Source organism: Cottoperca gobio, chromosome 6 (genome assembly GCF_900634415.1).
Source record: "Cottoperca gobio chromosome 6, fCotGob3.1, whole genome shotgun sequence".
NCBI lineage: Eukaryota > Metazoa > Chordata > Actinopteri > Perciformes > Bovichtidae > Cottoperca > Cottoperca gobio.
The window spans coordinates 5129504-5201592 of record NC_041360.1 but is presented as its reverse complement, the minus strand read 5'-3'; the positions used below and the strand labels follow the sequence as shown (position 1 = coordinate 5201592).

General features: G+C 40.8%; 3 protein-coding genes across 3 annotated transcripts in view; all 3 read right to left on the bottom strand.

The window, feature by feature from the left end:
• The window catches only part of slc38a8a (solute carrier family 38 member 8a), a 16389-nt gene extending 6476 nt beyond the window's left edge, over nt 1–9913 (bottom strand). The window contains exons 1-6 of the mRNA XM_029434332.1: nt 9610–9913; nt 5994–6192; nt 4954–5110; nt 3938–4042; nt 2857–2914; nt 1010–1124 (exon numbers count right to left, since the gene is read on the bottom strand). Of these exons, the coding sequence (XP_029290192.1) occupies nt 1010–1124; nt 2857–2914; nt 3938–4042; nt 4954–5110; nt 5994–6192; nt 9610–9813 (838 nt within the window). The 5' untranslated portion in view covers nt 9814–9913. The remainder of the gene's footprint in view (nt 1–1009; nt 1125–2856; nt 2915–3937; nt 4043–4953; nt 5111–5993; nt 6193–9609) is intronic.
• Nucleotides 9914–16632: 6719 nt separating this feature from the next.
• On the bottom strand, nt 16633–42640 carry mbtps1 (membrane-bound transcription factor peptidase, site 1). Its single transcript, XM_029434151.1, has 23 exons — nt 42465–42640; nt 38191–38772; nt 36883–37146; nt 34330–34536; nt 34004–34114; nt 33800–33909; nt 33084–33200; nt 32602–32669; nt 31906–32008; nt 30849–31000; nt 29662–29823; nt 27533–27677; nt 26060–26248; nt 25427–25599; nt 25143–25258; nt 24852–25008; nt 22272–22396; nt 20874–20951; nt 20590–20730; nt 20366–20497; nt 20094–20220; nt 19248–19378; nt 16633–18904 (listed from the first exon to the last, which is right to left on the bottom strand). Exons 2-23 carry the CDS (start codon nt 38417–38419, stop codon nt 18693–18695), a joined length of 3249 nt encoding a protein of 1082 aa, XP_029290011.1. The 5' UTR covers nt 38420–38772; nt 42465–42640; the 3' UTR covers nt 16633–18692.
• Nucleotides 42641–44954: 2314 nt separating this feature from the next.
• On the bottom strand, nt 44955–54692 carry pskh1 (protein serine kinase H1). The gene is made up of 4 exons (XM_029434014.1): nt 54365–54692; nt 52873–53676; nt 50576–51499; nt 44955–46764 (listed from the first exon to the last, which is right to left on the bottom strand). The coding sequence occupies exons 2-4, from the start codon at nt 52939–52941 to the stop codon at nt 46447–46449; spliced, it is 1311 nt and encodes a 436-aa protein (XP_029289874.1). The 5' UTR covers nt 52942–53676; nt 54365–54692; the 3' UTR covers nt 44955–46446.
• Nucleotides 54693–72089: the final 17397 nt, after the last annotated feature.

The following is a 72089-nucleotide window of genomic DNA, read 5'->3' as shown; positions in this document are numbered from 1 at the left end:
TAGACAGGTTTTTCTAAGACTAACACCAGGCGTTCACAAGCTGAAATAAATACTTATTAAAAAATAAATAACACTTCCTTATGAAGTTGACACTCATTGGCTCTTGATGGCTGTAGATAAGGCATGGAAGCTCCGATTGGCTCAAATGAAGTGTCAATCGAAAGGTCAGAGTTCGACATCCGTCTTAGAAGCGTCTAAACAGCGCTGAATGCGCGAGATGTCCCGTTTTTACGTGTATGATCACAACATTTTACACATCGATCAGCTGATTTCAAAGATTGCAACAGCTGTTCATGGGCTTTTGACGATGTTCATGATGAATATATTTTTACTGGAAACGATCTATAGGACACAGGAGTGTCAGAGTGTTTTTTTTGGGATTATTACTGATTACAGGATTATGATGAGACTTCATAGGTGAGTTGGCTCAAAGTTATGGTTTTGATTGTGAGTTGTCTTGCTAGTTTGGGATGCCTACTGTACTTGCTGTTGTGAATGTGATCTCAAAACTGTTTTGCTCACTAAATAGAAGAGATTCTAAGCTTTCTAATGATACGTGGCATTGGGCACCAACTCCATCATGGCGGACTGTACACAACAAAGGGCAAGATACAACCTCCTGTGAAACTGTAAATAAACACCCCACCTGTTAAGAGGTTAACACAATAACATGGAAAAAAATGCAAAAAGCTAAATGTAATAATTTCAGCTAACATTATTTTGCTATTGACATTAGCATAGCTAGCTCATAAGGTTAGTACTAGTTATTTGCTGTTTAACCTTACTTTACTTAATTTAAGTTATATCCAAATGCTACGGTTGTATGCTTTACCTTGGTGTTATTGGTGGAGGTTGTGTGGCTTATTCATTAATTTAAGACATCATTATCTTCCACAAGCTCGGGACTTGAACGGTTCCGACTGGAGTAGGTGGCTCGAGCCTGGAGCTCTGCAGCTAGACCCTTCCCAAAAAAGTGGGAAAGGAGAAAGGAAGAAGAAGCTTTACTGACCTGTGAGAGAGTAGATGACGAGACAGAAGATCATGGAGACCACAGAGATGAAGACCCAATGAGAGAGCCTCTGGTTCTCCATGCTGCTGTAGATGGCAATGGACGCCTCGTGGCACTGGAACAAACACAGACACGGTGATTAAAAAGGTGACATCAACTGTTGTTGTGTTCGGTTGGAATAAACTTCAGGGTTAAACTAAATACAAATAAAATGGGGACTAGTTGTTGGTCAGATTTGTTTTTTTCTCATCTGTTTGCAGCTCAGTGCGGGGTGAGGACCAAAAGGTCTCATTCTTCCGATTTCTCTGCCGGTGTGATGAACTGAGATGATAGGGAATTTAATGAAGGCTATGGGCTCCAAGGGGCACAATGAGTTAAACAATCCCAGAGGTCAGGATACAGACTCTTGTCCCCACTTGATCCCAGCTGCCATCGGCAGCTTTTAAATCTCGCTTCCCCCGTCCTGCCTTCCCCATCATCTCAGGATCTCATCAGCTCTCTTTTCAACCCTTTGCAGTGCAATCACTCACCCTGAGGGAGCGCGTCTGTGTGTTTGAGAGAGAGGACAAGCATCTGTCCCTTCGTACTTTCCCCTCCTTTTATTAGATCCTGCCAGCATACCTCAGGGGTTACCTTGGCAACTTGGGGTGTTACACATCAGTCTCTCCTGCTTTAGATTGACAGAATGATCGTTTTTCTTGTACTCCACCCTGCCATTAAATATGAAAAGCTCCCTCTGCAGAGATCCTGCGGAGCACAGCGGCCTCAGGCTGCTGACCTTTACTACACTTTAACACACTCTTATAAGTCCACTTCCTAATGATTATTGAGAACACCCACTCTGTATCACTTCAATGGTGGCCATTGTCGCATCATAGCAATATGCCGACGCACTCATTTTCCTCTGGTGGTGTCTCTTGCCGAGTTAGGCGAGACGAGGTAAGATATGATAACTGTCTCTGAAAATATCAAGATTTCTACGGTATTACCAGTAAGATGACCGGTAATTACACAATTCTGTATTTTAATAAGACGCTCATAGCCTGTAGTTTATGCACAGCTGGGTAAAAGAGGATGAGATGTAGTGAGCAAAGATGGATGATTTATATTTTCTAGCTCTGACCAAACTAAATCTAACTGACATCACTTAACAACAAAAACAAGTTCTTCTCTGCGTTCATCGTTTGATTGCAAACCAACTTTTAAAGGTGCATACCGTCACCTACCATATCAGAGTGTAGATGCTAATTGTTTAATCCTTTACTGTGCTTGACTATTTATTGGCCATAAGCAGTGACTATCTTGCTTGGCTTTAAGGAGAGATTGTTGAAAATGATGCACCATGGGCTGCCAGGTTATCTGGTAGAGCAGGCGGCCCATGTACTAAAGCAGAGTCCTTACTGCAGTGGACCAGGATCCGACCTGCAGACCTTTGCTTCAGGTCATCCCCCCTTTCTCTGTGAACAAGTCGTCTCCCATAGACTCCCCACTCTCAGAGACAGACCTGGACAAATACTGCAAAACCTAAAAATACTTTTTATCTAATTTGGGTGATCATCCTTTAAAAAGGTGAACTGGTTCAGGACATTTCATGCTTCATTACTTGCTGGGTAATCACTTTTTAAATGTAGTCACATGCATGCATTTGCTATTTAGCAGCCATAGCTAAAGCACACACACACACACACACACACACACACACACACACACACACACACACACACACACACACACACACACACACACACACACACACACACACACACACACACACAATGTTCCAAACACATGTTAACCAAGTCTCAGAGGAATTTTACATAAATACATTTCAAATGTGTTGCACTCACTTGGAAGCCAAAGCAGATGGTGGGGATGACGCTGAACATGGAGGACCAGGAGCTGATCCTGCAGACAGGAAGGAGACAAGTCATTTTTCTGGTGCTCACAAATGCCACGAGAAGAAGAAATAATAAGCCGGTATTAGGACATCATTCATAATGCCATGGCATTTAGAGACACTTCTCCATAGAGTTCATCTGTCAATCACAGGGGCACGGATGACAAGAGTAGCTGAGCCAAGTCATTGAGCCAGACGGAGTGTTTTAACGCTGACACTGGGTTCAAGGAGAGAAGCGAGCACAACGCTTTTATCTGCTTCATCTGTCCTGGTGGCCTGGATTCATAGAGGATTTATGGATAGCACACATGGCAGTCATATTTCCGAGAAGCAACCTCATTGTATGAACTTGTGGTGATTTAGTATATTTATGGCAAAGAAAAGACAACCTTGAATACAAAACTTTACTTTTTAAAAAGAAGCATAAAAAACGTTCCGTTTACTTTTGTTCCACCCAAACTACTGAGGTTTGAAGGCAGAGTACACGCCTTGCTTCAGCCATGCAGACAACAGCAAATATAAGCATATACTCAGACAACAATTTTGTAATACAAGTTTTACAGGTCCAGACCAAAACCAAAATGACATTTGGGGAATACATTTGTTAAATATGGAGCTACAGTCAGCTTAGCTTTGTACAGACAGGTGACAGAGGGAAGCAGTTAGCTTGGCTCTGTCCAAAAGGTAACACATTCCACCTACCAGCACTATAACTTGTATAAATCAGTGTAATAATCCATATAAAAAGCGTAGTGTAAGAACAACAAGTTGCAGTTTCGTCAGCCATTCCCCCTGTTACCAGTCTGTATGCTAACCTGGCTGTAGCAGGACGGTTTTAAAGCAAATAAAGCTGAGTAAGACTGAAAACAAGTGAGTGAACTTCAGAATTGATACTTCACTGCACTCCTGCTGGAACCAATTTGTCTGCAACTACTGCAGCTACTCTCTACACCAATTTTGACTTCACTAGCCTTTGTGACCAGTGGAGCGGATAGATTGGAGCCCTGGATCCATCATACACACATACATACCCACTCGTGTAGAGAGGGGTGATGTGAACCAGAACAGCAGGTGTGGTGTAGTATTTGATGATGATGGCGACGGTCAGGTAGGTTGCAGCCAGAGTGCCCAGAACACTGTGAGAGGACAGAGACGTTTAAGTCAAAGTGCAATGGATGAGTAGACGACTGGAAGCTGAGCGAAGGGGGCCGTACCTTCAGTAGGGCCACGTCAGTCATTTATCCACATGTGCATGACTGTGACAAAGACTAATTTCCTCAGCATAAACAAAATACATGTTAAATACAATGACAATATGACAACAGTGCACTGACACCCTGGAGTCTGAGAAGTTTAACCACTGGAGCTCAGCAGATACCTCCATCCAGCTGTCCTGCACTATCCAGTCCAGCTGGGCCTGACCTCTGACAAATACTACTATAGACATTTAACTTTGCAAGCCCAGTTAGGTCGCATGCTATGTCCGAGGGGAGAGCTGTGCACAGGCTTTTGAATGGTTGGGCCTCACAATGATTTCAGGGGGTGTTGAGCTGATCTTCAATGGTAATCTGCCTGTTGGGTTATTAGATATCTTGTGTGTAAATTGGACATTTTGGCACACAGGTGGCACTGGAGAAACACAGAGCCACATTTGAAGTATATTCATAGAAATATACACACATTAGATTTTTATTTATATTTTATGGAAATGTGGCGGAATAGCTTTTGAGTTAACTTGTTATGCATCACACTGTTGGCAAAGAGGACATTTTTGAGCTGATGGTGGAGCTGCATAAAGGGCTAAGTGGTCAACAAAATGATTAGATATCAGCTTGTTGACCATGAACACAACACAGTAGTAGTTGTCCCATCTTGTTCTGGACCAAAGGGTTTGATCAATAAAAATTATATATATCAAAAATAAAAGAATTCTGTTATATATCAAACCCACATTCAAACTATAAAAACCTGAAAAAACTATAAAAACAACCTAAAATACAAATTGACTGAAACATTCTGTACTGCTTTGTCTTATGGGACACCTGACCTGATGTATTTCTGAATGCTGATCTCTTTGGGGATGGAGAGCGGCAGGATCAGGAGGACGCAGAGCAGCACTAGGCCGAAGCGCTGGTCGGTGTAGAAGTGGTACGGCATCTCCGTCTCCGGAAAACCAGTTATCAGCTCGTACAGGGAGCCGCACACTGAGAGGTAAACAAGAACACACAAACATGACACGCAAACAAATAAGTAAAGATTTATGAATCTTAGAAGATGCTACATAATCTGAGTTTTAATTATAACTCGATCCGTCCCAAAGATAAGGAACATGAAAAGTCTAATTTTCTGACGATGCAACAGTTAGTGGACAGGAAGACAAAGAAATCCATCAGGTTACTCTGCAAACAACGAAACATAAATCTGTCCTTTAAGTGAGAGGAGATCACAAGAGATGCTTCCTCTCTAACATAAACAGAGATTATCCACTGGTTTTAAGTTTAAGGAGGAAACAGACTCCAATTAAAAGAAGTGATCATGACCACACTTCTCCCAATGACCCGGGGCCTCATTTATAAAACTGATTACAATCTACACTAAATGCTTACATATGCAATAACTAAATAAAGTATGTTCCCTGTGCTGTAAAATCGTACTTGGTGATATATGCAGAGTTTTAGAAGATTATGGAAACGACTGATGCTCTGTTCCTGCGATTCTTTAATGCCATTTAATGTTATCTTGGATATCTCAAACTGATGAGGATAATTTCATCAGCTGACCGCGAGTGTCATAGCATGCAGTGCGGCCCTTCTCTCGTCAAGTTTGTATTTATAGATCACAACTTCTGTGTAGGCCCTGTTTTCTGCGTACGCACCAGTTATAAATGAAACCCCTGCGATGTATTTTGGACACATTACAGCTGCTCAATAGAAGCCACTACAGTCACTTCAGAAAGGTTCAAACTGAAAGGGGTTAATCACAAAAATAAATATCAATGATCAAGCTAAAAAACAAAAGATTTAATAAAAAAGGACAAATCAGTAATCAGTGCCAAGGCCTGTACACTATTCAGACTCTCCAACTCACACTTCTCCAGCTGGTCATCCACTATAACCAGAAAGGCCACAGAGATCATGAATAGGTTGAAGACGAAGCAGATCTCACACAGCTGACCGATGGCTGGCCCACACACCTCCTTCACCACCGCTTGGTAGGTGCACTGGCCACTGATGGACGAGGAGTAGCCCAGGATGATCAGACCACTGATCAGGAACACGAGGGACACCTGAGAGGATGAAAAGAGAATGATGGAGCTATGATGACATGAATACAGAGGACATCACACAAGGCAGGATATCATTTACTGCAGTCCAAATAAAACACTGATTTGTCCAAAATGGGCAATCTTCAAATAATAATAAATAATAAATCTTCAAATTATTCTGATGGCTTTGGTTTTACTTCGTAGAAACATTTAATAATCCTGGTGAACATTGGTACAGTCTATGTGTTGCAGCCCGTTTCTCTCAATTAGATACCAAGTTACAATTCTTAAAAATGTTTTTATCCCATTTAAAAAGGGATAATTATCAACATGGATAATGTTGATAATGCATAACATGGATGCATCCAAGATACATATGGAGTTGGATATTTTGCAGATGAAAAATCAACTTGCTCTCTGGTGGACAAACTATGTTAAGGGCCCTCTCACACAGTTCCGTATGGCAGAAACGTATGCTGGCGTATATGAAAATGAGTATATACAACGTGTATGAACTAGGGCTGTCAAGCAATGAATTTTTTTTTATTTAATTAAGCTTTGTGATTAATTAATCTAAATTAATCGCATATATCAATATTTGCTGTGGGAAGTTTTTCAAAATATTTAAATGGATTTTGGAAGATGAGTGAATCAATGAGTAGCATTATAAACTGTCAACATGTCTTTTATTTCAATACTATTTCTCCAATATCTTGTTTGCCACAATTATCTTAGACAACACAGACCATCAGTTTGTCATAAAGTGCAATTTAAAATCTGGCATCACATCTTTCATTGCACAATAAACAATATGTTTAAAAGTTGTGTCTTTAACTTCATGTGTAAAGCCTCCGTTAGCCCCCTGTCCTCCACCACCTGCAGTACATTGCAATACATTTCCTGCTGGGGTTTTTAATGTGTCTCAGGTAGGCCGACTCATGCTGCGTCTGAACGCCTGATCGAGATGTGTGACGAGACGGGTCGCTCACTTTAGTGTCAGCGGCGGTTCTAGTACTAGTGCGGTGATATCTATCTATCTATCTATCTATCTATCTATCTATCTATCTATCTATCTATAGATATATATATAGATATCTATATATATATATCTATATATCTATATATATATATATATATATATATATATATATATATATCTATATATATATATATATATATATATATATATATATATATCTATATATATATATATATATATATATATATATATATATATATATATATATATATATATATATATATATATATATATATATATATATATATATATATCTATATCTATATATCTATCTATCTATATATATATATATATATATATATATATATATATATATATATATATAGATATATATATAGATATATATATAGATATATATATAGATATATATATAGATATATATATATATATATTAACTGAACCTGACGATACACAGGAAAACGAGTAAGGATAGGAAATGTTTGAAAAGATTCCCTCTGGGGATGTTAAATGGAAAACCCAATATAAAGAACACGTGTACCCTTGTGTGCTGACAAATGCTTGCTCTGAATGTCGGAGGCCTAGACAAAAGTGAATGGATGCAGATGAATTGACGAGGCTCACTTAGACATATTATCCAATTTTGGCTTGGTTTTTTTTCACCATAATTGCCATTAAATAACATAAAAATGGAAGTGGGGAGATCAGTTGTGACCATCCTAAAAATTCCGGTCAAAACTTTTCAACCCTTCAAACCTTTACACAAGCGATGTGCCAAGCAATTACCTTTCTGCTGCTATTGATTACTGTATATTAGAATACTAATCTTCAGGCATTGAGGGGTAGAGGGCGTAATCCCAGATCAGGAAATTGAGGATTAATGGAGGGTCTAAGGGCCAACATCATAGACCTTGTTTTCTCAGTTATTTCCTTAGTATTAACATTATCAGGTAATGTAGATATTCTTTTCAATTGCCTAAAATCTTGTTTTAAGAAAGTTGTTAAACCACAGATATGACGCATTTATTTTCGTAATTTCTACCTAGCTAGCGAGCCGGCATTTTGGTGTTGCGTCATTGCATACGTAACGCAGTTGGTGTTGCGTGGATGGACGGTTAGACGGTCAACACTTTGGGTTGAACAAGTAAAAAAAATGTTGTGTTGTGCTGTTAATGTTTCTTATGACTTGTGTAACAACCATTCTTGTTCTACCTGTCGGCCAAATCTTTGTGTGGCTACAGCCTAGGGTTGCTCTATGATTGAACCTCCTGCAATATTTTGTCCTAATTAAAATGCATGTCCCCACCACTTTCCAAATCAATCCTACGCCCTTGACCACTAAAAATTACAATTGTCATTGAATTATGTTTTCGAAGTTCTGGTGGACAAAGCTTTTTGCTTCAGGACAAAATAATCAACTCATTTTTATTCCACATTCAACTTTGGAATTGGAGGACATGACACAGAAACCATAAGGGTGTCAACTCAAACAGCCTACATGCAAGGGAAACAAATTACTTTCCATGTTACATTAAATCCGACGCAACAGAGAGGACAGAGGACGTCCATAAATCACACTCAGGCCTTACTTTGTCCGAAGTGTGCAGGGCGACAAATCATAAGAAAGGAGCAGCAAAGAAACGGATGCATTGAACTGGAAATATCAAATGAATGGAACCCCTCCGTTTCTACTGCCAGGTGATTTGTCCAGAAAGACAAAGTGTAAGTTAGAAAGGAGGACAGCAGGAAGTGGCACCAGGAGAATAAAGGAACAATTTGTATTTTTTTAATAAACCTTTGGACAATAGTTTGAGCTGTAGAGTTATACAAAAACATTTTAAAGAGTTAGTTTGCTCCTCAAAATCCAAACTCCAAAACTAGAGTGCACAGGTTCCTAAGGAGAACGGGAATATAAACGGTTTTACTAAAACAAAGAATCAAGTCCATTTTCAGGGGCAAAGTGATGACCCACTGAAAAAGGTTACACACAATGAGTTCTGGTTTTTGGGGAATAGACTATGATAAATAAATAAAAACAAATCAATTTCAATATTGCAGTGGTGTGAGCGGCAGACTGGAGAAAAGAGGAGAGCAACAGAAGAAAAGTCAGACTGATGAAGATAAAGTGAATCTAAAAGGTGCTGAGGTCAAGTCTAACATTGCCTCCCCTGTCAGGTGGAACAGATCACAATCTCCTAATTGATCTCAGTGGACCTCAACACTTCGCAGATAAGATGCATCTCCCCGACAACAAATCCAATTAAGATAAATAGTTAACTTAATAATAAGTTAACTTAAAAAAATAAACAACCTTTAAAAAGCAGTTTGACTGCATCAACTTTTGAGAGATCTGCCAGAAACCAGCAATGCAGAGAAACCTCATATTCTACGACTAAAAATATCATCTTTTAATCTTATTTTAAAATGTAAAAAATGCCCACCAGCTCGACGGCGACTGCGCTGCGGATGCCTCCGGCTCTCTCGAAGGCCCAGGGAAAGTTGAGGAGCCCGGCGCCCAGGGCAGATTTCAGCATTATGAAAATGGCCCCCATGGAGCCGAGCCGAGGCCCGGCGGACACGTCCAACGGGGGCTTGGATGAGGCTGAAGCCAGCAGGCTGATGCTCTCTCTGGCTAACTCCTCCATGCTTCGACCGGCAGGACACTCACGGCGGGACACACTGACGCACACGTGCGCTCACAAGCTACATACATAGATCAACACGCGCTGCCAACCACTCCCCGGGTTCTGTGGGCCGCTCACTGAGCAAGGTGAGCCGGAGGGAGGAGAGTGGGATGGGTGGTCCTGGTGGAGGGCTCCTGCTGCCTTCAGGTGCTGCTGGGAAACTGTAATTCAGAGAGAACCATAGAGGACTTTCTATGATAGGTTTTTAATGACATTGTAATACACACTTGTGAATAACAATATACATGCAACAGTAAGATGCAGTGGAGTGCATTGCCATGATGAAAAAACACAATGAATGAAAAGGCTTCAACTTTTCCATAACTTAACCCTCTATGGCAGGGGTGGGGAACCTTTTTCCTATGAAGGCCATTTCAATTTTTACAACGTCCTTCGAGGGCCATTCTAATTATTGAACTCATAACCTCTGCTAAAAAAAGCAACTGGCACGCACGCACGCGCACGCGCACACACACACACACACACACACACACACACACACACAGTTGTAGTCAGTAGTAGTGTGTTTATTAGATTTGATGTTTTGACTTTAAAACTTCTAATTGGTTGGAACCATTTGTGGTTGATGTTTGTCTAAATAAGGCATTTTCTAATGCATAGATTGTTTGCTTTCCTTATTCCACTTATATGTGCTATAGAAAACCTTGGTACCTCGTAGCACATTGTTGCTTTGAGGCAACAAACCTTTTTAACATTTTAAATAATTAAGTAATATTGACCTTTTATTGTTATTGTTTATTTATTATTTATATACATTATTTTTAAAATATTTTATTTAATAGATTTTTTATATTTCATGTGATTGACATCTACATTTTCTACACGAGACAATATAAAAACAAACATAAGGGGACTCTTATATGCAACAGTCAACACACACACCATTACAGCATGAAATATATATTATAAACCAAACCGGTAGAAAAACATGTAGTGTGACCTGGTTTTGCTTAAATAAAAACATTTCTCTTCATTAGCCATTCATTAGTGCAGGGGTAGGTAACCTTTTCTATCAAAAGAGCCATTTTGCCCCTCTTCCACCAAATAAAATGTATCTGGAGCTGCAAAACGTATTTGATACCACAGCTTAAAAGTTTTCTATATATATTTATTTATTTTACCTGCTTTAACAAAGGAAAACACCAAAATCTTTTGAAGAGAAGGAAAAAATACAGTGGCATGTTCAGGCCTACTTTGAAAAGAGAGAAACACAGAACTATGCAGGACTATTTGAGTCCTCCCCATATTTGTTGACTCAAATAAAAAGGAAATTAATGTAATATAAAAATACACAAGATAATAAAAAAATACAATATAAAAATGAAATGAAAAAAAAATATATTTATCCCAGTTTGAAACAAAGAAACCATATAGCTGCAGCCTAATAGCTTACAATGAGTAAACATGAAAAAATAGGCCAGTTTGTACCTAATTATGTCCGTTTCAGTGTGTTTTCATCCACATGGTGATGGTGTTAATTTATTTGGCTTTTAAACAATTCACAGCAGCCTCACAAATGTCCCCCACCCCCCATATCAGTGTCTCAATATCACCTTAGAAAGATTGTCCACTGTGCAACAAATACATAACAATAAATATTTAGTTCCATGTTTTTTTGTGTGTGAAAGCTACAGGGAGCCACTACAGAGGTGTTAAAGAGCCGCAGGTTGCAGACACCTACATTAGTGTATTGGCTCCTAGAATTCTCAAAAATTATTTTATTTTATTTTGTTCAAATCCTCAAACATATTCACATATAACTAAGAGACATAGTGTATGGGGGGGGGCAGTGTGTATGTGTGTTAGGCTCACTGTCAAATCTGGTAGTGTCAATAAGTGAAGGGGAAGAATATATGGGGAACGGGAACGTTTGGGTAAAACCACCTCTGCACAAGAGGACGTCTGTGTGGGGCCAGGATGTCTTGCGTCCCGGGTGGCCAGGCCATCACATGCAGTTAAATCAGTGAAGATCAGACCTAAGAGGAAACAGGGAGATGTCCCACATGGACAATGTTGTTTTACACAAGCATGAACGATCACATCAATCATCGATGCCTTTTCATGAGGGTGAAACCAATCTGATTACACTGCAGGCTGTGATGACAACTCAAACACACAAAAGGTTAAAAATGTTAGCAATATTATTCAGGCCAGATGATGAATATAACAAGGAAGAAAACAAGATTTCGCCTTAACTTCTTAACTTAAGGTGTTGATGAAAGGTTGTAAGAGAGGCCAATGAATCTGTCTGTAAATCACCTAAAGTCCTTTCCATTAGTGTTTTCTGTTATTTACCTTCAGAGAAACATGCAACAACGTACTGCTGTTAAGGATGAATTGAAGATGGTGGAAATCGAAATGCTGCCTGCAAACCTTCCTGCTCCCCTCGACGTCTTCCCTGTTCTTTAAAAGCTTTCGTCGCCTTTGTCTTTTGATGTCAACACAAAGAAGGATTATTTTTGTACATGACTCATCATTCTGTAGCTTGTAAGGAAGCGTAAACATGAAGCAGTCAGAATTAGTCAATAGTTGAGAAGTGTCCAGTATCAGTAACACAGGCGCCTCAACTTGTAAATGTCATGCACAGAATTGATTTGGTGGTACAAAAGCCAAAAACACATTGAGTTCACCCAAAAGAAAACACCAGCGTCACTTTATTTCACTCGTGAAATTGAGTTCCTGACTTTTAATTTCATGGATGAAAATAGAAAAGCTACACAAATGAATTTCCTGCAGTACAGTTACAGGGTAACAGATTGTACCTCTGAAGAAAAAGGACGAGGACCGAATCGGGTAGTAATATGATGATTTGCTTGCACAACCTCTGTTTATAATTTACAGAAACAGTAAGGAGAATTAATCTCACACATTCTCTTTGAATATGAGCGAGCCACTAATCTGGACTAGGAATGGAAATAATGGGTAAGAGGAGTGTGACTATGGTCCTTTCACTGCTTAGGTGTTGCAGGCCTGCCATAAGAAGTCAGTGGGTAAGAAAAAGAGGTGGAACAATGTCCCTGTTGTGAAATGAAATGAAGTCCCAGGTAGACAAGTCTAAGACATAATTAAAAATGGGGTAGGCAGTTCATTTTTTTGCGTCATTGGACAAAAAATCCAATTCAAGTGGTCTGAGAGAAAACTAGACTTGAAAAAACTAGCCAGTGATGGGAGACTTTGGCCAATCACAGTTCATTTCAGAGAGAGGGCGTTCCTATTGGCTGTTCTACAAATGCAGATGGATGTGCACGTCCCTTCAGATGGTGAAAGCTTGACCCAATAACTGCCTACCTGCAAAGAAACCCAAAGAAGGACTTAAAAGAAACTGACAATATCTGCAACACATTTCGGAGATGGAGAGTAAATGTTTCTCATTTTTACCCAATGATGACAAACTAAACCGCCTCCTCCACCTCCACCCATGCTGGGGGAATGGCTCCAGAGATGCTACCGTTTACACATTTCAATTATGTTACGGTTATGACCGAAACCGGAAAAATTAATCACATTACCATTAGCCGCAGCTAATGTTTTTAGTGCTAATTAGCTAATATTAGAATGCTAACACTATGGTACAAACATAGCACCACTTACCAGACAAATGTTGGTAAAATATGCACGTGGCTAGTGGATTGGTGTCACTCACCAGCCAAACATGACTTACACGACTGGTAAGAGGCCCCGGGGCAGTCTCCGAACATACTGAAGAGATGAAATATCTCGTCTGGCCTGGAAACGCCTCGGGGTTCACCAGGAAGAGCTGGAAAATGTTGCTGGGAGAGGGATGTCTGGAATACCCTGCTGCCCCCGTGATTTGAATATTCACTAGCCATTTGACGGCGGGACAAAAAAAAGTGAAATTCGCACCGCACTAACACGCTAAAGTACGATACGAAACATTATACCTGCTAAACCTCAGCATGTTAGCACGCTGACATTATGTTTTGCATGTTTCCATCCTTTCCTTAATACTTTATCTTCCAGACAATTGTTTACTTCATTGCACATTTTTTAAATACTTTTTATACAAGTACAATTATAACTGAGAGACACAAAACAAAGGACACATGGGGTATTGTAAAAGAGGGGGGATTGGGATTGGGATTGGGGAAGAGTACCTGTTGCAGTTCTTGGGCTGGATTGAAATAGCATGTCAGTTTGTCTTTGGGGTAAATCTTATTCCCTTTTCTACATGATCTCCGATTCTAAAGGTTAATTTTTCCATGTTCAAAATGTGTTATATTGTTGACCGCCATGAAATTAGTTTTGGCTGTTTCCATGTCCTTGTCACCTGCTTCCTGGCTGTGATGTTAAAGAGATGCATGTCCCCCAATTCTATCTTTTCTACTTAATTAATACTCAAAATATTTTCTAGTTTCAGAGGTTCTTTTAGGTCTAACATATACAACAGTGTTTTCTGAAGCTCTATCTCTCAATATTTTAGGCTACATGTAAAGGATGTGTGTAGTTTGGTTGTTCCCCACATCCTCTCCAGCACCTCTCTTTAAGGACCGCAGCAGAGACTGTGCCTCTGCCAGATGATTCAGAAGGTGTCAGTTGATTTGTTCTGCACTTTTGTTGTATAATCATTTTTAATCTTTGGATTTGGGCAGGATATCAAGTGATTCCAAACGGCAACCTCGGGTGCTGACAAATGTAATCAATGTGGAAGTATAAAAACTGCAGTTCCTTAAATGGTCCCTCGAGAGGAGCTCATAAAAGTGATTCAATCCCCGTAGACTGCAATGTTAAAATGCCAACTTTACAGCAGAAATAAACATGTTTACAGCCTGGTACAGAAAACTGTTTTGGTCTCCATAGCTAATTTCCCTGTTCATGGCAACTGTACGGAGGAGTGAATTTTTATATAACTAAATTATATTAAGGCCTAAAGTTATGTAAAGCTAAGGGCTTGGCTGCTTTGATTGACAGGTGGGTGCCGTCACAGGTCGCTAGCTGCTTGGCGGGCCCGCCACAGCTCCACCAACAATCCAATTTGTCAATCAAGTTTTGGATTATCTGGGAGTTAGGAGGAGTCGTCACTAGCAAGATGGTGACGGCTGGAGCAATCCACACTGAGCAAGCCCTCAGGAACAGTGAAGGGCTTTGAAGCCAATTTGACATAGTGGCCAAACCATGGAATTACAACTTCCGGCGCCATCACTTGATGCCATTGTGGCTTCATGCCCCACTAATCAACTTTCATAGGAATTAGCATTGTACTATCTCCAACGGTGTATTCACTTCTCCTTCTATGAGATTGAGCTTCACTTTGGCTTTTCAGAAACCCATGGATGACGTCACAGAGACTCCGTCCATGTTTTATACAGTCCATGGTCTAAACGTCAAGTCTAAAGTCGTCTGATTCATAACCCGAGTGTCATGGCTCCTGTTTAAAATCTCAAATCAGCCAGCGACACATTAAGTTTTGGTCTTGAGGGGACAAATAGGATATGTGGAGGAGGACATGTGAACAGGTGTGGGAGGAGGGGCAGCAGGAGTGTAGATGCTAGCCAGCCTTTCATGCGCACACAGACCTTCATGGATAAAGTGGACGGGGAGAGGTACAGGCTGGTAGGACATATGATGAGGGAGGAACTGTTGAATTGGAGAGGGGGGGGGGGGGGGTTCAGCTCAGAGCCGACACGGTGTCTCTTTCAACTGCCTGTCCAGGATGTGAGCAGGCGACCTGATTGGCCCCACAGGAAGTCCTGGCATCTGGGAACCGATGAGGGAAAGAGGGCATGTGACCTCCACTCACCACCAGCTTTCCCAAATCTTGTTAGCACAGCTAGCTGGCTCCGGGGTCATTTCCCAGTTTCCCAAGGCTCCGAGGGAGATTAATTCTCCAGTGGTGCCGTCATCCAAGAGGACGGGTGACAGATTCACAGGCTGATCTGGCCTATTAGGCTCGGATAAGGAGCCAAAGCTCAGACCCCCAAGCACACCAACGCACATCATCTCTGATGAAATCAACCTGCATCACTGAATTCAGCCCATAAACAATACTAAAACCACGAGGGAGGTGGCATTAGGCCGTTCAATCTATAATTACTCCACAGAAAATGCAATTATTCCTTCTCAAAAGTCTGCCAAGGAAAATGAAGAAATGCATTTCACTATCCTGCAGAATGGAAAGGACTTAACTCACGTCACAAGATTTTCCTCCCATGTTATGTTCAGCCTTTTACTGAAGATTAAAATGGTACGCATGTTACCGATTGCCATTGCTGACAAAGCAAATCCCAAATTATTTCTAATTTTAACTGGAAAAATAACCATCTAATTCAGTCTACATGTGTACTGCCAGCTCTTCCTAAAAATAATGAAATATTCAGGATGTCCTGGTGGCTAAAATGCTGATATTGTGATGCGATGTCCCCAATTCAGCTCTGGCCAGTGACCTGTTTGCACGTCATTACTCACCTTTCTACTGTGGAATAAAAATCCTTATCTTCTAAATGATTCTGCTTCGATCATCACATTCTTTGCCCGGTACAACTTAGACAGAAATAGCTCCAGATATGGTCTCCTCATGATATAACCACTGAGATCATCGGTGTTCTACCTTTTGGTGGTGGGAGATGTGTTGATGATCACAGGGTATTGACTTAACTCTCTGTAATGATTAATACAAGACATGAATTTCCACTTTATCTACAGGGCGGAAAAACAAGAAACTGTTGCCAGAAGAAGAGAAGAGAACGCACAGTTGAGCTACTTTTTATGAACAAAAGCAAAACAGCTGCACCTAGACCGGGAGTCGATACCTGAAAAGTGTTTTATTGAACAAAAATATACTTACTGACATACATTAGGTTGGACCCAGTACATTTTTGCACTTCACTTTCAACATGGCACAAGTGTGAATGGAATGCCTTCACGTTAATGTAAAGGCTGCAGAAGCACATGTTAGATACGATCACTTGTATTCACTTTAATATGAGTGCAGCGTCACAGTAGAATACAATAGACAAAAGAAAATACTTGATATTAAACTCACCTACGAGTTCCCGCTGTGTACCTCTGGTTCAACAACGGTCACATTGTGTGCGAGTACCCTTCCTATAATGGTCCCATCACGTCCGGTAAAAAAGCCCTTTAGGGAACATTTAGACGTATAAACGCCGTTCAAATGTGTGTACCCTCCTGCCACAGCAGCTTGATTGATTGGGTAGTCAGATGGCTGAGAGGACTACTCTATGTTTGAATGGTCTTTCATGCTTTGTACATGAGAACCAAACTCTGGTTCAACCACACCGACCACTAAGAGGGCAAAAAAAAAGAGACAAAAATACCTTTGAGCCACAGTTCAATACGAACAGAAGAAATCAGCAGTCATTGGTCAAATCAATTGGAAGCTGAGAATCAAAATGTGTGCAGATTGAAAAAGAACAAGTTCCTGTTTCAGTGTCAAGTGCACAATAATGCCTCCGACAAGCTGGAATTAACAGGGAACATGTTGCTTCAGCAGAAGTATTGTTAAAAGGACAGTTGAGCCAAAGATCTAAAATACATTTGAAACACTCAACAGCAATCATGAACCTCTACAGCCGATAACACTCTGCAACTCACGCCATAACAGTCGAGATCGATGAATAGCACTACAGACAAGAGGAAAAATATGTCATCTTGATTTTGTGAACGGTCCCTTTAAAACTTAAGAGAAACATTCATATAACTAAGATTCAATGCACTGACCAATCAGTTTAAACCTCTTTAAGCTAACCACTGAGTACACTGCAGACGGCCCAAATAATAACGCAGGTTTTACTCATTTAATTCTTCTTTTGGGGCCAAAACTACTTCAAATGTTATTATACATTTGGTGTGAGAATTATGCTTTCATTTCTGTAAAAACAGCCATTATTAAAAGGAAAGAATAAAAACAATATAACCACTGAATCCAAACTTTTGAACGGCAGTGTATGTCTGAATAAATGATCATGTCTGAAGTGCTGAATCTTTTGCATCTTAAATTGCTATTAGATGACTTCAAGCAACTCCAGAATTAATGCATTTACAAACTCAAATCAATAACCAAGCAGCTCACTTTGATTATGCTTTTTAATTGATGATATATTTGAACAAGTCTGTCGATGCTATCATGAAGGAGGATATCAACAGAATGCCTGGCCAGAGTTCGCTCATTATAGAAAATATAAAAACAATGAAAAGATGATGATTTGAAACAGATGTGGGCGGGACTTACAAAATGGTGGATGGAGACAAGAGAGAAGACAACTTGGTGATTCAATGATCCTCATGTTGGCAATGTCTGCATAACTGTATGTGTGTGTGTGAGGTTGTTTCTGTCCGCGTGTATGCCAACTGCTTTAATCGGAAAGTGCACACAGTATGTATATGCGTTTGTGTGAAATCTCTTGTACTTCTGAGTATGTGTGTTAGGGTACGAACAATTCAATAAATATAAAAGTCGGACACATTTCATTCATAAAGAAACAGTTTGGTCAAAGGAGAGAGGGAAATGTAGACAACATGTCTGTCTCAAACAGGCATTTTTAGGACCAGGTGTGTACTGTGTTTTACATCTAATACTTTTCATTAGTCCACAAACACACACACACACAAACACCCACGGACAGCCTTGAACAGACAAGAGGCACATAAATCCAAGAGACGTCTGGAGTTGCAGTACGTTCATGTCCGGCAGGCTCCAGTTTCAGAGTCGAGGGTTCATTAGACTCCGTGTACTTCCACACCTCCAATGTTGCTACTCAACACAAGTTGTCTGTTTAACAGTGTCTCAGCTGTGGAGGTGAATCCAGCCTCCCAGCAGCAGTTCAGAGTGGCAGATCCAGTCAAACTGTAGGGTTTTTCCCAGTCGTCGTTGCCGTCTGCTGCTGCTGCTGGAGGTACGTGGGCCGTTTGATGCGGGGTTTCCTGCGCTTAGGTTTGCTCTTGGCCTTTGTGAGCTGGACCACGAAAAAGGACAGGACGACCATCGCTCCCAGGAATGCGAACACGGGAATGGTCTGGCCCACTTCTTGATTGTAGCGACCGGGCATTATCCCTGAGGGGATAAGGTCACAGGTCAGTAACCACTTTTATTATCAATAACAAACTAACTAACGGATCGAGGAGATTAACGCCCGAGTTCTGAGAGCTAAAATGACTGTTTTTGTCAAGGGAGTCTGGTGGCTTTGGAGAGAGCAGAGATAACAGCTTCAGGTTCCCGTGGGAAAGGGCTGTCTGACAGCAAGGTAAAGCGGTGAAAACTATTCCATGTATAGTGTACACTTTGAAAACAATGTAGCGCACTGCTGTGCTCAAAACTCCTAAACAGAAGGAAAAGCGGCTCTAGACCTAATCCCAAATCAGATTGCTTAAAGTAATAACTTTGAACCGTGAGTTACCTCCCGGGATGTCCCAGGCCCCACTCTCCCCAGGAGACAGAGGTCTGACCTGGGGACGGTAAGCCTTCACGTTGGGTAGAGCCACTTTGTCCAGATCCACTGAGAGAAGCTTCTGGTGCTTCCACAGGTTACTGAGAGCAGGGAGAGAAACACAGAGAGAGGGTGAGACAGATTCTAAATGTATACAGTGTAATGTGTGGAGTCAGTCACAAAACTGAAGCTTTACTTCATGAGATTGAAATACTTGGTCGACAGGCTGGAAAATAGACAGAAAAACCAAATTCCATGTTTGAACCCCAAGACTGATTCAAAGTATTTTGCCACTGAAGCGTTGCCCACCTACTGGGAGACATGCGTCTGTAGTGCAGTGACTGAAGGAAGAGTAAATGTTGACTATGGGAGAGTGCACTAACAAGATAACTCAATATAATCTCTTTCAGACATGTTGAGAAATGTATCTCCCCTCCCAGACAAATAGGAGTTGAATCTGACTCCATTGTCCCTCCCGGCTCCTTTACAGTGAAGATTGACATCTCCGGGATGGAATTTATCTGCAGATGCTCCAGTTCTAAATGAGTCCAGAATGTGGCTACAGACTAGGTAAGGCTTGTTTTTAACCTAGCCAATGCTGGAAACGCCTTTTGCTGAAGCAGTTGTTGATCCCCGGCCGGTTAAGAGGAGTCAGCAGTCAATGACGGTGTAAAACAGCAAATACAATAGGTCTTTCAAAAATTGTGAATCACCGCAAACCTGAGCGGTCATTGAGCGTACACAAAATGAAACGAGCACGTTGCGCATTACAGACGTTTATAAACTATTAACTGGTCACTGCTTCATCAGACCGACCTGGGGGCCGTCTCATTGAGTGGCTGTGGCTTCGACCAAGACAGGTGGGGGCAGGCTGGTAGTGGGCGGGGCTTAGGGTCTCCAAAGTGAGGCTCGAGAACTTTGGAGTAGCGATAAAGATGGTTGCCTAGAAGAATGGAAAGAATATATGTGAATTATAATAATGACAAAGCATTAAACACAACAAGGACAGAACAATTACTCAATGTTTCAGATGCTTTAAAAAACCCATTAACATGTCATCCACTGTATTGTGTCATTTCCTTCCTCACCTTCCAGTCTCTGTGGCAGTGGGCGCTCGGTGCCTGTGGGTGGTGCTACCCTGCTGTGGGAGTGGCTGAGGCTGGGAGGGGTCATACTGTAAGAGGTGTACTGAAGGAGAGCGTCGAGCAGCCAGAAACAGTCTGAGAGATCAGACGCAACAAATATTAGTCTATCGGTTGGAAGTACAAAGTGAGAAAAGCATACACACATCAGCAGACTAACGAGAGGTCACCTTTCTGTCTGTGGCTGTCGTCTATACAGTTAGAATCACCGTACAGAGCGATGCGACCTCCCCCGTCTGACGGTGTTTGGTATAGTCCGAGGATGGGAACTCCCTCCACCACTGCAGTCTCCTGCTTTAACACTTCCAGACCTGTGAAAAGAACAACACTCTGTGGTGGTATATCTCAATTTAAGGCACACAGATTAGAACAGTTGCCCGTCAGCCTGCATGGCTGCTGGCCAGCACTCTGCTACACTAAGCTGGGTTCAATACTTTGGGAGGGGGGCTGGTACCTTGGTCCTTTAGATTCTTGGCAATCACTATTCCATCTTCTGGGAAACGGGCGATGCTGCAGCCTGAGGCATAGTACACTGAGAGAGAGAGAGAGAGCGAGAGCGAGAGCGAGAGAGAAAGGAAATATCTTCATTTTCTAAAACACTGAATAAAACTATTCTAAAAAGGTGACCAGAGCAGGACTGCACTGAATAGTTGGAAGCTTCATTCTTAATGTTCCAATTCAACATTTGAAAGCTTTTCAGCTTTCTTATAATCTTCTTTGCATGTCTGTGCACAAATACCAGGTTTAAACACAACGAACAGTCGCAGATAAAGATTAGAATGTTATTAATTAAGAATATTATTAGTTTGATACTATTTGTAGAATTAAGAGTGGTGGCTGCGTACAATTGTTTCCAACTTGTGTCATACAAACATTTCCAATAACTCCAGAACATTATAAAGTTCAAAAGTCAAGATTTATTGACTCATTATTATTATTATTATTATTATTATTATTATTATTATTATTATTATTATTATTATTATTATTATTATTATTATTACTTCTAGTTGGCACCCCACATCAGGTCCAGTCCTCCTCCATAACCTGCATCACCTTCTCCGGTCAGAACATTCCACTCTCATCAACATTCAATCTGGGTGTTAAATGGATCCTCACCTGACCTTTGAGGCCCACATCAGACAAACATGCAAGAACTCCTTCTACCACCTCAAAAATATTGCCAAACTCCGCCCACACTCTCTGGAGGAGACAAATGCATGGACAAGCTTTTCAGCATCTGACAGACTTGACTACTGTAACGCACTTCTCATCGGGATTCCTAGCAAAAACATCCAGAAGCTGCAATACATCCAGAACAGCGCTGCTAGGATCCTGATGAGAGTGTGAAAGTACGAACACATCACACCCTTACTCAAATCACTGCACTGGCTCCCGGTCTCACTCAGGATTGATTATAAAATCTCCCTTTACACCCATCAGTGTATTCATGGAAATGCTCCATCCTACCTCAGAGAACTGCTCACCCCACAAACCTCCATAAGAAACCTCCGTTCTGTAAAGGCTAACCTCCTCCTTCCCCCCAGGACCAAGCTCAAAACCATGGGAGATCGCGCCTTCTGCTCTGCCGCTCCCAGACTGTGGAATGCTCTCCCTGAACATCTGAGGACGCCACAGACTGTGGATGCTTTTAAAACAGGCCTAAAAACACATCTTTCTAACAGAGCATTTTGCTAGACTTTAACCATTTTAAAGTGTTGTCTTGTCTATCAAATGTTTTTATTTTAGTTTTTTAAATGTATATTTTGCTCATCGTTTTTACTCTGTAGCACTTGAGTTTTGTTTACGCAAATGAAGCAAGTGTGCGTGCGTGTGTGTATGTGTGTCTTACTGTCATGATCAGCCAAGGTGAAGTCTCCCTCGTACAGCCCGTCACTGAAAGCCATCCCCCACACTGAGATCAGGTCGTTCAGAGCTGGTACGTTAGCACCCCCTGTGTCCGGCATCCACCACTGCCTGCAGGTTACATCAAGAAGAGAAAACATCTCTTCATATTAGGCAGCAACACAAATATACATCTACATAAATAATCCAGACGTCATCCACTAATATAAATAAGCAGTTTGACATCTGCCACAAACAGATGATTGATTAAAGTAAATACTTTACGCCTCAAAAATAAAGCAAAAAAAGAAGTCTGGATGAATTAAAGTAAACGGGGGCCGTGTTTAAGAACAGCAAAACTATATCAAAACCTTTGTATACAACTCATGGCGTATAATCCAAGTCTCTGTTATCCAGTCTGTCTGTTCACTACTTCAACACATGCATATATTCTAAAAGTAGACCAGTAGCATTTTATGCACACGTGTTACATACAATAAAGGAGACCTATACTGCACGAGTTTGTAAACGGATGTTTTCATATAGTTGTGCTGTTGTTAAACACGGCCCCCCCGTTTTACTTTCATTCATGGAGACTTTTCACTGTGGAGGCGAGCAAACAAAGTTCTTCTAAGAATTCAAGTTAACAGTGATTCATACAGGAATGCTCATGTTGGGGGTGAAGTATTCCTCCAGTGAAAATAAGGGGTCACATGAAAACAAAGTAAACTTCACAGGAATACATCAAAAATAAAATCCCACACAACCTGGCGAAAAATATCTGCAGTTTATAAAAGATAAAGCAGAAACTTAAGAGGAAAGAGTTCCACGTTAAGTTATTTCTTCCCACATCAGGGTTGTTGGTCCAGAAAAGGCAGCATTGAATGAACAAACCAGAGATGAACCATCGCCATTCAATTAAAACTGAATTACTCGGCATAATATTTTGAAGCCATAAAGACTATATTTGACTGTATTTAAGACTTTAATCCTGCGGATACTGTGCAACAGCTTGGGTGGGATACGAGCAGTCATTTTTAGCTCTGCGTGAGGAGCTCGGAATCTGAAAAGTCGTGATATATTACATCTATTACAAAGCGAGGAGGCATAAATAGAGTCCAACACTGCAGCGAGGGAGTCGGACAGAAACTGTGAGACAGCAGGCTGTTAACTGACACAACGTAGTTTATCTTGCCATCATTAGAACGTGATAAAGCTGCTGCAGAAAGCCGGAGCTTCGGAGGCAATAGCTTTTTAATCATTGAACTGTCTCATAATGGAGGAAGAGGACACATAGATCATTTTAAAGAAATAGATACAGGGAGCTTCCAAACATAAGATCAGTCACAGTCAGAGAGGACTTTAAAGCACCGGTGCACAACAACACAGCTCAGAAAACTCCTGTTAAACACAAGTAAGTAATGCAGAGGCTAGAATTTAGTTTTCTGATTTTGATCAGAGCGAGAATGGTTTTATACTTCTTCAACATGATCTGCAGTGATGTGAAGTTATTCTTCTCTCTATTTTTTGAAAACATAAGGCACTGTCACCGCATGAGTTTATTAATTCAGCCATTTATAGAAACTTGTATTCTTAATCAGCTTGTTGAATGAAAAATGGTGACAAGTCTCCACAGTGTGGTACGGCTCCACTCGCTCCGTTTTGGTTTAACATCAACAGTTGTGGATAGCACCTGGTGCTCTTTGAAAAGAACTCTGTCGAGGTTCCAAGCGAGCTGAGCAGATAACTGATTGGTCAGAGAGAATCGTCACTAGCACGACACGGGACATCCTGCACAAACCCGTCATTTTTAAATATCAAAGCTGCCATCAATAGTGCTATTCACTCAACTCAGAATAAAATAAAAATCACAGCCCGCAAAACTACGCCGTGGTCAATTGATGAAGTGTTGACATTCTTCTGTTTGGTTGCCGATTAAAGGATCCAGCAAGAGCTGCTACCAACGCCCTGAGCGGCTGTAAACTTCCTGTAAATGACGGCTTCTCGAGGCTAATTGCTTAATTTTGTGTCAGGTGTTAGCGGCAAGTTGTTTACTGATGGAGCTTCTTACTAAATAAGATGCTGTTTTCATACAGTCAGCAGTGGTGATCAAGAATTTTCAAGTTGCATATGTTGACTTTGATTAAAGCCTCAGACAACTTGGTTTGAAATCTGAAGTATTTCTCTGAAACAATAAATATTTGTGTCACTGAGTTATTAACAGTTAGACACTCAGTAAGCTGCTGTGTGTGGGTGTGCTTTGATAGCTTGTATTGACAGTACTGGCAACATGAGCAAACAACACCTCGACTTCAGACTTTGGTACAATATATTGATAAATTGTTGCAATAAAGTATGTGTCATCTATTTACCATCGAGTCCACTCCACCCTCCACACCCTCCACCCTCCACCCTCCACCCTCCACACCAGAGAGAAGTGCAAAACTCAGACACTCTCTCATAACACAAAAAAATCCTTTTCTCAAAGTAAGACTTAAAACAAATGTGGTTTTAATGGCGTTTAACATTAGCCAGTGTTGATGCCATGATATCAATAATAAGCAGTAGTGTAGTGGCGGTTGCATACCGGGTGTTTTCGTCATAGAACTTGACCTTCCTCATGACCGAGGTGTTGTACCAGTCACTGAAGACGATGAGCGACAGGCCGTTGTCGATGTCTCTCCTCAGCTTGGTGATCTCTTCGGGGAAATACTCCTCCTCGCTGTCCACCAGCATCAAAGTGCCTGCAGACACACAAGAGAGAACAACCCATTAGTTCGCTATCTTTTGCGAAGCCATAAGCAAATAGCACTCCGAGAAAAGACGTGCCTGGAGCTTTTAAAATCTTCTAATTCTGTTTCCATCTCTGTGCTCTTACCGTACTGGCTGGCATCAAAGCAGGTGATGGGTGCGCCGAGCACCTCGACAAAGTATCCCATACTCCTCAGGTGCTGGTACATGTCCCTGAAGTTAGTGTGGATGTGGTCTCCATTCCTGGAAACATGATCAGTAACGATTCACATTTCAGTTTATTAAGGTCAGAACATGAAATGTGTTCAGAGAATTAACAACAAACATTACAAATAATGTAAACCACAGATGTGGCACAAGAAAAAAAAAAAAAGATGTATAGACATCAAGTACACGTCTACACACACGCACCAGTCTAGTGGGTCGTTTTTCATGCGGAGGTTGTCTCGGGGAAAGTAGCCGGGCGGGTAGCGCAGGTTGTGGTACTGATCCCACAGAACCCTCTTACTGCGCGGGGGAGTTGGCACGATCTTCACCTTGATGGGCAGTTTGACTGTGGAGGTCATCTCACCGCCCGCCTCAGACTGCAAGGGGTGAAAGGTCAAGAAGATATAAGTGAAGAGGGGTATTTAATTACACACACACACACACACACACACACAGTCAGGTGGAGTCGCTCAACTAATTAAAAAAAACCTGAAACTTAAATGATTTTTTTTTTTATTATTTCACACAGATTTGTGTTTAAGAGAAAAATAAACATTGAAATACACTTAGAGATTGCTGATATGCTGATCTTGAGTACATTTAGCAATAAGCTGACTCTATAGTACACACATCTACAAAAAGTATTAGAGCCAGGATAAAGGGAAAAACATGGAGGATTTTGGGGATAAAGTGGTAATGCTGAGATTGAACACAAACCTTCAGTATTAATGCCAGAAAAGAAAAAAGATATAAAGAAGAAGATTTTGGTAGTCTTTTGCAGTCAAATTTGCTCATCGGCGTACAAGACCGAGCTCAGGTGTAGCTGCAGTAACTCACATCATTCTCTGCAGGCGACGCCACTGTGACCATCACATGACCTTGGGCGATCCCCTCCCACGATGCCGCTTTCTTGGCCACGGAGATGGACACGGCCAGGTAGCCGGCCCACGGCCAGAGCACAGGTGAATAAGAGACGGCCACATCGATGTGGTCGCCGTTCTGAGGGAGGTAGGGCTGCCAGATGGGCTGAGCAGGAGAGAGAGAGCTTTAGAAGACTTACAGGGAGGATGTGTGCAACAACTGATCATCATGCTAATCAGGTCAGTCAAGGATGGAACTCGTCCTTCACTTGTCCTCAGAACTTGAAGTAATATTCAGTTAATTGTGTGTTTGCAGAATAGAATTTAACCCTTATGCCTCACTCGGGGCAATTTAAAAACAATTATGTCTGTGTTAATGCAAATGGAAAACGATTTGGGGAATAGTCTTTTTTTTTCCTTGCTTCGAATTTTAGAAGTTTAACCTTAGCTCTTATAATACGTCTATAATAAACTGTGTATCCAAACAGACACTCAGACCCTTCAGGACAAACTGTCCCCATTGAACCCCCATTAAAGCATGAAATCATGCATTATATTATATCAGGCTTTCAATCTGCTCCCTGGCGTTTACCATTTTCCACAAGATTAATCCATTTTCTAATTTTTGCCCTATGGGGCAAATACATGTTATATTCTCCACTGGGGTTACGGAGCATTGCAACGTTTGATGCAACGCATCTGGGATATGTCAATAAATAGCAAAAATATGTTTTTGATATTTATTGACATATCCCAGACTGTAAAACTTCCCTCTAACATTTACTATACTTCAAATATTTGTGTTTTCTTTCCTTCTAAACAACAACAGTTACAATTCTGAAAATGAATAAATATTTGGTAGTTATGATTAAGGACTGAAGTTGGTCAAAAAATGTAACTAAGTGAAAGTGGAAATTAATATTAATATATCATTTTATGGCAGTTGTGACAAATATCTAGTAGCGGTTCCCTGACCTTGTTCCACCACGGATTGGTTTCATGCAAGACAATTTTTCTACGGCTCGGGCGGTGCATCATGCATAATAAGCATTATGACCTTGTTGTCAACATCGGTGGACTCGTCCACATGGATTGCGTAACACGGTGCCTCATTAATCCTCTAACAGTTGTGCCTCAATGTCTTCTGCTATTTCATCAATTCACCTAGTGATGGTGCCGACAGAGGAACCTGCACTACCTTGTTAACTGCAGCCTCTCCTAAAGGTTCACGGCAAATGTCTTTAGCAGCACGCAGGATCAACTCTTCACCAATAGGAAAGAGCTTGGAAGGATGGAAGTGGTCATTTTTCAAAATAAAATGCCCTGCAGACTAATGTAGTGTATATTATCAACACAAATGATCCACGGCCCGGTACTGGTCCACGGCCTCAGAGCACGAGGCTGAACTAAAAAAAGATTTCTAAGGATTTGTGTAGTTTTGTGTGTGCACCTTGTCCACAATCCTGCCCGTGACACCCATGCCGTTGAGAATGGTCACATTGACGATGGTGGGCATTCCTCCATAGTAGATGGGCTGGGAGCAGTAAGGCCACATGTACGGACACTCTGTCAGGTCGATGTAGCTGGGAGAAAGACTGGCAGGAGACAAGGACGGAAAGAATACTGTATGTTATGTGCTTCCTGTCAGACAAACCACCAGACATGCAGAAACAAGGTTACACAAGAGGACGGAAAACAATTGTGGGTAAAAACTGTAGACAAAATTATTCTTATAGCATCATTGTGCACCAATGTGTTTTGACGGTCACCCTGTCCCGGTCAGTACTTCACGATAGAAACTAAAGAATGCAAAAACATTTTGATAAAATTCCATACCTTTCAAATGTGTTAGTTAAAAAAGAAAGCACCTAAAAAACAGCAGCAGCGCGGTATTGATCAATCATACTATAAATATGTAAATGTAAATAGAAATATGTAGGTTTTAAAGAAAACTTTGAAAATATCTGGTCAAAGCCTAAATTAAGGACATCCATGTTTATTAAATACAAACTATGGCCTTGAATCAGGGTCTCATCTACTAAAGATCCGTAGTCGCACAGTTGAGCTGGTAGTCTTTAGCTCTGACCACTGAATCCTCAGGAGGAAAACAGAAAGTCTGAGTGACTGTGGGACGTTTCTTTTTTGTATTGTACAAACTAGAATTGTTTAAGTTCGCAAATGTTGCATGAAATAGTTTGACACATCCTGAAATGTTCTGCTGTACAGATGATCAAACATTGGAATGGTTTGCCAACTTTGTCTTGAAAGCCTGGAATAGAAGGCAAAAGATGGACTATATACTAATAACGCTGAACTTACCGAGTATTATACAGTTAATGTTCTCATCTTTGTTTTGGACAATAAATGGTCTGAAAACCTTAATTATTAGGACTTTGCAGGATGGGTTGTGTGCAAGACAAACAAATCTTCAATCATATTACAGTTGAAGGCCACAGACAGGTCATATTTCTTTAAGAACAGATCGATGTGTTGGTTCTATGATTATTGGCAAAGATTTAAGAGGAACTTAAACTGTCCATATAAACCTCTCACACTCCTGTCGGATCATCCGGTTCTCCAACGGTGTTTATTCTTACAGCGTCTCTGGGACTTGCCATTGGAACTTTTGTGATTCAAAACCGACTATAACTGCTGTCCTTACGGAAAGAGCCTGCTGCAAACCTTTCAGAGCCACATTGCGAGCCTATAGGCGGCGAGTATCTGATGGATCTTGAGTGGATCCTCCTCCCAGGAGAGAACACTGTGGCAGCACAGCCGTCATCTCACTCAGTGTTATGTGACCAGATGCACCGGTTGCAATTCTCATGGCCAATTTACAATGTTTCTGACCAGCCAATTCTAATTGTATTTATTTATAAGAACTATAATTGACAGAATACAAAAACATTTTGTAACGTTTTGTAAAATATTATTCCATACAGTTACTTGTATGTCAGCCTATTATAGTCAACTAGCCCATTTAATATCTTCCTAAACCATGTATTTATTTATTCATGTATTTACACAAAACCATTTATGAATCAGTATTTATAATAATGTAAAGGTGTGTGTGGTGTTATACTCCGGAGGCGAGACCCCACGCTGTCCGCAGAAGAGCCGGTCACTGCGAGTACTCACTGATGGTCTGAAGGTCGCTACATTTATTGCTAGTCGTTATTTTAGCAATAAAATCCAAACACTGCGTGTGTGTGTGTGTGTGTGTGTGTGTGTGTGTGGCTGTGACAACAGTCGGTTACCGTCTTTGCCGCCAAGTGAATGACGTAAAAACCATGTTCAGCCGGCCATGGCCGATCAGCTGACAACCGGGCGGTTTCGACCTGTGGCCGATCAATCGGTTGTTGTGCATCTACCGACATGCACAGGACAACATGTATGAACACTGTTAGATCCATGTAGCTGAGCAACAGACTTTGCCTGTCTGTGTGTGTGTGTGTGTGTGTGTGTGTGTGTGTGTGTGTGTGTGTGTGTGTGTGTGTGTGTGTGTGTGATGTTTCTGAATCCATGAACTCGTGTGCCATCGGTGCTCATTTAGGATCTGTGTGCACTGAGGCATCTTACCTGGCCTGAGGTTTGTAACTGTTGAGGATCTGGTAGGCTCTGATCAGGTCTAGTTTCCCGTGGCCCTGCTCAAACATGTTGACCCCCGGCAGCCTGCGGGCCGAGGCAATCAGAGCCTGCTTCATGGAGGCTGGGTTCACCAAGTCCCTGTTCTGGACGGTGCTGGAGGACAGAGGAGGACAGGCTGGGTTAGTTTGCTGGTGTCAGATTCCACAGCTTTGAATTCAGAAGAGTGCTGGAAGAAATAAGAGGGATGGGCTGGTATTTGTGCGTCACGCTCCTGGGAGAAGTGGGTGGTGGTATGATGTTTAAGCCTGCAAAATGAGCTCACTAAATCAGCTCAGTTACAGCTATGTAACAAGAGGGCTTTCACCTTGTAAAGGCAGGATATTGACAGACTGAGAATAATACCCGACATTAAATCAGTGACACGCCTCCTTCCTCTGGGACACATCTCACTGCCTGGCCTGCTCATGTTCAGGATTACAGTACAAGAGATCACTACAGCACAAAAACCTACATGTGTCCTCTGATGTCAAACTCCTCTGCGAGTCAGCTGTAACAGCACCCCCACTTGGAGTGTTACCACTTCAGCCACCACACCCTCAGAAACTTCATCTAAAACTACTCAGCAGTATCCAGTGACTCTCCACGCTATAAGAGACATGTTTTTATTAACACTAGATTGCCAGAGTTCAAGTGTTTTTCTTGTACCGTCTAAAATCCTAAATGCAATCTAAAATGCAGATGTTTAGCAGGTATAAGGTTTAACATGCTCACCATCTTAGTGTTAGCACGACACCATTTGCTTATTAGCACAAAAGTACAGCTGAGGCTGATGGGAATTAGATTTTCCAGGATTTAGTCACAAACCAAAGTGTTAAAAAAGAAATGTTCTGGTCAAATATTTAGATTTTTGCCCTAATGATGGCACTAGAGGACCATTTATAAGATCAGCAACATCAGTAAGATAAATCATCACAACTTAGTGGTAAGAAGCCTGGATTGCCAACAACAACAACAACTCACAGCTGCAACTTAACAACTAACCTGATGTTAGAATACTCAAACTCACAATTGAACAACACGACCTTAAAAAAACGATTTAAGATTCTTGCCTTTCTAGCGAGCATTAAAAGATCAAACTGCATTCACTGAAACAACAAAGTCTGGTTTATGATACTGACCTGGCCAGGAGTGTAACCGCACCAGCCACCACGGGAGAGGCCACGCTGGTGCCTGACAGGGAGCGACACCCCTCCTTCATCCCTGATCCCCGAACCCCCGAACCGTAGGTGACGATGTCGGGCTTCATCCGGCCATAGCCCCCTGGCAGCTCCTGCACAGAGATGGGAGACAGATACAGATCGTGAGATAAAGACAGAGGGACTTCAAAAGCAGCCAAACGCAACATTTACTGCAGTTCATCCGTTTGGAGTGTATTGTGCCGATAAAGTCACGCTCGAGTCAAAAAGGCAATTTAAAGGCACTTTGCAACTCTCACTACTGTTGAAAAGAAGTAGTGACTTCATACGTTGATCATCTCTGCCAGGCGCATGTTATGATCCACTATAGTAAGACACAATACGAGATGAATCATTCCCTGTTTCTGGTATCTTCACCGCCATCTTGACTGTAAGGGGAGCCAGGAGGGACAATTGAGTGAGATTCCGCTCTTCTATGTCTGGGAGGGGAGAGGGAGACACACCTGGCAGAGATCTGCACTCTACTGAGTATATATGTATTTCCAGATTTGTATGCGATGTAACCGACTATTAGATGTACTTTAACACACAACACCAACACACACAAGGCAGACACTAAAGGAAGTGATTGAGCACATAGGAAAAATGACTAGAAATTAGAGGGCGAGAAAAGATGGTATGAAGAAGAGGATAATGAATGAAAAGAGAGGAACCTGCAGTCTGAAAAGTGTTTTCATGTATTCAGGTTGGAGAGCTGAGTGAGTGCTGTCTGTTCCTTCTGGCCTCTTCATGGCGGGTTGGCAGAGGGTTAGCGTTAGGCTGGATCAGAGAAAGTCTTAATCAGATCCCAAAGCAGATGTCTGCTGATAAAATGTGGAGTGTGTGAGTGTGTGTGTGTGTGTGTGTGTGTGTGGATGGCTGATGGGATATGGATGAGAGATCAGGAGCCTACATCATGGTTGACAAGCTTATAATGCAGAAGGCAGATCTGCTCTAAATCTGATAAACGATACTTCTGTGTGTTCCTAGAGTAACCCACCCAGGTGGTCATGCCTCTGGAGGAAAACCTAGCGATGTTGTCCTCAAAGTCGATCCCTCCGACCCCAATCACGTCCATCTGGTCTGCTGGGTTGTTCAGGGTGCTGAGAGAGAGAGAGAGAAAGAGAGAGAGAGAGAGAGAGAGAAACTTACTTTAATTCATTTACAAGACTTAAAGACACACTTCAGTTCCAGCTCAGCTCTAAAACATGAGTGCAGAAAAAGAAGAGCCTCTTTTTTCTACTTTTAATGATCTTTTACAGAGAAGCACGAGTCAGCAGATGTTCAGCAGGGTCATAAAATCCACTTGGCCAGGGGGTCATTTGGATAATTAAAACGGTCAAATTCTTCTAGAATGAGAACATTTGAAAATGAGGACATTATCTATTCAAAGTCATGGTGGAGTGATTTGGCTACAAAACACATAATGATATGATGATGATGATGATGATGATTATAATGCTGTGAAACATTAAGTGAGACTGTGTTGCTGAACAGCAGCTACGAGTGACAAGTGTGTCTAAAGCAGGTAAGAACATTTCTTCAAGATATCCCTCTTCTGAGAGAACTGAGTTCAATGCTTTCTTACTCTTCAAGACACAGAAAGCCTGACTGGCACAGGAGTATGAGATCACATATTTAATGACTTTGCCCAAAAGTACAAAGGCCATTATTTGGAAGTTAAAGTTTAACATACCCATACAGAGGTCCATCGTTGCCAATAGCAGAGACCATGATCACTTTGTTGGCAGTGAGCTCCCACACCTGTCAATCAAACAAGAAGATTGGTTGGTAAAATGTTTGGATTTTTACATTTCTTAACTACTTTTGATTTCTTGACTGGGACTGGAAAAGGGTCACATAGAGAACATGGTGCGGGTTTTCAGAGGCTCGGACTGCTTCTTTCACACTTAAACCTTAACAGCATGGCGCTCCATGTTCCTGAGCTCACTGGTTTCCGTACACGTGTCCACTCACCAGGTTTGACGTGTTTATTTTCCAGCTCATTAACACATTGTGAAAAGGGTGTAACTTAGGGGGGAGGAAGGGGGGTTCGTCAACCTCACACAATGTGTCACAGCTGGCCAAATGCCGCCATTTGACTGTAGCATTCCTGAGTGTGTGTCTTTATGACAATGTTACCGGTCCCGTTTCTGCATTAGAGCTAGCGTCTTTTACCTTATCAACAAAGGGGTGGTCCATGAAGTCCGGCCCCCCAATGCTGAGATTGAGAACATCAATCTTCTTTAGAATGGCGTAGTTAAAAGCATCGAGGAACCACGAGGTGTACGACACCTGAGGAGGGAAGGAGAGACACATATTTTTGATACATCATTGACTTGTGGAGAAGGATTATAGAATCATAACTACTGCGCATGAAGCCACACAGGAGCATTTAACCACACTTTAAATACAACAAACAATTTAAAAACGAAGAAGTTGGAATTCACAAAACTCTAATACAAAAGTGAATCTTGAAATGTACAAGTAATAAAAAAAACAATATTATTTAAAGGAATAGTTAAACATTTTGGGAAATATAATAGTTTGTTACTTGCTAACTAGAGTTAGATGAAAAGATTGAAACTAATGTCTGCCTGTTCAACATGCTGTACAGCTAGCAACCGATAAGCTTAGCATAAGGAATGGCTGCCGCCCAGCACCTGAAGCTCAGAAATACACATGTTTTACAATGTTTATTATCCATACATAAACTAGTGTAATTAAAACGACAAAATGTGGTTTTGCGGATTTAAGTCACCAAAATAGAAAAGATCATATACTCTAGCAAATGTATTTCTTCATTCATATTCTTTTAATATTAAACTTTTGGGTTCCCCACCAATATTACTACGAGTGGACTGAAACAGTGACATTTTGAGGCATGCATGTACCTGGTTGTTGGTGAACACTCTGAAGATGTGCAGCTCTGAGTCGGGGGCAAAGCCTTGACACTCCCTCATACTGGCGATCACTCCTGCTACAAAAGTACCGTGGCCCAGACCTGTAAAACAGGAAACAAGAACTTCATCATCAGCCAACCATCTTTTCCATTTGCTAGTCATTATTGTCATCATTACTGAGTTTTTCCTCCTCACCATCATCCAGAGTCTTTTCATTAGTCCAGTTGGTCCTTTCCTTTACGTTCTTAAAATGCGGGTGCTTCTCACTTAGGCCTGTATCAAACACGGCCACCTTCACACCAGAACCTGTACACACAGAAGAAACATTAAATCACTCCAGCAACAAACTGCCAGAAGCGCACACTGTCTTTAAGAGCAGGAACAAATGAAAAAACTTACATTTGTAATGAGCTTTCTTCTATTATGAGCAGTCGCTAATTTCTGTTTGATCTTACAACATTTTGAGGCAGATGTTTGTCCTAGTCCCCTCTATCAGAGAAGCCAAAGATGCAAGGTCTAACCTGTGTGTCCCATCTGCCAGAGTACGTCTGCCTGCAGGATCTGGGCAACGTGGCGGGGGATGGCCCGCAGCAGACGCCGGCTGGAGTGGCGACCAGTGGCGTGCCAGAAACCCGAGCTCAGTGACAGGCTGCTCCGTCGGAAAGGGCGGGAGGACTGCCACGACTGCGTCCCGCGGGTGGCGTTGCAGGGTGCAGCAGGTTCAGGTGCTACGGAGACAGAACACAAGCATCTGTGTTAAAGCAAAGGTAACATTCTTCTACATGCTGTATTCAGGTGACTTCAGGGTTGAGTTACAGTTTTAACTTGTTCTCAGGGTTAGAAATTGATCAGAAATATCTTTTGCTTAGAAAGTTGCTAAAAGAACACTTCTGCCTTCACGAGGGGCTGCAGAGAATGAAAAGTGCTCCCAGACAAAGAAGAGCTGAATCGGACTTCATTGTTCCTCCCGGTTCCCTGACAGAGATGTGTTCATCTCGTGCCGTGCCTGACTTTAGTGGATCATAACATCTCAGGTATAGAATTTATCTGCAGATGCTCCAGTTCAAAATGAGACCACACTTTTCTATGGATGGACAAAGTGTGGCTGCAGACTACGTGAGGCTTGTTTTTAAGACGAGCCGTTTGCCAGAAAGGCCTTTTGCTCCTGAAGCAGATGTTGAGCACTTGCGGCTCCTACTGGCCGGTTACGAGGAGTGAGGAGTCAATGAAGGTACAAAGCAGTCAATAAATATCTTTTTCAAAAATGTTGAATAACCGCAACCACGAGAGATCATTGAGAATACAGAATACAGTCATAAATGAGTACAACAAGTATTAGGCTGATGAAGTATGCAATATAAATTGCGGACAGACACACACTCACAGGACCGAGCACATGGCGGGGATAATTACATGCCTTGTTACTGCTGCCTGCCACTGCAGGCCCTCCCGCAGACAGCACAATCTTCCTGTTAACCTAATCATGCTCATCATGCTCGGATCCCTTATTTCTCCCCCATACTTTCTTTCCCTTCCATCTTTGAGCTGTGATGTGAGGCTGATCACACCAGCCTCATTTGAGCCAATCCCATCGCAATTTTAATCACTTTGACAGAACAAATGATCACGAGGTCATTAGCAAACAGCAGCAGAGCCCTGGAGGGCTTTAAAGTAGTGAAATGCAGGAGTGATGTTTTCTCTCTTATCTACTAATTGATTACCTTACTCTACTCTACAATCAAGTCTTATCTAAAAGCAATCTACATTCTCAGGAGGCTCAGGGACGATACACCACGTCTACCTGCCAACCCATGATTGCGCCAGGCCATCACTCTCATTTGCTTTCCATTTCCTTTTCCATTTAAAATACGCTCCACTAAGTGCGACACTCAAAACATAAGTCTTAACACTAAGGCCTTATACATCTTATTCAAGGATGGCTTGCATTAAATCAATTCAATGCACGTAACGTAAAGCTGGTGCTCATTTCAGACGTTGAGAATACGTTCACACACACACACACACACACTTCAGTATTCGGTTACTTATTGGGCTAAACATGGCAAGACTTGCTCTGCAGTATTTCCATTAGCTTCCCCAGAGTGCTCCGGCTGAAGCTCTTTTTAAGCATTTAGTACATAAAGTTAATGTCTGACTACTACACGGGTAACCAGTGATACTGTCACCTAGCAACCTTAACCCAGGGCAACTGTTTGTTGTGACATCGTGCAGTCCGTAGCATTATTCCCGTAGCCTTTTCTAATTGCATTTTTATATAACAGAATTGTTGATGTTAAAGTCAATTTTGCTTTGAAAATGTGTACAGCTGAAACCCCAGAGTGTGTGTGATGTCACATTCTGTCCAATATACAAAAGTCTGAAACCAGCAGGAAACTTGAACTGAGATAAAAGAAAATCCATGAAAGGCATGAAAAAGCTGCACCATGTGTCATGAAGGGCACAACACTTGGATGAAACACAACCAAGAGTCTGGAAGATGCAGAGTTTGAGGCTGAAAGTATGAACGGGTAGAGAGAAAATCAACTTTCCATTATCTGAATGAAAAAGATAACTTAGTTGAGACACAGCCAGAAATAATACAATTATAAAAAGTAATAATATAACATTAAATTAACTGACTAACATATGATGTGCTGTGTATATGCAGGCTGGGGGCACACTGGAGTCTTTCATGCAGTGCCAGGCACAGGGCGTGCACCCCCCTGACAAGGCAAGCCCCACCACACTGACTCACCTACTCCCTCCGAGGGCGAGCAGACACAGACGTACTCTGTCCTTGCTCCCATCCCCCAACACACACACACACACACACACGTATCAACACCCCCCATGTTAGCCTGCACTTCACATTAAGATATACAATCCTTTTCTACACCACAAACACAGTAGAGAGAGAAATGCATCCTCTAACCCAACAAACAAAGAGACATTCTGTGGACCGCAGCAGACAAACAGCTTTCTGTATCTTTTTGTTTTATAATTCTTGGGTAGACGTGCCAACCTTAGACTGTGATCCTTTTCCCTACACAATAACACTATGTTGTCAGACTTACAGGGAAAGTATTTGAGCATGCGGAACACTTTGCGTTGCGGCGTCACCCTCTTGATGTAAGGGTGGTCCTCTAAGGTCAGCAGGTTGCTGGACGAAGCTAGACGGATGTGGACCAGCTCAAAGTCGCTGGGGAAGTCTGAGGCTGGGTTTTCTCTGGGAACGATATGCCACTCCAGCGATGCGTCCCCGGCGTTCCGCAGGGCGCTGCTGATGTACAGGCTGCGAGCTTTGGCCGAGAAATATCCTGTAAAAGCTATGATGTACTCTGGAGAGACAGAGAGGGGAGAGTGTGTTAAAGAACAGCCAGGACAGGTGATGTGCTACTAAACAGTGTGTATTTGAGTGAGACGCACTTTATTGGACTCACAGCCCAATTAAAGAAGGTTCAAGCTCTTTGTCAGCCCACATCCAGGCTGATGACAGATCGAGCCACACATGAGGGGAAATAATACTCTCTTCTGGAATCAATGATGTTTCACATGGTGAGAAATCACTAACAAAGTGTGTGTTATTATGAACAATCAAGTGTTTTACTTTGATTTTATGTTTCTAAGTCCCTGAGACAGAGGACTGATTGAATAAACAAAAACATATGTTGAGCTTTCCGAACAGAAGAAATGTGTCCGGTTTTTGTCAGTGTCAGAATAATATGAGGACAGAGCCTGAATGGCAAGTTGTGCTGAATCCTTGACTCAGCACAACTACACTGTTGTGATGTGCTGTAACTGAAATGTCTTTAGGCCCGTACATCTTCCTCTTCTGGTAGATAAAGGCACATATTGCTGCAACATTGTCCGTTTGAATTTTTATGATGTTACATTTTATCTTGATCTCTCACATTCATTGTTGCGGTGTCTCTAGAACATAGCAAGAATAAATAAAAACATTTCCTATGCAACAAAAACAAGTACAAGACGGCCTGTGTTTAAGGTTCCACCGATCAACTTGTGTCATTTTGTTTGCTTAACGCATGTAAAGAAAATTAAAAACACGTTCTCCTCCAGTACGATCTACTATAAGCAACTTTGTTGGAACAGCTGTGGTTGAAGTATCTTTCACATTAAACGTAAAGGAAGCGTCTGACTCAAGTAATTCATTTGAAGAAATAGCAATATGTCAAATGGTAAACCAGTATTCCCACCATGCATGGTCTACATTTTAAAGCTAGACTGTAACAAAGCGAAGACAAATTAAAACCTTCATCACTCCTAAATAGTTCACAAAACAAGCTTGACTCTGGTACATGAGTTTTGAGAATCCCCTTGATTCTTGGGATCACAATTAAAAACATCCGCCAATTTCTTCTTACCATGTTCCACCACCTTTGTGGAATACTCCAGTTTGAGGGTCAACTCAGAGCAGTTGGAGCCAGATGATGAAGCGAGGGGATCTGTGTTGGGGGCGTGTTCGGAGTCTGATTTGGCTCCTCCTGTTGGCTCCATGCCCACAATAGACAGGAAGCCCATCAGCAGCCCTAAAAGCAAGGTCGCCCTCACAGGAAGCAGGAGCATTTTGAGTTGTGAAGTAGCAAAAACCATGAGTTTGAACCAGGCCCTTTGAAAATCTAGCAGCAAGTGTGCTGTTTCAGATGAAAAATTAGTAGCTAAAACCTGGTTGGGGGTCAGGGGTTGGGACAGAGCATTTCAGGTCCAGAGCTCTAAAAAATGAGTCCATACTGTAAACGGCCTGAGCAGCTAGATAAATTTCTTTCTGCGTTTTCTCTCCATGGTGGTAGTCCAGGGTGGAGGTCAGTGGCACAGCCAGAGTAGGAACATTGTGGCCATGTTGAGAACTGGAGGAGGCAACCAGTAAAAGCAGTGGATGGATGGGAGGAGGGTGGGAGCTGGAGTCAAGTCAGAGTTCCACTGCAGTCCTGACTTCCTGAGTTTATCTAGAAGAAAAAGAGCAAAAAAATAAAACAATAGTTAGGAGTCAGGACAGGGCTTGTTGGCATTTAAATGGAAGTACATGACTGTAGTGAAAATACAACATCTACCTTACGTTCAATCCTTTTTAAACATGCTTCTACACCCACCAGCATGAATTAATTCCTATCCCTTCAGGTTAATTGCAAAATTGATTTTGTGACCCCGCAAACACATACTCTCAGCATATGGAATCAATGCTCCATTTGTTTCACAGCGGTGACTGCAAAACGCTCTACTTCTGATGGCTGAAAGCCAACATTCAGATTAGAGCCTGACAGGGCGTTTTGAGGTCAGTGCCCAAAAATCAATATTTACATATTTACATTTTACAAGTATAATTAACATTAGTCATCTGATATTTGCTTTAACATTTGTTTCAAAATAAAAAAATGTTTGGCAAAACATTTGTTACACCCATAAACGCTGGGTGGAGGAGGCGATGTCACACCTTCCGTCCAAGGCTCTTCTCAAAAGTTATACAAGGTCTGGCAACCGTTTCTATTATATTTTGAACACAAATTCCCCTCAATACAATTATTAATGCTAACCCTTTCTCATCTTATTTGAGAGGAGACAAAGAAGGACTACAATTGGCATTTCTGTGCATATGTGTGGCAGAATGTGAAAGTATGCAAGTATGTGTGCTAGATGTCCCGTGTTCTCTTTTGTGTATTACGTTTGTGTAAAAGTGGAAATATTCAATGACAATATTTGAACATTAATAACAACAGTAGAATTAACTTGTAATTAAATAATAAAGATAAGTTAAAACACAAATGTATTATAGAGAGCCTCTGCTAACCTTAGCTGAAAAGAGGCCACTGTGGCCAGCGGCAAATTCTTCTTGCATATCTGCCGGCTTATATGTAATACAGATATACAGATATGACTCTACCAGTCCTGATACGTCAGTCAGGTTTAACCAGTAACTACACTAGACTTATGCTTTCCTTGGTCTCAGGTTGATCTCTCCATAGAAATTCGATGAAAATCTCTTGATGTTTGTGAGATTTGTTGCTGACTGACAAACCAAAAGGCAAAAACATCCACTCTGCAGAGATAACAAATGTAAATGTTTATTTTCTAACCCCCTACAACACCAGGGTTGAGGAAAGCAACCTTACAGATGCTTTGTTTGCATTTCTATCCCCTCATGCAGGGTTCAGAGGAAGGAGTGTTTCCTATGCTGTGCCAAGGGGAAGGGAGGTGTTGGGTGCAGAGCTGTAGAATAAACCATTCCTTCTTCATTAGGCCACTCATGAAGCGTTTGTGCCACCCTCGGGAAACAACACTCTTACTAGATGGAGCACATACGGAGATACAACTTGATCTCACCTGCATGGATGACATCCAAAAACAACCGTCCAGTGAAGAAACTCATGCAAGAAAGAACAGACTTACACAATGTTGCCTCTCTGACTGCTGAGCTTTATTGCTGCACAGAGCACATGTGCAACACCTTCCAGAGGTGAGTGTACAAAAAGGCAGTACACAATGTGCATTTTATCCAGGCAGGCAGGCATGCCTCTATTGTCAGGCTGTTACACATCAAACACTCCCATCAAAGGGTGACAACAAGTAGACAACCCCTTGGAGTACTATATGCGTGTGCTACCTAACGGCGGGCACGCTAGTTGGTACAATTGCTATGAAGAGAGGTGGTGCAAAAACCAAACAAATGGGTTAACATGGCACAGTAGTGTATAAACAAATCCAGATTCTGTTCAATCGCAATGTAAACTTGTGGTGCTGATATCTAAACCTGCTTTAAAGTATTGAATCACTCGAGTATAATCTAAGCTGTCTGGTTCTCCGGCTGATGCCCTCGTCTCCTCTTCTACGGAGACTATTGCAACACTAGCAAACATTACTTATACTAAATTCTAACAAGCCTTTCAAGTTAAAGGGTACTCTGTTCATTCTGTGACATCATTCAACTATTGTATAAATAAATCCCAGCCAACATACGGAGCTCTACAGTTGTCCATCTCATAACTTTAGCATCAATATTGGTTCTGAATCTGATTGGTCTTACGTCTTGAAATCTGGTACGGACATACTCAAACAGTACTGATTTTTAGATCACCTGAAGGAAAAAAAAAAAAAAAAAAAAAAAAAAAAAAAATCACCCTTATAGTAGAAGTCAGGATTTTTTAAAAACGAGGATAAACGCTAACATTGCCTGAATGTTTTCCATATGAAATTATGTTTTTACATTGCATAGTTTTGCATATCTTTGATATTCAACTTGTTATCAGTCCATGGATAACAACTTGATTGTGCTCCTTGTAGGTTCTTAGATACAGCCACTTTCTTATAATACTATATTACGATGATAAAAACACTTTACAGCCAAACAGTTTGACCGATTCTTTTTTTTCTATTCTTTGCATTCTAATAATTAGGCTTGTCCATTCTTTGTGTGTCGCCACACTGCTACACTGCTCAACCTTAATGATTGAGTAGATAAAATGTGTGGATATGGGCCTAAACAAAAGCTGGAAAAGTAGACTATGTAATTAAAAGCCCTGGGCTGCTCTAGTCTGACAGGAGGGGGCTCAATCACCAGATCCGGCTCTGGGCAGGATCCCTGCCTGTGTGAGACAACAATACAGCTAACAACTACTGGTTTAGACCCTGGCTGTAAAAATAGCCCCACTGGTTAGGGTAGGGCTGTAAAAGACAGACGGGGACTACCTGTGTCAACATAACACCAAGCCACAAAAATGGCATCAAACCTCCAGGCGAATATAGATTAGTAGCTAGGAAAGACCCCCACCACAATCAGGGGAAAGATCCACAGCAGTGTTGGCAATCTACAGGAGGAGTCTGTTCTTTGGGTGGTAGCACCCTTAGGATATTACCTTGAGAAGAAATGTGGTGTGATTGTACCAGTTGTGTCAGGAACCACTTCTCCAAAAAACAATGACACCAAAGCAGGAAGAATAGCAGCAGATGTTTTGTTGATAATAAAACACATGTATGAATCTTTTTTAGCCTACACCCTCATAAGGGCCATTGGGTTGCAGGGCACACAACAGTCTAACTTCCAGTGTTTCACAAATAAAACAGACTTCATTTGTTCCATGTGGTGTTAGTAGTTGAATCCCTGGTCAACCCAAACCCGCTACAACACACACACGTTTAAATGCGTTATGTTTACATTAGAGGGTCGAATAAAAGATCCAGTGTTACCAGGATTTACGTTGGTCACAATTTCAGCGTCGATGGGGCCATGAGATTAAAAAAGCAGTTTACCGCTTTCCAGTGCCACACAACATTTATTCTAAAGACTGAATCTCTAACCTGAACACATTAGCTCTTTAGCTAACTAAGCCAAATGACAAAACAAAGCCATGTAGCCTCACAGAAGTGACGACTTTATCAGCATAAACAAAGCAAGCCACAGCAGACACATGCTGGAGGCTGAGGCTAAGTATATCTGAGGAGCACAATTATTATGTCGACAGTAAAACATTTTGAAAACCGTGAACGCACGTGTTAGTGTCGCGAAAGGCACACTTAGCCTTTCCAAAGAGGTTTTGTAAACAAGACATGCTGAAAGATTTTTAGACCCATCTGTCTATCACATGTATAGCGTTAGCTAGCTAGCTTAGTAATATCTGCTGGTGGTTTGTGTGTTGATTATACTCACCGAGCTGAACAACGTCTCACGTGCTACAGTTATCTGTATGTATTGTTCACAGTCTGTGTATTAATACGATGATAGCTACTCGGTAACTAGTTTATTGTCCACCGAACAAAAGCTAGCTGCAAACTCAGTAAACGCTACAGCCGCAGACCACTGACGTCTGGTGAAGACGGAGTGCCAGATTTGCTTAATTTATCCTGCTAAACCACCGGACACAGTTAGCTCATCGACACATTTCATATAATATACATCGGAAAAATATGGCAGTTGTTGTCCTAATGTTTTCGTAGAAACTATAAGTCACGTAATCATGGTAACTTTCTTCATGTTTTTCAAATAAATATTTATTCATAAAGTGTAAAGCTTTGTATCAAATCTGGCAACCCACCGGGCCTCCAGATACCGCTGTAGTCCAGCCTCCCCGGTCACGCCGCGGGTTTGCCAGCAGTGGGCGCTGTTGCTTTCATTACCATTACCATACCATAGCTGTGAGTAAACTAAGTAATGTGTATCCCAAACATGATTCATAATATATTTGAACTGTCAGAAGCAAATTCATATGCTTTTGGGGTGTATACCACCTGCCAGTGCTTTAAAAAGAAGAAGCATTTTGAGTGTTGATTATCATGTACATATAACTGATAAAGCATATAAATGAAGTGTCAACACATTTGGTATACAGATCCGGACGACATCAAAAATGTGGGATTCCGAGTTCCGATTTTTCTATGACACCATAACTTAATTATTGGATTTTGTCTTTATATTTCATGCTTTAGGATGAAGTATTTCATTTGAAGTGATGTAGAAGCAATTTGTTGTTGCATTACAATCACATGGTACTTAATATCTGTATTTGTATATACAGTACCAGTCAAATGTTTGTGTCCAAACGTTTGACTGGTACTGTATGTGGTATGTCTGTTGTAAATGTGTATATTTATGTTTGTGTTGCAAGTTACATTTGTGTTAAAAAAAATGAAAAAACATGTACGAATCTTAAAGCTGCATGATTGTTTGTCAGAAGGACTCCAACAGTTGCCTATGCACTCATCCAGTTGACACAGAGCAACATTATCATTTATCTTGCAGCACGACATATGCTCAAAATCCACTTTCTTTTACTAGTTTTGGTCTCCACCAACTCTTTAGAAAAAAGTTTCTGGGTCTTTACTAATTTACGCATAAACTTGTGACTAATCACAAACATGAGAATAGTATCAAAATCCCAAATGCAATGGATCAAGTCAGGTTCGAGTGTTTTATTGGCACATACAACTCACCGTTTAAAAAAATAAAAAAGTTAATGATAGAAGAATCAAAGTGTTATCATTCATTTAGACACAATAACAAACAAAAAACTGTTTTCATGTAACAGTGATGAGTCAGCTACTTCATTTAGGACAACAGCATTTATATAAAATCACAGATATATAAAAATATGAAAGGAAACACTTTTACAAATGTGCTGACATTCTTCAAAATGGCTAATGAACTGATTTGATTACTCACTGAACATAGTATACAATAGGCACTAAACAATGTTGCTGACTAATTCAACCACAGCAAGTCATTTGAGTCCAAATGATTACTTTGTGACTGTATAGCTGATCTTTTATAACAGGTTAAAAATGTTTATTTCATACAGACGCTATGCTCTAGGAGCAATCAATTAACCATCTACCAGAGTTCTCATCACATGTTGCAGAAAGTACAGTGATACCTCGCCCAAAATATTTATTTTAAGATGACCACAGCTGTTTTCTCTGTAAAGAAGGAAACAAACACTTTTTAAATGCACATTTTCAAGCAGACGGAGTGCGTTTGACATTAAAAAAAGACACATTTTGGGTGCAGTATCTCTGAACATGTAGACTGAGTGAAGATTTGAGCTGACCAGTTCCAATGTTAACCTCACTTACAGGATTTTTATAAACAAATGTAGTCTCACCAAGAAGTAAGACATCAGGGCAAATAACAGCAGTGGGACAAAAGAATATAAGATTTTATATCTGACTTGCATCAAGGAAAATGGAAAGATGACAGAACATCCTGAAAGAAGCAAAAAAGGACAAAAGACAAAAAGAAAAAGGAAAAACTGAGGTCAGCTGACATGGCTCGATTAGGTTTCCAGTATGTGTTCAAAAGTTCACAACAGCAACACACTTTACAAGTCTGGGCTAGATCACAGCAAAAATACTCTTATGAAGAAGAAAAGACCACACGACAGCAACTGATTCACTCCGGGAGACTTCTGAAGGACAAAATACGTAGAAAAGCAGTTGTTAGGTCCAATTATAAAAGGGAGATTGCATTTTAAAATCTAAATTAAACTGTTAAGTGCTTTCCCAGATAAAATTAAAGAAAATAAAATGCAAATAAATCCTCTCCTCCTTTCAGAAAAGTTGTGCTACTTTTGGGAAATATTCAATAATGTAATCACATTATTTTTGACCAAGTTGAGGATAAATCATTTGCAAACGAGAAGTTGCATTCATTATTAATTTCACTTTGCTTGAAATGGTTTAATAAATTCAGAAAAGGCACTTTACTGTAATACATCCTTTTACCATTGAAAGTATAACACAATATTACAAAAAACAAAATCCCTAGTCTAGTGTCATTTCAGTTTGTTGCCATTACATTAAAGGCTCAGAGTCACAGTCGTCACAGAACCTTATTATGCAAGGATGCTGACAACAGAGAGCAACAATATATTGTTCTTTTACCATCAATATTGTGGATTTGATAAACTAGAGTTCATCTCTAGGCCTGTGGAATATATTCAGATTTAAGTGCACTTACAGGCAAAAAGTAGACTTTCCACACTAAAGAAAACCAGCGTGGTCGCAAACGTCAGGTTTTGTAATACAGAATCTTTTCTAATCACACATACGAATGTTCATTTGATTCACCTCTACATGCTCCTCATTATCTTCAGTGGTTTCCTTCATTTTGGTCATGAGTGTAGTATGCAAATGGAGGAGGGTTGTTTTTTCTGCCTTAGAGCTACTGCACTGTAACACACTAAAGGGGCCACATACTCTTACAGACAGGGAGTCATTAGAGTACTGCTGTTCAACACAAAGAGATCGTAGCAGTTCCTTCATGGTTGAATCTATTGATGTATAAAAGTCATTGGGAGCGTGTGGCCTATGGTCTAATACAATGCATTGAAGATTTAACACAAAACAGCTTCACAATCTTTTGACAGCTTTGGAACAATGATATTAACAGAGCAATAATGGCAAGATGAGAGAAGCTTAAAATTGACTAATAAAAAATACGCCTTCATTTTGACCTTCTGGTTTCGTTGCAGTGTGCTTGCATTACCCACATCTTAAGACAAGGTCTGTACAATAAGTACAATAATAAATTCACAGCAATTTTCAATGAGGAATGGTCGAGGGGAATTTGTTTCCCCCTCTTCTTAAAGTCTCCCTTTCTTCTTAGAAACTTCAGTACCCAGAACTCTGTTCAACAGATCCTCGTGGAAGGTCATTATCCAGTGACCATTTGAATGGAGACTAATAATCATGTCAACAATAATAAATAAACATGTAGAGACACAGGGATTGAAAGAAACAAAAGCAATAGGAGTGGAAGGCACCATCCTGCCAGAGAAAAAGTGAAGGAATAGATGGAGAGATGATGTAACCTTTTGGAGTTCAAAAACTTTACTGGTGTGTCCTTTTCTGTGCTCATCGGGAGACACGCTGCCAGAGCTCTCAACTGGCAGCGGTTACTTTTCTCACCTTAGTTCTACTTCTGCTGGTAGCCATGGATTAGTCAAGTCATTGTCCTCTTTTTTTTTTTTTTTTTTTTCTTTTTTTTTTTAAAAGGTAATGACTTGAAGCCATTTTGGCCTCAAACACTGGCAGCAACTTCAAATGGTGATAGTCATTGTAAAAGTTCAGTCATTGTAGTGCTGTTTCCCCATAAAATATAAGGTCCGCGACAGTCGCTGGCTGTCACAGTCCCTGTTTCAGCCATTGTACTGCTGCTGATAGCGACGGTTCAGCTCACGCAGCTCCTTCTCTCGCACCCGCCGGGCTTTGTTGGATTTGGTGGAGCGGCTGGAGCGAGTGGACTGTGCCGACTTGGTGCTGTGGCAGCGCGAGGATGCCCGCTTCAGGAGGTTCTGAGATATGCAGCGCTGTAGGTTCTTCATGGAGGAGGAGGCGGCCATGCTGACGACCCAGGGGTGCTTGAAGGCCTGGCCGGCTGTGAGCCGCTCGCTGGGGTCCACCGTCAGAATGCGCTCCACAAAGTCTTTGGCCAGGTTGGACACGCTGGGCCACGGCTGGAGAGGGACAGATGTGAGAGAAGACCGTAGTTAACAAACTGAGTACACTGAACTTTTAATTGGGCACAGCGAGAGAGTGAGAATAAAACAAGTTATAATATTTTAAAGATTCCCTCCAGACATACAAGTCATATAAAAATACTCTGTTTTGAATCATTTGTGTTGCTGTAGTTTTAATTCATACTCTCAAAACTGTGAATATGCAAATATTGTTCATTTCAGCAGTTTAAATGAGAGACATAAGATGTTTCCTCCTTCCCTGAATAGTCCATTGGCAGTGAATGTGCATCAGTGTTATTAAGGTCAATTAAACTGACAGTAAAACAAATACAAGCAGCGAAAGATATTGACATTAAACAAAATATAAACGATATCCTATAAGAAAAACTAAAACCAAACTGAAACTATATTGCCAGGCTAAAAAGCAAATAAACATAATATAATATAATAAATTAAATAAAAATAAACAAATTCATTTCAGTTTTAGCTTTTAAACGACAATAAATCAGTTTAAAAAAAAGTAGTGTGAATTTCTGTCGACTCTCATGACACTGAACCACAGACATTGGATTCAGGAGATGGCGCTATGATGCTTTATAATTAATCCTACACAGTTTTCCAACCATGTTTTTTGTAAGTATATGTAGCTACATATATCTGAGACATTATACCAAACAAAAACAAACTAAAACTACTGTAAAACTAAAACGGAGTTAAAACTAACTGAACTACTAAGAAATCAAAAACTGGAGGTTTAAAGTTTCCACACCACACTTGTGTAAGCTGCATACTGGACCATGGTTAGCTTCCAAACTAGCTGTGATGCCACAAAAACATGCCTGTACGTGCACGCGTTAAACACTGACTTTAGTTAAGTACAGACAGACTTTCCACCTTCAGCAGATTCATGTGAAAACATCCTTCTAGTGTCAAACTCTGCACATACATCATACTGCAAAGTGAAGCTCAAACACTCAAGAGAAGAAACAATAAACCAAACACTTTCTTTCAGTGGAGGGGAGGGGCACTTAACATACTTGTGTAAGAATGTTTGTTGGGCATCAGTACAGTTTGTGCACTGGACACAAGAGGGCAGCAGAGGGACATAAAGGTGTAAACATCACGTGAGGACAGTACTTGGAGCTCTGGACTGTGGTTTATTAGACCCAATGTGCTTGAATGTTTGTATACGTTTTGCTTCAACATAATCTGATGTTTCTAAAAGATCAATTTTAACATAAAATGTCCTTTAAAGCAAATGTCCTACAACTACTGTCAACTCTCTTTCCAAGTATAGTTTAGTGACTGGTAGTGAGTCAAACTCTACCCCCTACATAGACAGGAATTGGGAATATCAATGCTGCATGCCTTTCTCACACTCACAGTTTGTACATGATGTCCTGCTTGGCAACCAGCTGTGTTTTCAGTCTCCCAGTAGACAACTAACCCCCCTCTTCACACAGCAGGTAAATCACCAGTGTTGGCTTAAGATACATGACACACACACGCACATATATATATATAAGCTCCACCTACAACAATGTCGGCGCTGTGATTAGTTCTGGGCCTGCAGCTGTAAACGTGAACATTATGTAGCGCAGCTGTAAAGACACATGTTCCCAAGGGAAGTGCATTTAAGTCTGCCCCACCACAGCCCCACCTCTCGTTTACCCTCAGGACCTTCTTTAACTACCACTCAGCCATGCGTAGTGACATAATACAAGCTGTTGCAATGCATCCTCCTTACTAAAGTGCCTAACATATGTGTATATATTTTGGCATTATGTAATAGTGACAGAGAAGATACAAGGTGATGAGACTAAGACGTATGACACACAACAAATATGAAACGGGGGACGTTGCAGGTATGCTTCTTGACCACTATGCACTACGAAGCCCCAAACACATAATGTTAACCGGACAAAAAGAAGAAATCGCCTCGAATAAGAGAAAATGCAGATACTGCTTATTGGAAGAAAAACTCTTATTACAATTGTTCTTTTCTACGTGTGCAACTTATTATTAATGTCATTATTGATTCATCTGTCAATCTTTTTTGATTAATCAAATTATCGTTGATTGATAATAAATTATGATTCAGTTAAAGATACCACTAGTAGCACTGTGGAGCAATGTTTCTATGAATGGATCCGTTTTGTTTGTACCAGGACTAACACGCAAAACAGGAACATTTACACGATGTTACGCGGTACAGACACATCATTGGGCTGGATGGAGATGATGTGCGGGTGGTGGCAGACTGGTAGTTGAATAAAATCCTGTGGCTTTTGGAGTTGGAACAGGGCTAGAAGCATTATTTCTCCATAGCTCAGCTTCTCCATTCTCGCAGTGCGAGAACGCGCAGTACGCGCAATACGCTCAATACAGTATCAACAGCGGAGCGTTTGTATTTATGACACTATTCAAAATCATATTGTTGGGATTTCTGAATTCCGTGGTATACCATGATAGCGCCCAAGCTTAATGGCAATGCATCACACATGTTCGTTAAGACTCAAGAATACACGCAATTTATTATGCTGAAAATGTAAAGCATGACTTTGTTTGTTTACAAGAAATATCATTTGAAAGAAATGTTGTACCTCGTAGTGGCAAACCCACAGAGAGTGGGTTCCCCTCAGTTCTATGTCTTTCAGCTCATTGTTTTGGTTTTCAGCCGCAACTTTACTGTTTTGGTTCAGTCTCACCGCTCTCATAGTGTCATTTTCAGCCGATGTTTTCAGGAGAAAAGGTGTGATGTACACACTGTACACAACCTGCTCAACACCAAACAGCAGACAGACAAAGTTAGCGACTAGCTAGTGAACTCCCTCAGGAGGTGGTGTGAGACCAAAACCAGAGCTAAAAGAAGAGTGACTAGCACGACTCCATAACAATGCTTATGTTGCTTTGTATCAGCTTGATGTCTAAGTAGGCAACTCGTTTGCCATATAAACTTATGTCAGTCTTGTGATGATATATATTAATCGTTGCAGGCTTAAAGGGGCTCTGCATGCCACAGTAGCTTGGCATATTGCTTGAATTTACATTGCGTGTGTCCTTTTGAGCTACAACACATCATGCTGAACATCAGCTCACAAGCCTGATATCAAGCCATCAATTTGCCGTTTCTCCCTGTCGTTTTTCAAACAGAACAGCCAAAAATAATCAAGAATAATCTGATCTAATCTGCAATAATGTTGATAGAGAATAAAGACTGCTCTGTCATTGCTCTCATAAAACAGTTTACGGTCTTTAATGTGAAAACCCGAGATGATTCAACTGCTCCTCATTAAATATTACAAAACTGCTCAGTTATTACTCGCGTTGGAGTGGCTGTATGTGGGGCAACCATTAACCAAGAGCCCATTTTGTAAAGCTCACTGGCAACATAAACATCCCATGCTAGGAAACAAAGGAACAGACTACTCAGCATTCTTCCAAACTAGATACACAGATCGAGCATAAATTATTTTGCACACAAACACACAATTAGAGGGAGGGCATATTGACTTAGAGAGGAGGACAAATACATGAGAGAGTACGGCAAGGTAAAAAGGTAGGGGTAGATATCGACGTGAGCTGTGATACGATTAGAGAGGAGAGAAGTTAGATGTGTGGAATGTGTGTGCGTCTGTGTTGAACCATGTCACCTCTCAAGAAAAGCATCTCGGAAAATCTGTTGACAAAGCCTCATGCGGTGTGAGGAATGTATTCCAAATGTGGGTGAAGTCTGCTGGGGTGTGTGTGAGTGAGAGTGAGAGAGAGAGAGCGAGAGAGAGAGAGTGTAAGAGATATAACTGCTCACCTCTCCAGAGAAGCTGTACTTCCCCTTGAGGATCTGCCGGTAAAGCCTCATGCGGTTGTCGTCCTCGAAGGGCATGGTTCCGCTCAGCAGGATGTACGATATCACCCCCAGCGCCCACATGTCTACAGCGTTTGTGTAGGGCTTCCTCACCAGGATCTCAGGGGCGATGTACTCTGGCGTGCCGCAGGTGGTCTTCATCAGACACTCGTCTCCCTTCTTCCTGCTACTGGCCAAACCAAAGTCAGTGATGATGATCTTAGAATCGGCTCCAGGGTGGTAGTAGAGCAGGTTCTCTGGCTTCAGGTCTCTGTGAGTGATCCCCAAAGTGTGGAGATACTTGACGCCATCCAGCACCATCTGCAGCACCTTCGTGGCGTCCCGCTCCGTGAAAGAGCCACGAGCAATGATCCGGTCGAATAGCTCTCCTCCGGTAGCCAGCTCCATCACCATGTAGACACGTTCTGCAGTCTCAAAGACCTCCATCAACTGGATTATATTGGTATGACGGACGCGTCGCAGAACACACAGCTCTGACTCGCACACCTCCCTCCCCTCCCGGTAACGGGTCTCGATCATTTTGATGGCGTACGGCTGCCGCGTGCTCTTGTGCTCCACGCGAACAACCCGGCTAAAACTTCCGCGACCTATCAGAGCTTTGATGTCGTACTTGGCTGTGACCCGGGGGTCAAACTTGGCTCGATATTTTGCCACCTTCTTCCGCTGAGGGTCCGACAGATCGGACGGGTCCTTTGGGGGCTGGGCGGAAGCGGTGGGAGTGGCAGCTTGGGCCTGGGCCTGATATGGGGAGGTGGAGTCAGCCTTGTCACCTCCCCCTCCACCGGCCCCGCCCATCTTGCTCCTAGTGCCATCTCCTCGTATGAAGTGCTTATAGATATCTGTCTGAGGAGGTTGGGGAGGATCAACCTGAAAGTACAGGAACACAGTTTATCACAGATGCAAATTACAAACCAGAGCAGAACAACAAATCCTTTCATCGGCAAACCAAACTGAGGAACGTCTGCACTACACGACGCCTTCTAGTATTGGCTCAGCTCGCTTGGAAACTCAACCAACGTGGTACTGAAAAAGGTACCAGGTACTATCAACAACTTTTGTTTATGGGAAACTGAAGTCGAGTTCAGTAAAGCTATGCTGTACTCTGCAGTGGAAATGTGGCAGTAGTCTTTACTTAGTATCTGGCTGGTACTGGATGTTTGAGGCTGATCGTGATATTTGGTAGTTTAAATGTTTAGAGAGAATACTATATTGGCTTATAGTACTTACATTTTACATCAACACATAACAAAAACAAATAATCTTGATATGGATGCTTTACATTTTTAAATGCACTTTGGTGGACGAACTATGTAATGGTGACACTTTTTCTAAATGACCTTAAACATTATTTATCAATATTTACGCCCGGCTGATTAAGTTCTAATAGTTAAATGTGTGTATACTGTATATATATATATATATATATATATATATATATATATATATATATATATATATATATATATATATATATAAGATGAAAGATGAATCCCTTGTTAGAACTTCTTTGTGTGGTAACAAATAACAAGTGTTTATATTTTCAATTTATCTGTTGATTATTTTCTTGATTAATTGATAAATAGTACAAAATGCCTTGCGGTCACAATTTTCCAAATCCCAACTTGAAATATTTAAATGTCTTGTTTTGTCCAAACAACAGTCAAGTACACAAATATTTTCAGGTTTGTGTCATAGAAGACACGATTTTCAATTATCAAAATAGTTGCCGATTAAGGATTGTTGATCGACTTGTGAATTTTGTTCTGATATCTGTAACCAGCTGAGAATGAACGGGCTGTAACAACATATGAACTGCACAACATTTCACCAGGATTATTCTATTAAATGTTTTAAAATCTTTTGCCATCAGAATACTTTGATAGATCACATTAAAGTTCATGCACAAAGGCTTCATTGGTCGAAAGAAAATCAATCAACTATTTTAAAATTCAATTCAGTTTGATTAATTTAATAAACAAAGAACCTAATCATTTTCTAGTTCCAGCTTCTCAAACTAAATGTTGTTTTTCTTTGTGTTCTATAACTGTAAACTAAATATCTTTGAGTTTTGGACAAAACAAGACTTTTTATCTAGAGAGAAGAAATGTGCAAGAGATAATCACAGCTCTATTAAGTTAATATTATCAGTACTAATACTGGTAACAGCAGTCCACAGAGCAGTAACTGCTGCTGTTACCAACAGTATCTGTGATGGTAACAATATTAGTACCAGTACTAACCTTTTTGACCAGGTCCAACTGAACATCCCCTGGAGGCTCAGGGAGGACCTTACTGTTCCTGCACCCCATCACATTACTTTGGGCCGCTGCCCAGCGAGCCACACAGGCCACCAGGAGCCCTGCTTCATCACCGCAACAGCTGATTCAACACACTCAGGGCACCAACATCCAGGCTGTACCCACACTCAGACAGAGGGTTCATGAATAAAGCTGATTACACCCACTCAAGTCCCAATGAGCTGGCATCAGCAGTCACAGTTCATGAATACACCGATACATCCACTTAAGTCCAGTTAAAAAAAGTCCAAGAGTTCATGAATATATTCTGGGCAAGCACGTTGTGTGTCTCGGCTCCATCAGCACTGTACTGGATCACTGGTTGTCTTTTTGTGACAGTATTCTTTTACAGCCCTGTGCCGGTGAGTCTCACGCACAGACAGGCTGCACAGTCGGCAGGCAGGGGGGTACCTCAAGCCTCTTGAAGAACCTACCAGGGCCCCATCTCAGATGAAGTAATACGTTGAATGACTGATGAGAAAACTGAAGGAGTACAGCTAGTATGGACGCTCATGGGACAACAATGATTGATCAGGGCAGGGGAGTGAGAGAGGTTCTGGAAAACAGCCTTAAGTGCAATTGCCTTGAGGAGAAATTCAGAAAGATTCAGGCAGAACTTCCACAGAAAATAAGATCATCAACTATGCTCCGATCCATTGCGGGAAGCTGCGATGTCAGCAGCGGTCTTGCCACAGATAAAGCAGCTCCCCTGGAGAATCACAGGCTGGAGAACAGCGGAGGGGAGCTCTGCAATGCAAAAAATGAAATATGAATCTTGAGTTATGATGGCTCACACATGGGCATGATATGCTGAATGCTGACATGACATGAGCAGATTTCAATAAGGCAATTGAAAGGCAGAACACACGGATCATTTTAGCAGTAAAGTTACACAGCATTTTTCTATAAAAGTTGCGTGATGAGGCCATATTGTGAAACTTTCAGCCAAAATATAATAACAGCTACCCAGAAGATGTTTTGAATGGCCAAGAAACCAAGTGATAGCTTTGCCATTGTAAGAAATAGCTGCACTATCACAGATGGTCACTTATATCCGAGTATCAAATGTTGGATCTATGCCTGATATAGTGTTAAAAGTTCTCAGTACAAAATGTTTATGAACTTTCTTTTTCAGTTATAAGAACAAAAGATTTACTGGAAACATCCCTAAAAGCATAGTTCAAAATATTCTTTACGCAGAAGAAACGATGAAAAGTAGTACATGTAAATTAGATCAGAAATGTACTGGACAACTACATTAAAGTTCAGGTGAAATTGTAAAAATGACCAGGCCCTACTCATGTCAATGTTTTTTCTTTAGCCAAAAACTAATTTAGCCGTTATTGTCCGCAACACGGAGTACACCAGGACACTCTGTAACAACTTTTACAAATAACCCCGACATTACAAGTGTTCAAGTTAATTAAAATCTCACCTCATTACTTATCCGAGATAGCGAAGTGTCTAAGCATGCTAACTAGCCTGCTAGCAGCAGGGCAGGACTTCCAACTTTGCCAAATCCAGCCTCCTCACCCCACTCTCACTCAGCTGGGCTCTCAGTTTTCACCTCGTAGTTTCCCAACTTTACTCTTGAGGACAAACACGTAAAATCCGTCATTTTATTTGTTAGCGACATTTTTTTGTCAATTCCGGAACTTCATGGTTGGTTTTGAAGCTGAAGGGACTGTACAAAAGCATGCAAAGTTGCAAAGTTGCCCCGTCGGTTGCTTTTCAGAACGGTGTTTTTCGCCTAGGAGGACCACCTTCCCACAGCCAGAGAGAAGTGAAGAGACACATAATGCAACACAGTGCTTCCGGTTTACATTTTCAAAATAAAACGCTAGTTGAGAATTCTTTGCAGTATTTTATGTGCAACTAAATGTCTTTTTTTTAAGGAGAAAGAAGGCCAAATACAGGTGTGTTTTTCTACAATGTTTGTACTAGGTGTGTATTTCTAGCAAGCTACATCTATTAAAGCAGTAACATCCATCTTTGCTATGGCTGAATTGCCAACCGCGGAGAACTGCCCCGGAGCCCCAGAGCTTCAGGGCCTAGAAAGGTCCAGTACTATTGATATTGTGTACCCTATCAACTAGTTTGTGCTAGTTCATTTAAAATGTGTTTAGGGTTATACAGCAATAAATGACACCTAATACCTTGTGATGAAGGGTCCTGCTTTATTACACAATCTTGACAGCTTTGTTACACATCCGTGACTGTACCGATCTCACCATGTTCAAATCCCAAATCAAAACTCACCTCTTCAGATCTGCTTTTAATGTGTAATTACTTCTATGTATTTTTAATGTTGATGTCCTGTTTTTCTTAATGTAATTTTTAATGTTATATGTACATGTAAAGCATCTTTGAGTGCCTTTTAAAAGCGCTCTATAAATAAAATGTATTATTATTATTAAGAGACCTTCATTATGTCAGTCTTCTGTGTTTGTTGTATATTCATGAATGATGGGTCAAATCAAATCACCAAAGAGCAAGTCTGGGGTCAGGTAGTAATCCTGCAAAGAAAAAACTGCAAAATTTCACATGGAGTGGGAGGAATGGGAGTTTAATGGGGAGCCATCAGCTCATTTGTGCCCCAGGGCCCTGAGCAAATTACCCAATGTTAGGTATCATAAGAATATTAGCCTATATGCATTTTATTAACGCTGCAAAACAAAGTATAGGCCTATACATGGAGGAATGTATCTGCTAATCACTCACACAATACTTGGATTTGTGTCCCCACTTCCCACTTTGTATGCTCTTATTTTGAAGGATCAACTTCCGGTGTACTTCTATCTGTCTCTGGCTTGCATGATGGAGCTTGTCTTCCACCCAACTTCTTTTGTAGAGACGGGACGACCTCCCTCGGCTTGTTTCGACCCCATTAAGTCCTCACCGTCACTTCCTGGATACTGAGAGAAGTCCCTCTGACAAAGTGCTGACTTCTCTCTTGGAAAAGTACTAGAAAGTCTGGGTGGCACGTTACCAGCTAACTCACACATCCAGGTTAGAATAACTCACAACTTTTTTCAGATCCTCATTTATTACGAGCATGCCTCAAGTAACAACATCTGAGATAATGTGTGATGTGTTCTACATCTATCTACAGACATCTTAGCAAAATATGAATGGCACGGAACTATAAAAACATGAACATTTTAGATTATAGTTCATACTGTTATTTCTTTATGTGGTGGGATCCCACTGGGACTCTCTCTGGGACCCCTGCTGGTCCATGGACGTCTTTTGGGGATCAACTAAGCCAGTTAATTCACAACAGACATGCAGATGGATCAGTTTATGTAATTCATATACACAGTAAAGCCAACTTAATTTCACCACCAAGCCACTTCACTACCTTTAGTCTAAAAACATTATATATACAGGACTCGGCCATATGTTTATACACATGTTTCACAATGTATGAAATTGTCTATGCGTGCACACATCTGTTTTCATTTTGAACATCTTTCAAGTGGTTAAAATCTGTATGTTCAGTCTATTTAAAGATATTAATTTGCAGAAGAGGAAAACAAATGCATCTCAGATGCAGTTCCTGCAGACCAGCACGTAGTACTGATGTTTTAATCTGTTGCACGGCATTTCCACTAGAGGTCACTATACACATAAAAGTCCCTTTTAAGGCCGTCTCAAACTGTAAGGGTACTTTTTAGTAATTCTATTAGGCTGGCTGTTCCTTTATAACCCCACACCCATGCCTCCACAGTGCTTGTAAAACAGACTGAAATGAGTGGCATTCACTTTCACCCTATTTGTTCATGAGCAATGTAATAAAGAATAATTGGCCTTGACTTCAACATTGATGTGATAGAGTGAGCTGGACTCATTGTGCACAGACCATGACTTATACAGTCTTTACACAACACAGCAGAGTTTGTGGAGTAGCATTAAAAGTGGAGAATTAGTAAGAGCAAGACAAATGTTCCACAAAGAGAGTGAGAGAGACAGTTAAATTCATCTTATGATGCCAATAAAACTCCTTGAATTGGATTGAGGGAGTGAAAATGAGTGGGAGAGGGGGGTGATGGTGACAGAGGAAGACAACGGATGACAGATGGTGGGTACCAGACAGAAATATAGGGAGAAAGAAAGGGAGGGAGGGAGGAGGAGGAGGAGGAGGAGGGGGCAGAGGGATGAAGAGGCAGAGAGTAATCAAAATGGAAAGAGGGAGATGCAGAGAGATAAAGGAGGAAAAGAAGACACAATGCAGTCAGGAAGGAGGAACAGAGAGAGAGAGAGAAAAGACAAAGAGAGAGGATAAAAGCAAAGAAAGAGAGTCTCTGAGGGCCAGTACTGCCCGGCCAGGCTCTCCGCTATATCTGCAGTGCAGCTGAGGTCAGGGCCTCTCCGGCTCTGCAACTCACTGCTACATCGTCATCCTCAAGATTGATCACCGCTTTGTCGCACTCTGATTAAGATGCTTTGTCTGAGCCCTCTGCTTCTATTGACACTTGTGTGTATTCCTCCACATCTCAACTCAGCTCTCTATTTCCCCCCGTCTATCTCTCTCGCTCTATCCCGTCGCTCATTTTTTTCCTCCCCTTTCCCAACCCCAAAGGTCAATATCATTTATTAGATCTAGATTTGCTGACTGTTGTATTATTTATCCATACAGAAGAAGAGGAGCCGCTCTATTAAAAGCTCAATTGACTCCTTTCTGTGTCTCAGGCTCCATTAATATGCCCATGATGGTCCCCCCTCGCGTGTGTGTGTGTGTGTGTGTGTGTGTGTGTGTGTGTGTGTGTGTGTGTGTGTGTGTGTGTGTGTGTGTTTGCGTGTGTGTGTGTGTGTGTGTGTGTGTGTATGTGTGTGTGAGAAAGGAGAGTTTTAAAGTGTGCGTGTGCCAACGTTTGCCGTGTATTTGTGAAAAGGCTGCAGAGGATGAGTAAGTGAGTGATGGCTTACAGTGAGTGAACAACTTCATGTGTGTGTGTGTGTGTGTTTACAGGCAGTCCGGTGCAGTGGGACAAGAGCAGAAACTGACATCCTGTGTCAGATACTGTTGGAGAATATTGCTATTTCTATGCTCTCCCCTCTTCTCTCACCTACTCCCACAGGGGTTTCCCTTAGAGAGGTAGAAAGAGAGAGAAAAACACTGCTGCATGCCATCAGTAGAATTTGGTCATAGTAAACTCACTATTGATTACCACAGGCACGTAATTCCCTCAAGGAATTTCATATGTCTACTATACTGACATTGTAGGAGATAAAAAATATCATAAAGTACATCATACTCATTATAAGGATCTTATTGACCACCTCAGGCAAGCTATTAGTTTCCAGGGGAATATTATGAATACATTACAGGGATGTTTCTATTCTTGTCAGAAGGTGCAACATCTACATTGCAGGTGTCATTGAGACAGTGGGACTTCAGTTAGTCCCTGTTGAACTGTGCATGTCTAGAACACCTGTGCTACTAACTTTTATAGTGCAGTTGATGGTCCGTAAGTTACTGCTCCTGCTGTGTTATTGGAGTTCTGGAAATTTCTCGAAATCACCATGTAACAGATTCAATGTCCTTAATAAAATTCAAGTTGAAGGGCGCTCACAGCTTCATAGCATCTGACTTGGTTGTTTATACTTGTTGAGATTGTCAAACCAATACCATGACCACAGTGAGATGTGAAAAGAGAAGCCAATACACTGACAGACAGACAGACAGGTTCACAGAGTTGGTCTTGTTGCTGCAAGGCTACCTGCCGTTTCAGAAACAACACTGATGAAAGCCATGAGAGTGAACCAAAACAGTAGAGTTGTGGTTGATAATCCATAATACAAGGAACAATGGGAAGTAACACTTTATAATTACCATCATTAAGAAATGCTAAATTGATAAGTAATTGAACTGGGGACGGCTGTGGCTCAGGAGGTAGAGCGGTCGTCCACCAATCGGAATGTCGGTGGTTCGATCGTCAAAGTGTCCTTGGGCAAGATACTGAACCATTTCTCCATTTCCATTTCCAAATGACAACAATGATATAATAATTATTAATGTTAACTATTTATTAGTATATATATATATATATATATATATACATTTCTTTATTTTAACAGTTCATTGTTGCACACATTTTATATACTATATACTATATTATGTATTTATTAATGATTACAGAATCCTTCGTAAAACATCTATAATCATTATATATAGTCAATACGTTGTCGATGGTTAATAATTGTTTTTTAAACGTTCCATAAACATTATCTGGATTGCTATTATAAAGTTGAAACTTATGATAATTAAACCTTGTTAAATGGATCATAAATACATTATAAATCATCTATAAACATTATTGAAGTAAATAGTTAACACATTGTCAATAGTCAATAATTAGTTTCTGGTCCATGTTTATAGATCATTTACAAAGGATTTCTTTAAGGTTTACAAATCATTTAGTAATCATCAACACATTCCTAATATAATAAATAGACACAAATAAATTAATAAAGTATGGGGTTTGGTGCCTATACTCCACATTTCTATAGCGATTCAAGGTCATACATGTGCTGTGTCCCCTTCCATGTAGTACACTGTGCACACTGTGAACTTACTTGGGTACTGCGTTATCTAGCTAGCCAGCAGAGTTATCGTCCGTGGTACCAAATCATAACGGACTACTAAATGAACCCAATGAACATACTGATGGCTTCTTTCCGACAACAGTACAGAGGTACTTAGTTAAAAAAAAGCATGTATAACTTATAATTGTATAGTGCTGTGTTTACCAGAGCAACTGCAACCGCTGCTGGTCCCTTCACTTCTCTACGTAACCAAGATGGTGACTGTTGAGGGTGAGACTCGCCCAGCCTTCCACACTCCACTGTTTGACCTTTATAAGTACACCATCCTGGTACTCATAGTGCACTTCCTTTTGCATACTTCTCAGTGTGAACGTGCTTATCCATTCAAAATAGCAAATGTAAGTATGCAAATTAAGACACACCAATGATTTTTTTCATTCAACAAACTGCTGAATGGATGTGTCCAAAAGTCCTATAATGGAATCAATGTTTCCACGTAAGGATTTTAAACAGCATAAATAAAATGGAAACAGGACATCAGTGTTTCTGAGATCCTGGCTACGGCCCTGATACAGGTGGATATAAAGTCATCAACTCATGAGAAGAGATGATACATTATAGTTAAATAGAATAATATGAAATGGATTATACTAATCTCATCATGAAAATGTCGAGAAGAAGAAGCTGGAGAGAAAGAGTGACAGGTAGATGGAGTTGTAAACGGACAGTTAAGATGGACTGAACGGCAAAATAGACCAGCTAAGAGTGACAGGCAGACATAGTGACAGTGACAAATGTAACCGAGTTTGGACCAACTTCTGTCCAATAACAACGTCGGAAAGTGGGAAGACAAGCAGAGATGAGGAAGCACTATTTTAGATAACCTTAAGTGAAAGACACAAGTTACTCCAGTTAAACTTAAGGCCTGATACACCACTTTGGTAGAAGTGAATAAGAAAGTACTATGTTGATGAAGTACTTAAGAACTCCTTAGGCACTGCAGTGTGGGGAGGTGTTAATTCATTAGCTCTCAGTTTAGGAGACAGGAATAGAAAGGCAGGCACAAAGGGATCCACAGCCAGACAGAGATAAATAGAGCAGACGGGTCTCAGAAACCACAGACACAGTTAAGGACAAGTACTAGATTTAGTCAGGTACATTTACTCAACTATTGCTTCAGTGAACATTCAAGTATTTCATATGAGCTCAACAGCAGGTGAAATCAATTCGATTCACTGGTAGCAAAGTATTATTTAGGCTCAACCATGATAGGCTTGACTAGGCTACAAAACTGAGGATTTGGGTGATCCTGAAATACTGCAAAGACAGCAATGAGCAAATAAAGACCAAAAGGTCAGCCCTTACAGAATGTTTTGAACCTTTCATGTTTCTACCATTAATATTTCTCTCTTCTTACTGTTTCTCAGCTGAGGTGGTTGATGAAACCCTGGAAGCCAACATCTGTCACATTGTTAACACTGAAAGATCCCACTGAATTGAATTATTGTCCAACTTTCAACACTGTTTTTGTCTTTACAAAATTTACTTTTGAAATACACTCAAAAGGAAATGCTTCTGAAGCTTTTGGCTTTAGAGTGTGGATTGTTTTGGATGTGTTTTATATTACCTCAGATTTGTTCCCCCCAATTTATAAGATTTTATGGAAATAGATCACAAGTGGGAGGACCTGGGAGGAAACCATTACAAAGGTTTAAGACGTTCAAGGCATTCAACTAGGTTTACTTAAACGTATTAAGGAAATCTTTGCTATGGTTTGTTAAACCAAATGGCTGAGAACCAGATTTGTTTAGATACCAATACAAGTATCGGAAAACATGGTATCGGAACATCTCTACTGTGAATCCTCCAAAATAGTAAGAGATGCAAAATGAGGCACAAAACATAAAAGAGTTGCAGTACCCAGTGGAGTTTACGGTCCTGTAGCCAGTGCTCCCAATGGCATGTGATTTTCATGGAGGCTTGCGAAAGCAGCAAGGAAGGAACAAATTAGATATTAGATTAGTCAGATAATGGTGGACACCAGTGTTAAATCTGTGAATCATCAGATGTCAGTTTCAGCTCATGTGCGTTTTAATTATAGAGAATCCCGTAAAGGATAAAGTTCAGATGTTGAAGTCTGTCCTAACACAACACAGATACTACACTACAACACTATTAGTCGTGAAATTATCTCTGACATGAGGGACGAACACAGTCCTCATTCTTGCAAAAATACATCCAAAGTTCAATAGAATATGTTTCCAAAATGTAATTTTTTTTTATAGGAATGAGTTTGCACGGAATGAGGACAGAGAACCGGTTATATCGTCTTTTTTTATTCCACACATTCTTCTTCATTGTCAAACCCTGATGCCTATATTACCCAGAATATATCTTGACGGAGATTTGGGTATGTTATGCTAGAAGCGGCTAATGTGGCCAAGGTAGCCACGCTCCAAAGCTTACCTGCTTTATTGTCTATTTTACTCTAAATATTCCATCAACCTCATGCTGTATTGAAGAAGACTTGAAACTAGCAATAGAGACCAAAAACTTAGGTCATAGGGTAATGGGTGGTGGTGGCCTAGAGTATGGCTTCCAAATACAACACCAGATGGTTGTGAGTTCAATACCCCTGAGCAAGGTACTTATCCCTGAGAGACAGGGGGACTGTCCCCTGTAGGTAGTTCACTGTAAGTCACTCTGGATAAGAGCATCTGCTAACTGACCTGTAATGTAATGTAATAAATCAAGTGAGAAGTAAAAAGGGTTATTTTCTCATAGACTCCTATACAATTGGACCAGTGGAGTACCCCCCTGTTGGCAATTTAAAAGAATGCAAGTATAAATCACTCCTGCATTGGCTTCACCCGGAGGTTGCTGCAGACTTTCACAAGTAACATTAGTGAAGATTCCATTCATGTAATAGTGCAGCAGTGCAACTGCTTCAAGAGAAATGTATAAGTGTTAAAATATGTCTTTAAGCTATAAGTCTAATTCTTGTTGTACAACAGCTTGATCTAAAAACCAAAGTGACTGTCAGGTTTTAAAAGTGAGCTATGGGTAAAGGAAGAGGAGGGCAGGGAATATGTTGCCTTACATCCACAGTTGCACCTGTAATAAAGAAGCATTGTTTTTGCTGGATGATGATGCATTTTTGATATTATTCCTATTGGTTATGAAAGAGTTAGTCTAAGAGCTTAAACAACGTCCTTATCGCAGGAACATCAATTTATCAGAAACCAAAGAGAGCACAGAGAGGTCAATGTTAAATTAAAGAATATTCTCTCATTTGTTTGGAAATAGTTCCTCTTTGCAGTGTAGTCTTTGAGTTACCTCTGTCCAGCTGAATGGAAAGATTCAGATGTGCTAAAGTTTGATTGAAATTGATGCAACCATAGAGAACAGATGACAGTTTGGGTGCATGATCTCATTACTGAGTGGAAATTAAACTGAGAAGAAGCGGTTCAGCACAATCTGTACTTATACTGGGTGATTTTACAAGACAAGTGTATAGTTTTGTAGATCTTGATCTGGAACCTGCCTTAAATAAAGCAACATCATTAGAAAAGAAGAAGCCGGTACAGTCAGGAGCATCACTGCTCGTAAGGAAGTTACATTTCTGATAGCAAGACTTCCTCTAACGTACGCAGGTCATTGTTTATAGTTTATTTAGTAACTTGAGATGCGAGAATGGAGTTGACAGACGACTTCTAAAACTGGATTGTTTCACAAGTATTCAGTTTACTTTTTACAGTTTAGGTTTCTTTTTTAGCCAATAAAAAGCGAAATTGTCGTCAGATGATAGCTTAAGGGTTCCGACATTGCATTTTGGGTAATGCTTTACGCCTCTTTTGCTCTCCACATGGACTGTTTACCTGCATGCAACCAAAACTCGCTCGAATGTTATTGTTCAATATTACTCGGACTACGCAAACCAAAATGCTTCCATTACTAAAACCATGTCCTGTATATTTAGATATCTGTTTATAGAGATGAAGGTCTGATTAAGTTAGGGAGACTAAAACGATAAATGTTAACTACAATTATTCTCAGCAGTTCTATCAGTTTGGAACATTGTTACAGATATGGTGCTCACCAAAAGAATCGGTCCGATCTCGGAACATGGCAACGTTGCTAAAAAATAGACGCAATAAGCGAAAACGAAGGTAATCATGTTAACAAGCCAACGGTTTTACCAAATTAGATACCAATTCAAATGAAAGTGAAAGTGAGCACAGCAGTAACGTCACTAATGATGTCCACAAAAAAGTATGCTAGGTATGAAGGTAAATCAAGAAGTGGATCTGTAAACTATGATTGATGGACAGTTCGGGCTGTCATTTTACTATTCACCTTCCTTTTCTCTTTCACATAAATTTGCCGACACTGACAGTTGCTAGGAGATAAGAGGTCTCTGGTGTCAAATGCCTCTTTCCACTGCATAGTACTCAATACGACTCCTCTTTTGGTTTTCCGTTAGCAAAAGTTGTGATCAGTACCTGATACTTTTTTTGGTGCCACTAAGGTCGAGGTTCCAAGCGAGTAGAGTTAAAACACTGCAGACCACTGATTGGTCAGAGAGAATCATTAATAGTCTACATCTTATCTTCATAGAACTGCATCATGATGGTTCTGCCTTTACATCTCAGAGGAAAGTCTATTTTATGACTGTAAGAGGCATGCAGCTTGTCAGGAAAACATAGGTGGTAGTTCTGAAGTCCTGGAAAATACGCATATTTGCTGTTTTGCCGAGAGTTATACAAGAAGATTGAAATCACTCTCATGCAAGTTGTTTCCCATGTGTTTCATGTATTTTATGCTAAGCTAACCATCTGTTGACTGTTTCTTCAAATCTTTTTAACAAATTACCAACACACACTTTTCTGGTGAAGTCTCTTTCTGAATTCCCACATGACCCATATGCTGCAAATGCAATGCATAAACATAACTTGTGGGTTTGCAAAGTTAATCTTTGTGGATATGGTTGTCAAGCAGCACATGACAATACATAAACACAATTATTCTGCCCTAAAACAGCAGACCTCTTTCATTGGTTTGATTGTTGAATGAGATGTGGGCACATGCTATGGTAAACCAGGGATTGGGAAATACTGGCAGATTTTGACAAGTATATTCCCAGCAGAGACAGTCAGGACCAGCTTAACATTTGACCTTGTATCCAAAACTTAAAGGACTGTCCATGCTATTGGAAGAATTATTAGGTGAGACATAAGGAAGGAAGATGCTTCAAAACAGCAGCTGAGGCTGAAAAGCTAATGAAAACCCTGTTTGGGTGGTGTTGCTTTGTAGCCATATTACCATCAACATAAATGAGGAAGTGGAGGATTTGTGGTGAGGGATTTGAGAATGCCACGAAGGCATCTTCTGAGGCAGCTACCGTTGAAAACGAGGAAGTGTCGGGGCATAATTTGGTGAAGCATTCGTCATGAAAGTCCAGGAATAAAAGACCGACATACTTGTACTCACTACTTTCCTTGGCAACTCTTTAAAATATAACTTGTTTCCTCACGGCAAGCTGTAAAGTTACTTCCTGTCACATCTGTGGAGCTCTAAAAGAAGAGCTCAATACTTCATGACCTCTATTTTGATAAATGCTCGTGCCCTTCTCTTCTAAGTACTGGTCATTAGACATTAAAATCAGCTTATGGGTTCATTATAGGCATAATGTCCATGATATAATAATCTTCTGTGCAATTTGCACAATGTCTTCAAACCTCAAGGCAGTGAGTACCTTCTGAAGGAACTGTGTGGGTAACCCCCTCATCACACTCATTACAGATCCATAATGCAATATGTTTTGACAGATCGTGCGTAACTTTTAAATGTAATAATAATGAAGCACAACAGTGCACTCAATGTAAAACAAGGACTTACGGTCATACAGAAAGACCCAGAGAGTTATAATCAACTATTATTTGGTCAATGAGGTGGTTTAATTACATCCATGTCACTGTGCATAATGTCTGTTAAATAACTGAAGTCACTATCATGTGTCTCATATTATATACAAACATGCTGCACACCTTGTGCACACTCCCCTACAACGCATTCTACGACTGCAAGCGTACATATTTTATAAAGAATAACATGATGTGAATCAAGACAAGCTTTATTTGAAGGCATATGAAAAATGCATAAATTCGGCCTTCCGCAATAATACAATATGTATAGAAGATACTGTATGTTCGCAATGTTCATGCCAGTGTGTGTTTGATACTTATATAATTTATAAGATGTATTAAAAAGTATACAGTATATCCTGACTGTAATTACTTTCATAGGTGAACATTATGATAAATCTGTAGCTCAATGTCATGACAGTTTGCTCTGTCCACTCTTAGATTCAAACAGTTAAATATAGTATTAGTTGTACACAATTATAGAATAAATAAATAGATCATTAAGTATACGTAGCAATACCACAGTATACAATTACTCCTTTACTAGTAAAGACTCTGAATTTAAGTAAAAGTATTGGCACAATGTACTTAAAGTATTAAAAGTATTTTCTTTTAAATGTTTGTTTTATTATTATTCTTTTGTCACAGGATTGTTAAAGAAGCCTTAGCCTTATATTTGTTTTTTGTTTGCTTGGGGGCAGCAGAACAAGCTGTAACAAAACATTAACATATCACATTACCAGGCTTCAGGAGTAAACAAACACAGCGTAATGTAAGTAGGATACAAAAAAAGGTAACTGTATTCTGTTACAGAAAGAACACGCATTCAGATTACCGATAACATTCCAGTGCACGGTGCGGCACTCGACTTGGCTTTCCCTTCTTTTGGTTTACCATTTAGAAGGTGGAAATGGAGGATTGTTCTAATCCTCTTTTAATGGTCACACACATGTACACAGCACACACAGTGACATTTAGACTCCGCATTTAATCATCCCAGTGGTAGGAGCAGTGGGCAGCTATTATATTATCAGTGCCCGGGGAGTGGTATGGGGGTCCTGTGCCTTGCTCAAGGACACCTCGGCAGTGCTCAGGAGGTGGTACCTCTCAAAGCACCAGTCCACACCCCATGGTTCATCTGTTTGGGGCATATTGTTTGGTCTCCACCAACTCCTGAGGGAAAAAGCTGTTTAGCTGCTAAATGATCCACTACTCTATGTTCACCAGCTGGTCAGTAAGCCATGACAATAATCCATCATGCAGAATCCATCAGAACTGAAGCAGTTTGAAGGAAAGCAGCCATTAAAGTTAGTGACACCTGAGCTTTTTCTATTGGGACATGTCAAAATGCCTCATGTGAAAAAGGCCTACATCCGGAAGTAACTAATTACAGAAGTAAAAAGTACAAACTTCTCCACTACATTTCACACAAACCTGTTTCAGAAATGTACTTAAGTGTACAAACTATTACCTCCAGGGAGACGTTACAGAGCCAGTAAATATAAAAACAATCACTTCAAGCTGTCTATTTTCCCAACGTCTATAACATAACTCAACACAAAACAGGTTGATCCTTGCTTTTGTAATTCATAGGAAGGAGGTACTGTTGGATTTAAATTGATACATTATGGTTTTATGGCTTTTATGATTCTTTCATGATTTTTATAATGCGTGTATTTATATCTTTTTCTCATAGGGCATCATTTATATTTATTTCCATGTCTTGGTGTATCAAACCCTCAGCCTGTTTAAATCTGGTTGTATTGACTAATGTCATACAGGTGAGAAACTTAAAGAAAACCCTGAATCAAGGAACAGAGAAACGTAACACATGCAGAGTCTTCCATATAGGTCCATTGATGCTGTATGTTAATGTTTGCTTGACTTCTCTGTGGTGAGTTATTTTCCCTGCCAGTTGAGCTACAGTTGAGACTGTTTGGATAGCTGCTGGTGTTGAGGTGAAACCTGAAGATTTATGTGTCCGCACAGATACAACCAAATACACTGATCCAGCAGCGAGGAGACACACATTGGGGGTGGATCAGCAGTTGTGAATTTTCCAAGAGGGAAAACATGTTGTGGCTTTCACTTTCTCCCTCTCTTACACTTCCCTCACCCGCTCAGTTTGTCTCCCATTTCTTCCTCTTCCTCCCTGCTGTATTTACTATCCTCCCATCTCTGTTTTTTGCTCTCTCTCCGTTTTTCCATAACCTTCTTCCTGCCTTTTCTTGCTCACTTCCCAGCCCCCCCCTCTCTATCTCACCCCCCCCTCTCTATGGATAATTCATCAGTGTTTCTCAGAGCTGCTGTCTGACTGCCTACTGTGATTTCCACTGGGACTCTTACAGGGACCATTCGCACATCAGTCGGGAATTAGAGCCACGGCTACAGAGAGAAATTAATCACAGCCACCTTATACTAACCCATACACACACACACACACACACACACACACACACACACACACACATCCACATCTACACACACACACACACATCCACATCTACACACACACACACACACACACACACACACACACACACACACACACACACCCACACACACACACACACCCACACACATCTACACACACACACACACACACACACACACACACACACACACACACACACACACACACACACACACACACACACACACACACAGTAGCCTCACTTTGATCTGTTCGGTTCCCCATGGGTGAGCAGTGTATCTGGACTGTAGCAAACATGATAACTGTTTTATAGCTTTCGAAGAATTGAATGCTGCACAGTTTTTCCATGCACATGAATGAACACACACACCAAAAACACACACAAACACAATGATGTTGCACGTGCACCTATTAAATATTTCTTATCAGAATATTCTTGTTATCAGGGGAAGAGGAGGAGATGGTTTGACAACCACTAATCACAGAAGGAAGGCAAAGAGAAGAAGAAGAAGAAGAAGAAGAAGAAGAAGAAGAAGAAGAAGAAGAAGAAGAAGAAGAAGAAGAAGAAGAAGAAGAAGAAGACGAAGAAGAGAGGCACAGTTTAGTGTGTGTGTGTGTGTGTGTGTGCGTGTGTGTGTGTGTGTGAATCAGGAGAAAGCACTGTATTGATCAGGGATCGAGTGGCTCCCAGTATGAACACAAGAGGAGGGAGTGGGAGCACAGTGAATATCACCACACACACTTACAGTACTTCAAGTGTGTGCGTGTGTGTGTGTGTGTGTGTGTGTGTGTGTGTGTGTGTGTGTGTGTGTGTGCATGCAGAGATAAGAGAGAGCGAGGCACCATACAGAGCTATAGGAGAACTTCTGCTGAGATTTGGCCGCATTAGAAATGTATTATTATCAGCCTCTTTTCTAGTGTAGCGTGTTGCAACTAAAGCACACAAGCAGTTTGATGCAATGAGATCATCATCATTTTATCAAAAAACAAAAAGCAAAACTGGGATGTAGAGTACATCCAGTACAATATTAAAGAAATAGTTTGACATTTTCATAAATACACTTATGTGCTTACTTATCGAGAGTTAGCTGAGAAGATTGATATCATTAAGTACGTTTTTATGTATTTATGCACATGTTCAGAAACTGAATAAAAAGTACAGAAATCAATTAGAGGTTTTAACACAGAAAAACTATATTGAAAAGAGCAAAATGTGACAAAGTGAAATGTAAAACAGACTTAGCAAATGAATCATCACGTACATGAAGCATGTGACTTGTCCTGAGCTTCTGCTCCACTGAAGAGAGGAACACTTGCAGCAGATCTGTGTGAAGCGATGAGGAGACTGTAACCTTCCTCTAAAAACAAGAAATGCCATATGCATCTCTTTTCATCAATGGTTTACTAAAACATAGAGAATTAGCTGCACCAGCTTTTTATCGCGTTGCATCCAACACCAATTACATGTTATAGGACGTAGAAGGGTTTCAGACTTCATATAAAGAGGAAAACAACAATCTCTAAAAAGGTTGTATTTCTTAAGGATACTTAAGAAGGCAAAATTCCCCAGCCAGGTTCTTGTTCACTTTTACAGAGCATCTTCTTTCCTCAGGCTGTTGAACTTATCCTCCACACTCCACAAATTGTTTTCTGCCTTCTTCTTTGTTTTACATGTTTTTTTTATGTAGCAAAATGGTACTATTACTGCATTTTGTTGTACGACCCTGTGTTCTACAATCACAATAAATGATACTTGTATACTTGTGTGTATGCTGAATATGAAACTAAAGCCAGGAGTTGATTAGCAGAGTTAACTCTAAGATCGGAAGCAGGAGGAAACAGCTAGCCTGGCTCGCTCCAAAGTTTAAAAATCTGCCGAGCACCTCTAGAGCTCACTAACACTGACACGTTGTATCTGGTTTGTTTAATCCATACACAAACCTAAATGTAAAAACACCAAGCTCTGGTTTTATGAGGCTGAACTAATCTAAAAGGAGAGTGGTATCTACCTTCTCATCTTATACAACACTCAAATCCACTGGCTTGGAATCGTTCTTTTTTTGGTTTTCCATTTGCATTTCCAAAGTACTTGGTACCTTTCTTTATTATCACCTCTGTCGAGGTCCAAAGCGAGCTGAGTCGTTACTAAAAGGTGAAGTTAAAACACTGCAGACCACACGGTGTCCAGCAGAAACCCACCATTTTTAAATAGTGATCGCATTTTTATAATCCAATTAAACGAGATTTTATAAAAGGCAAGTCAATTCACAAGTTGCTATCACTCCTCTGTCTGGTTGCCAATGAAAGAATCCAGCGAGTGTCACGCTGAAGATGTCACAGTAGTTTCACACGGTGTCGCTATGGAGATAAGCTAAGAACAGGGTACCATCCGCAGTAGAAAACTAAATCTAGAAATGTACTAGTACCAATAGCGAGTCATGTTAAGTGGAGTTAAGTGGAACCATCTAATGAGGCATAACCCTAACCCAGAGCAAAAAAGGGTTAAAGCCTTGTAACTAGAAAGTTGCATCTTCACAAACTATATGTTACCACAGGCTTGATAACGTAGTGACAACTCAATCACATAGTTGGTGAGCTACAGTGGCGGGTAAGCTAACTACTAACTCTCTATAGCCAGCAACGAACATGCTCAAGCAAGTCATTCACAAATAGCTCCCAAAGCTTCTTTCTATTCTCTCTGTACCGTGCTGTTTACTTTCCCCTGGCATTCTTTCGTGCTGGATTATATATCATATCATTCAACGAAGAGAATTATTGAAGAGGGAAATAAAGCTTACTGAGCAAACAAGCTTGCTAACTGCTTCGTTTGGTCGCTAACCGAACAATATCTTTACAAAGTTTATTTAAAAACTTCCATCGACTGCTGCTGATTTATAACTGTATAACAGCAGACCATTCAATCTCTACTCTGTAAAGGTCCACTCACGTCCTCTGGAGCTTCTGACCACATCACACAGTTCTGATTAACAAACAGAGTTTGCTCAGTTGTCATTAAACTGGAGATGTTCAAACGTATTTAAAAAAACAACCTTTTAGTAATTGTTGGCTTGTACTTGATGAAAACTGTGTGACACCCTTGACAGCTCTGGAACAAACGAGTAAGTGGACCTTGAGTTGAGATTATTTTGTAATGTTAAGGGCTTTGCAAGAACATTAAGAAGAATAAAACAGAGTTGAAAGAAACCTTTCACTTCCTGTAGCTCCCTTTAGAAGAACTACTTGGAAAACAAATAGCGTTCTATTCCCATAAATGGACAATACATGCATAACATCTGCTGTATTCGATTTAAACACCAGTGTATTAATGTGGAGTTGGAGTTGTGGAACACTGCACATGAATGGTGAATTAAGTGCTATCCCTCTTTAAAGAGCACACAAAGGCTTGACTGGAACATGCAGTGAGTGAAGAGGAGCAGCACCCCCCTTTAGAGCGGCTTGATAGAAAGGATAGAGCTCAATTGATTAGAGTCAATTAGAGAAAAGGTCAGGCCACAGCTGGGGCAGTAAGGTTACTGTCACTGGGATTACTGCAGTGAAACATACACACACTTGAACATCACACATGTGGGATCTCATGTAAAACAACACACTCACAAGTACATCCAATAGAGACGGATGAACAGAATTTACATTTCTACGAAACACTCTTTTCAAGCTGAGAAAACCAACACACACATACACACACGCACACGCACACGCACACACACACACACACACACACACACACACACACACACACACACACACACACACACACACACATACACACACACACACCTCCTGCTGCTTATCTGAGTGCCACACATCAATCCTCCTCATGTGTAATGAGCCTTGCAGACTATTTCGTACTTTGTCAGGTCATCTTCACTGACACTGAATATGTGTGTGTTTCCTGCTCTTCTGTAAAATACCTTGAATTACATGTAGTTTCTGTAGTTTCAAGGTCACACATAGAAAAAGAGACCTTCCTTTTTTTTTTTTTCATCTTTCTTTTAATATCCCTTGACACCTGCACATTCTCTTCATAACCTCCCTCTCCTCTCTTCTTTGCTTTCTTCTCTCTCCTCCTCCTCCTCCTCTCTCTGTCTTCCCCAGTTTAACCATTCATTAGTATAACCTTCACACTCTTTCTGCTTTTTCTCTCGTTCCCCTGTGTTCACCCCTCCCTTGCATATATCTTCATAATCTGTTCTTTAAATCCTCGTATCCCTTCAGTATTTCTTCCTTTTCTC

Bases quoted from the DNA above. Each gene is read 5' to 3' on its own strand.
- mbtps1 (XM_029434151.1), bottom strand. From the start codon at position 38,419: ATGGTTTTTGCTACTTCACAACTCAAAATGCTCCTGCTTCCTGTGAGG. The intron at 34,115-34,329 runs GTTAGACCTTGC...CTGTGTGTACAG, and splicing joins CTGGCAGATGGGACACACAG to GTTCTGGTGTGAAGGTGGCC. The intron at 20,498-20,589 runs GTGACCTCTCGT...CTGATCTCTCAG, and splicing joins CGACAGCCACAGACAGAAAG to ACTGTTTCTGGCTGCTCGAC.
- pskh1 (XM_029434014.1), bottom strand. From the start codon at position 52,941: ATGGGGTGCAGGAACAGTAAGGTCCTCCCTGAGCCTCCAGGGGATGTT. The intron at 51,500-52,872 runs GTTAGTACTGGT...CTGTACTTTCAG, and splicing joins AGTTGGACCTGGTCAAAAAG to GTTGATCCTCCCCAACCTCC. The intron at 46,765-50,575 runs GTGAGCAGTTAT...GTCCCTCTCCAG, and splicing joins AGTACAGCTTCTCTGGAGAG to CCGTGGCCCAGCGTGTCCAA.